General features: G+C 38.8%; 2 long non-coding RNA genes across 2 annotated transcripts; both read left to right on the top strand.

Annotated features, from left to right (window-relative positions):
• Positions 1 to 39,435: 39,435 nt before the first annotated feature.
• LOC136010997 (uncharacterized) lies at positions 39,436 to 51,785 on the top strand. The gene is made up of 5 exons (XR_010611137.1): positions 39,436 to 39,467; positions 40,853 to 40,912; positions 42,049 to 42,166; positions 45,879 to 45,961; positions 51,675 to 51,785. It is a non-coding gene; the product is annotated as an uncharacterized LOC136010997 (long non-coding RNA).
• Positions 51,786 to 64,602: 12,817 nt separating this feature from the next.
• Positions 64,603 to 68,120, top strand: LOC136012268 (uncharacterized). The gene is made up of 5 exons (XR_010611651.1): positions 64,603 to 64,789; positions 65,216 to 65,275; positions 66,103 to 66,278; positions 66,905 to 67,100; positions 67,972 to 68,120. It is a non-coding gene; the product is annotated as an uncharacterized LOC136012268 (long non-coding RNA).
• The last annotated feature ends 3,969 nt before the right edge of the window (positions 68,121 to 72,089 follow it).

The raw sequence follows: 72,089 nt of genomic DNA, 5'->3' as shown, positions 1-72,089 counted from the left end.
TGGAGTTTAAGCTTATATTTTAAACGACAAGTGTGTTTAAACATATTCTTACACTGAAACTTACGATAATTTTTTTAAGAGGAGTTTTCTAAATTAATGTAAGACTGCAGCAAGTTCCTAGAAATTAGGTAGAGGCAGAAATTAGTTTTATTACATATGCAAAACTAGTTTGTCCAAGGACTTAATTTCTTTCTTGCTTTTTCTATGGCTTGTCTCCTATGTGACTAAAATGTTGATTTTTGTCATTAAGGTTCTATGGCACAAGTGCAAGTTCCTGGTTTATAATTAATAATCAAACAAATTTTTGGCACAGAAGTAGAAACAGTAATGTTTCATGTGGTCATGCTGAGACACACACAAAGAAGGTAATTTCTGACATACTGTAAAAGGACAAATGACACATATAACATTTCAGTTATTTATTTCAAATTAGTGGATAAATTTGTTCCCTTAAAAATGACAGCTTGTGTTGGAGCCTGGTAGTTTGTGTCCATACTGAGTCCTCTGATGACTTTTACTTAACTTTCTAATAAATAACCTTTGGGCAAGCCTTAGTCAGTACCCAGATGGGGGCTGGACAAAAGGATATTCTCCATCCTCTGGAGGCTTCTCAAGTAAAGAATCATAGAAAACCAAGATTGGAACAAACCTGTTCAAGTCACCTTGTCCTGCCTCATGCTCAAGCAGGAACAGTTTCAAAGGTGGGCTGGGTCTTGTCCAGCCAGATTTTGGAATTTATGAAGATGGAGGTTGTTCTCTCTCAATCTGGGCAACCTGCTCCACAGCTCAACTTCTGACAGTGAGCACAGTGAAAAATGTGTATTGTCTGTCCTTTGAGCAGCCACGTATGTTTTAGCTGAGTTTTATTATTCAATGTCTGCATTAGTGCTAGACGTCATAGCCCTAAACCTATAAACAGCTTGTAAGATAATATTGGGCCCTATCTAAATCAATGGAGTACTGGACTAGAGCTTAAGACTTCAGTTAAAGTAGAAAGTATGTAATATTAAGTAACTGCATATTAAATCAAGCAAGGACTTTTCTCATTAATGACTTTTCATAAGTACATAAATCCTGTAGATCTTTTAGAAAACTTTAAAAATTCCTGTACAAAGCCGTCTGCATTTTTAGGCGCCCAAGAATCATCAAAAATCTCTCAAAAGTACCATCGATATCTTTCCACTTTCGCATTGAGTAACTTGTTTTCATTAGAATATATGTATTGGTGATTTTGCATATTTATCTTTCTTTTGATATACAACATATAAGCAAATACAGATTTTGTATCTAGATGGACCATGACTTTGAAAAGGTTCTCAAGATATTTAGATAGCTGTCAAGAATTATGTTGTCTTATTAATAAATACCACATGTATATTCTTTTTAATCGTATTCACATCATGCTTTTATTCTACCTAATTGTTATTAATATAAACATAATTCAACATAATAAAACTTAAAACTTTCTAGCTCTTACCCTGTAGTTTTTTCTATTATAGTACAAATGTTTCTATTATAATACCAAATAGAAGAAAAATGTTTCAAATACATTTTCATAGCTTGCTTTCACAAGAAAGCCCTCAAGTGCTTTGGAGTACATTGGAAAATCTTTAATCCAATAACAGAAACAATAAAATGTGCTACACTCCTCCATGCCCACAGAAATAAACTTAACAGTAAAACTTCTTGTAATGTAGGTGAGGGGATTTGCTGCAGAATTAGGACAGATTACTAGACATTGTAATGTGGTGCTATTTTTTTTTTTTTTTTTTTTTGCTCTGTATTCCTTTCCTCAGAAAACTGTCAATATACGTAGTTCTTTTTCTGTATGATGTAGTAGTCAGCTTTGGCAGAGAGCATTAGGATGCTTTGTCTAGTATTCTGACTTTGAGAATCAGTGTATTTTGAGCAAGGGGATGAAAAAGTCAAGTAAGAAAGGATTCATCAAGCAGCTTGGGGGGTACCATAAAATGGTGGAACCTTAGCTGAATTCCTAGATAGTTAATTTTTCATAATATATTATAATATATTTAATTAGAGGTCCAAATTTTCTGGAGATGATCTAGTGACCTGTGTCCTTCCTGTGCACTTTCCTTTTGCCCCCTTTCACTCCTCCCCTACCCAATTTAAAATCAATGTTATTTATTCTGTTATGCCAAAGAAACAGAAATAATGGCATATTAAGGTTGGTGATAAGCCTTTAAGATCTCATAAGTGTCATTTTCATGGGTTCCATAAAAATTTAGATTACTGACTCTAGGTGTCTGTTTGATTAACTAAATGTTGCTCAGAGCTCTAAGCATCTCCCATCTATCTTCAGCAAAACAAAACTCACCAAAAGCTTTTCAACATGTATGTATTTTCACATGCTGTAAGCATTTCTGTTTATTCCATAGACACCACTTTAGGAAATTCTGTGATCTCTCCTGTAATACAGGCATTCACTCTCTGTCCTCTCTTAGTACGAAAGGTACTTTTCTTTAAAGGTAGCATCTTTGGGTAGCAGTCATTCATGGTAAAAGTTCAAGTAACCTGGAAGATTTAAGACAGAAAATGTGGGAATCTACAGATGAGCTATTATTTACATTGCAATGTTTCAATATTCCACCTTTCTGAAACCAGTAGCACATGTATCTAAGTTTTGTTGAAACCTGCATGACTTGGAAAACATGAAATTGTAATGTACATTATTATTAATGTGCTAAATAACATAACCAACATTTTTTTCCTAAAAAGTTCTTGGTGTTAAAGATAAAGATAGTATGTCTTATTTTCAAGGGTTTGGTTAGAAACATTAATGCTTTTTAAACATTTTCTTGAGGCTGTAACAAGTTGCGCAGTGACAGTAAGCTATTTTAGATGGTCCAGGTGGAGGAGCAGGGGCTGAAGTAACTCTACTACAGTACCCTTTTTGAATCTCCAGGCAGCCTTCTGACTCTTTCACACAACACAGTGAAATGAATAGTTTCCAATATCTGTGACAGTAATGGTTTGTTTGGAGCATAGGTGTCCATTTTATTAGTGCTTACTCTCACTATGAAAGCAACTATCAGTGTAGGAACTAAAGCACCCAAATGCTAAAGTGCAGCAGTACAGGTGAGATGCATCAGGGAAGCATCCTGTCCTGCTCATATGAGCTGAAGTTATATTAACGGTGGACATACGAGTGACACCTTCAACCAAGGTTGTGCTGGACTGAAGTATGCCAGGGGGGAGCTCACATGGATATCAGCTGAGGATCAGTGACCTGCCTCACTTTCTTACCTTTGGTAGTAAAATCTGCAAGTCCATAAAGTGCTTCTGCTGCACTTTAGTATTTGGATGCTTTAGTTCCTACACTGGTAGTTGCTTTCGTAGTGAGAGTAAGCGCTGATAAAATGGACACCTATGCTCTAATATGGGAACAACTATATACACAGCTGTCACAGCATCTGTTTGCCTGTCATGTCATGCCTGATCACACACTTCATGGCTAGAACATACAGAAGGCAGTAGCACTTCACCTGTGATTAATAACTACTAGAGGCCATAGTGCTGTCATGGGCATCCTTGTCTATTTGTGGGGTTTAACATAGATCACTCAATGGAAACACAAGTGCAGTGACCCAAGCTAGCTGTCTTTTTCCTACAGTCAGAAAAATATGTGTGTGTCTATCTCAGGAGGTAAAGAGGGAGTAAAGACTAGCAGCTAAGTTGGTGCAAACTTAAGGAAAGTGAAAGATCTGCCTCTCTACCTTTAACTTCAGAGTTCATTTTCTGTTGTCTTTTACCTGATCCTTTAGAAAATGGGGCACAGAAGTCCGTTTGCAAGCCAGGTAACAAAGGATTTTATGTAAACTAAGCAGGATGATTTTCAGAGCCTTTTCTGTCTCAAAAGTGTGGTGAGTTCAGTCTCTGACAGTACCATGAATGGAGTCTTTTTTTTTTTTATGTAGGCTTATAAATCAGTATAACCATAAACAAAGAAATTAAATGCCAGGAATTATTCCTGACCTAGAAACCTGATTCCTTTGTCTTAAATCCTTTGCTTACACCCTAGACCACACCTGTTTCTCTTTGTCATCCAATAAACACAGGTATAGCAATGTATTCACTAGTGCTGCGCAGCATTTATCACTGCTGATGTTTCCATTACATGGGAGTACATGACTTTTCACTTTACATTTAATTAGATGGCTTTATGGTTTTATTATGAGATAATTAATCTGTCAGAAAACAACTAGAGATTGGATATGAAATCTTGGAGGTAAACCAGCTTTTCTCAAGCACTATTTATATTACATTTATAGTCGTTAATTTTATAGGTAATAACTATCTTCTCTAACAGTGAATTCATTTGGGACAGTTGTGTTATCAGACACAATATTAGCTTTTTTCACCTACTGTTCTGTCTTAATTTCTTTCTCACAATGACAATGAGCAGTTTGTCTGTTTAAGCAGCTAGATTAATTGTTTTCAGCTGCACATGTGACTGATGTAATGCTTCCCAAATGGCCCAAAATTCACCAGATTTGTGCTATCTCCCTTATTTTTTAGTTGTACTTCAGAAGTGCTATTTTCTTTTTAACTTTTACATCTGGAGAGCGCGTCATTCTCTTCTCGCCAGTTGTGTAAAGGCAAGTGCTAGCTTTTGTTATCTAGAACCTGAACTAGTGAGAGAGTAAATGAGAGATTCCATCTCCTGGGTTGTGGAACCTTCATTTCCTTCAGACACAGAATTCACTACTATTCTGCTTTAAGACAATGGCCAAAAACGTCAAGTAAAATGAAATTTTGTTTTAAGTTGGGCCAAATTTAGCCCTGAAGCAATCCAGGAGAAAAGGTTGTGTTATACCTGAGCTGACCTTATTACTTTGTCATTAATCTGCTTTGTTATGCCTGAAGAATCATGGGGGTCTCAGAACTGCTGGTAATCTTCTCTGCCATATGTGTGGGTAATATCTGAACACAGCAGGATAAATTAAGAATAGGCCCATCCTTGCTTTATTACTTGTTAATCAGCCCATTAATGTTATCTGAGTGCAGTTTGTTAGGATTAACATAGATGATATTTGAATTGTCACAGTGATTACTTCTTTAAAATTCTTTATTAGCATGAATTTTGAAACTTAGAAATAAATTGGTACCGAAAGTAAAAAAAAAAACCCTTCAGATGCAAGGAATAGAGTTACCCTACCAATGGAAAGAAACAGCTTGAATCAGGGGTATGTGACATGTATTTTGTTGTAGTTTATTTGAATCCCAAAAGACAAACTAAAGTCACAGTGTTGGCTTGGGAGCTAGAGTACTTCTTGATGAGGCAGCAGAGCTCTTAAATCATGGATCAGTTTGAATTGAAGCTATATAGCTTTCCTTTTTCTCTTTTTCCTTTCTTGTAAACATGTCTTTTGTCTGATTTACAAAGAACATGTTTTACAGTACTCCCAGCCACGCTCTGATCTGGCTTGTCCTCTGCACTCTCATTTTCTATTGTGGGGTTTCAGTCAGATGCATTTGAGATGAATTTGAGAGATGTTTAGAGGTTTCTGATTCTTACAGCTGTTTTTTGGTTTTTGGTTGTTGTTGTGGTTTTTTTTTTTTAGAAAGAAATCCTATGACTGTCATAAAATATCATGAGCAAAATGACCCATGATAAGCAGTGACTACCCATGGGCAGAGATAGATTAATTAAAATATGCCTCCTCTGGAAAAGGCGGCACCTTCTTTCTCTTGTAAAGATATGCCAAGAAGCAGTACATAAATAATATGTCTGTAATGTGATGAAAACTAAGCAGAAAAACCTGTCTGATACCTGATTAGGGCAACTTCATAACATTAATGTTATTTGCCAGTGTTGTGCCAGAATTCTTGTTTTTATAGAGTGTTGCATATAAAATTTGCTAAAACTTTTTCACTGTGATTGATTTTTTTTTTTTTTTTTTTAATAAAAACAGTGCTTTGGCATCATGCAGGTTGAAGGCTTTCTCTGCCTTTTTAGTTTTGTAATTGTTTACAGGAATATGGTAGAGACTTTATAGTGATGAGTAAGTACATTGTGACAGCCCGGCACTGAGAAGGCAGCAGAGGATACAACTGCCTCATCTCAGTGAGCAAATTGCAGGGGGTGTTGGGAGGGGGAGCTCCCTGCTGAGACCTACACCTTCCTCTCATCACATACACCCTTTGCAGGGAGGGCAACGAGTTGTTCTGCCATGCCTAGCCTCACTGGTCAGAAGTTTCATGTCCTTCTGCAGAATTTGACCTGAAAGCCTCTAGGAAGCCTCAGCTAGAGCATGAAGGGAACTTTAAATCAGCTGCTGTTACAGGATAGCTATAATTACCCACAGTTACTCAGTCCTGTCTTGAAGCTTGTGTGGACAGCATGGGTGTAGGTTGGAAGGTCTATTTTAATAAGTTTTTAGTTTAAATATAGAAGTTTTTTAGCACTTCATAACAATCAGCTTGTTTCTACAATAGAGTGTCTCAGTTTTTTTTTCACCTGCAGTGATTTTCTTAGAATTTTGATGGGCCAGAAAAAACGTGAAAGAGAAAAATACCACCAAACTATTGGTGAACCTTTTTGCAGGGGGTCTTACCTGGTAGAACAGGTCCTGCCATTCTATATCAAGCCAGGAAGCAGGAGGGCATCGTGTTATTAACTCCTGAAGTGCTGTACCATGAGAGCAAAAGCTGTGAGCAACTTTGCTTGGAAACACAGTAAGACTGTACCTTCATATTTTATTTTGTTTACTTTTCATTTTAAAAATAGCAATCTTTCAGTTGGAAAGCTGTCAATGCCATGGTACTTGAAATCAGATCTTATCTGGACATTTGGTTTATGTTCTTTCTAAAGGTGGCAGTTTGAGTAGCATGTTATAGCATCCCCTATCCTGCAGTGTTTTGGGGGTATTCATTCAGGAATAAATAATAACTAATTATCTTTTGTAACAATGTATGAAGAATTTAGTCACTGATAATCTCTGGAAGTATTAAACCAGCCTGAAACAATTTAGTTTGTAATATCTGAAAGCAGCACAGAAAGTATAGCAAGACACGCTACAAGAGCTTTGTATTCACATTGATCTAAGGTAAGACTCATTTTAATGTACTTGCGCATGCTTAAAACCAAGCAGTTGCTCTCATATTATCCTATAACATGTCAGAGATGTAATACTTCCAAGAGAAAGATGGCAGATTGTCAGTTACTGAGGATGGTAATTTGGGGATGTAGCATTTTTGTGGATAGAATTACAAAAGAACGGCATGAACTGCCTATGGCAAAGAACACTCTTAGGTACTGACTATATAATAAGTTAAACTGAAATTCTTGTGCTCTTATTAGAAATAAGAACATTATTATGGTGCTTAAAACCACCTATTAGCAGGACCGCTGTTGCGAGTAGGTTTTGGGCAGAGGGTTACATCCCTTGTTTTTCAGGACACCAAATGAAAAGTACACCAAAAATGTCTGAGAGGTGTCTTTAACTGACAAGTAGTAAGGCTGGACTGTGGATGACTGAAAAGTGTCTTCTCAATACAGAACTTTTAGGTTTAGATATTTTAATTATTTTAAATAAGACCCTGTTTTTGCATCCTGGATATTTGGATTGAATTCATTGTTGGTTTCATTTGGAAAAAAAGAGTTTATACAATGTTCCAGCAATTTGTAGAGAGAAAAGAATCTGTATTCTTCTGAGTTGTATACTCATTGTTTTCAAAAAGCTAGTAGGATTTTAACTGTCTAATGGCTCTAAGAATGAATATCTCTCAGATAAAAACTATTTATTTCCATAAAGAGCAAATAAATGAGAGTGCTTTTATGTAATGTACCTCAGTTTTGGAGGCTTGACAAGGTTGGTAACTGTGTGCTGCCATGTGCCTTCTAGCTCATTGGAATAATTTCAGTAACTAGAACATGATTTATTCTGTAACAAATGTCTGAAGTGCATTTCTAATGTCCCTTAGAGAACTTATTTCTAAATTATCAAAGCTATAAAATTATTTTAGCTATTGGCCTATTAATTACATTGTAAATTTCTTCATTACTCCATCATGTCTTTATAAAGTTTATAGTAAATCTGATTCTGGGTTAAACTTGTTCATATATATTCTGGGATCGCACCAAAACATTAATCTTCGTCAATATTCATCAGTGCTATTCAGCTGAGAAGCCTAATGTTACAGGATACATATAATTATCCTGTATAAGATATACTATATCCCATATAAGATATCTGCTTTTAGGGGGATCTTTTTTTTTTTTTTTAGGATTTGGAATTACAGAAATAAAAAGTCATCCATAGAGGTGAAGGAACTCTTGAAAAGTGTGGAAAATGCTGTAAGTGACAGCACATAAATGTATATTTGTATACAAATGTATATTTGGCGGTGTTGAGGGCCAGGCTGGACAGAGCCTTGGGTGACATGGTTTAGTGGGAGGTGTCCCTGCCCATGGCAGGGGGGTGGAACTAGATGATCTTAAGGTCCTTTCCAACCCTAACTATTCTATGATTCTATATATCCATACAAAGATTATAATGACAGCAATCCATCTAGTGACCTTAAACCTCTGTGAGCTTTGTTTTCACTGGGGTTTATTGGAAGGGGGAAAATTGACTTAGCTGCTTTGTAAGGCTTTTCATGTAATTTAGTGAAGCTGATCATTTGTGGCATTTCTTTCACCCAGAAACTTGTTAATAGTTTTCTCAAAAGTTGTATCAATCTGTTGTATATCTGGAGGAAAAAAAAATGCATTGCCAGTTAATTGCAAAAAGCAGCATAGGGTGACTCTAAGATGCTTATTTGGGCTAAGGTAAGAAGTATACTTTGGACTTTCTGTGAAAAGGCTCGGTGCTTTGTTAAGCTTAATGGCTAAAGGAAAATTAACAGAGTGGTTTTGTGTTGTTTTTTGCAGTTGATAAATCTTCAGAGTTTGGGAAAAGGCATTTGTTTTAGTATTTATTAAAACGTGATAGTTACATTTCATAGAACAAATATAATTGTAATGTCTTTGAAGCATGGTTGACAGTTTCTTTGTAAATTATAATTAATACCTAATAGATTCCCACAAAAATTTTACGTAGAGTTCAGGCAAAGATTTCAAACTGCTTCACATAGGTGTATAAATACTGCTATAATGAGGAAACTCAAAGAAAAGTGACTGAAGGCCAATTCTAAAGATATTATGTGTTTCGTACTCTAGGAAACCTCTCAAACCTCTCAGTTCTGAAACTAGAAATTAAACAGCCTCCTGAAGCTCTTCTCTGATCTTATGCCACAAGAATGTATTGTCTCCCTTGAGAATATAAAGCCACAGAGGACATGAAACATTACACTGAAGAGTTTGTGAGTTGAAAAGACATGTATTAGTCTTTCACATAAGTCATCATTTTTCACAAGTGTGAGATACATAATGAAATTTATTTCATGACCACAAACCAGGCCTCATTTTGAATATTGAATTTAGGCTAAAAAGATGACTTCCCATTACATAGGAAGTTTATTCATTTTAGAAAGTAAATGTAATGTATGCACCAACCTGCTAAGAAGCTGTGAGCTCTTTTCATCAAAGACATAGCTCTCTTATAAAAAAAAAAAAAAATATTTTTAACCCAGTCCTTGTCCTCTGCAAAACCCGGTAAAGCCACAGTTTTGCAGTATGTCTGAAAGGTCACTGGATTGAGAGGATGGTTTTTATTATGTTTTGGGTTATTGAACACCACATAAAAAGCCAATAAAACATTTTAATTTTTAATGGGTGGAATACCTAATTAAGAGAGAAATAAAGCTACAGAAATGCAGGTATACATTCACACATCCAACAGTAAAATCGATCCAACTTGCTAAACCTATATACATTTCAGACCCCAGACCTGAAGATTTTGAACACTGTATTTCCTTACCACAGTGGGATGTTAGGGAACCCATCATCTTGCAAGATTTAGGATTAGATATTGCAATAATCTTCCACCCCCTCAATATTTATATCCTAATATTTCATTATCCTCCCAACTCCATAGCCTTCTCTAGTATACAGGGAGACAGATGGCTCATAAGATTACAAGCTGTGGAGATTTGGTGCTGCAGACAGGTCCCTTGGTATTCTAAGAAAATTAACAATTTACTTAAACAGCTCTGTCAGATGCAATCCTCTTTGCCTCATTTTGTCTCCTGCTGGCTCTGTCTCACATAGGATTGCCTGCACATAGATTCACTGGTTACAGATTAATGATGAAGGAAAGACAAGAAACATAGTCATGAGCTGTGGGTGCAATGGACAAGCATGTGAGCATAACTGGGATAACAGACCAAAAAATATCACACTCTTTATTTTTGTGCCATCTTTATGAAAGAGCTCTCTCTTTTGAAGCTGAAATAGATTCTTGCCTGTTGAGCAGCTCTAAAATAAGTCTAAGGATTATCTGTATCACAGTGGTCCTAAGGAACTCCAGATAAAGAGGGAACGAGCCTGCCTCCACCCTGCAAAACACTGCTTCTGCTGACTGACTTGTTCCTTGTGGCCAATAGAGCTGCTCACTGACTGGTGCACAATCAATACCCATGAGCAGGTGGTTGTTTCACACAGAAAAGTCTTGCACTTCGTTGATCATTGTAGGACTGTGGAGTTTTCTGAGCTGGCCGGGTAGCCAAATTAAGGATCTGGTTGTTGTGGGAACTGTAGCTGTGTACTGATGAGGGGGCACTTACAGGTTGGAATGATTTAGCCACATTGCTTGGTGTCACAGATGGGGAACACATTCTCCTTTTCCACTTCCTTTTCACTGCTGTGTTGCAGAAGTCTTACTCTGGCTACTTTGTCAAAGGAAGGACGATCATTTGCTGTCTTGTAATTTAAATTTGATGCCAGAGGTAAATAAACATGCGTGCCAACCAAAGCTCTTATACCCAGTATGTGACAGTTCATTCAGATGAAAGGCAGTCACTTAACTGCAGAGTCTGCTTTCCACCATCAAGCATGCTGAGAAAGCAAAGCTGTATCTAAGGGTCTCACCCAAGTAAAAACCTCATGGTTCATACTACAGTACTTGAGTTTGGCAGAGACATGCTTGCTGGCTGAAGTCTCCCATTTCTCTGCATTTCTGAGGAATGCAGATTGGTGGTTCAGCAACAAGGATGCAGCAGCACCGAGGAAATGTAAAGCTGCAGCCCGTTACTCCCCAAGACCTGAGCAGGTGTCTTATAAAAGCATGCAATAAAGTCAGCTCTGTAGAAAAATAGAAACTGGGATGTGTGCTTTTCCAGATCTGCTTACTATGGAAGTTCTCTTTAAAAACAGTGTTGTTCCTCTTTTACTTAGCAAAACAAAAATAGTTTCAGTAACCCTCATCTGTCATGTATTGTAACATAGCTTTTCTGAGAATGAGTGACTATAATTGTACATGCTATACAGTTTGTCAGCAGTGTATTGTATTTGCTTGTTACTGAAAATACTACACCTAGGATACCGTGGGACTGCATTTGCCTTTTTCACAAATGATTTACGAGGGGTGTATAACTATCCTGTGATCTTCCCATACCCTGTTCTTTTCTACCCCATCACTCCAGGCAGAAAAATTCTTGGTTAACAGCACCACTACCCCCTTTGAATTTTCCACTGTTGAATTTCTGACTGTTCCTATAACTTTTTTTTTACCATCACCTATAATTTCCTCCATGATATTTGGAGTAACTCCAGGATTTACAGTTCATCCCTCTTAGGTGCCATTATTAAATTTCATTTACATACTTCTCTCTTTTCTATGACAACCATTACTGCAAACATGAAACAGCATCTGTTCCCACACAGATCCTTGGGGAAAATCAAACGGGAGTCTCCAGTCCAGCAGTTCTCTGGTGTCTCTCTCTATCAGTCCCATGACCATTTGTACTCCTTAGCTGAACTAATGATTTCTCATGTGGCACCACCCTCAAATGCCTTAATCAGAAACATCTAATCTTTTATAATTCCTTTGTTAAGCAAATCGGTTCTGCCAGGTAGTTTGATGGCTTGATCTGGCATAAGAGTTCTGTATGAAATCAATGCAGATTTTTATCCTATTTCCTATGTTTTCATGTGTTATTGTACTTCTGTGCATTTACATGAGTCTACTCCATGTTTCATCCTTTTTTACCAAATGCTTAACGACACCTCCTTTACTTTATTTGTTCTATTTGTATACAGTTGAAAATCCTTCAGCAATCTTCTTAACTACCTTTGCAATACTAGTTAGACTTCGCTTTTGGCAATTCTCTGTTTGCTCCTACATTTCCCAGCCTTTAAGAAGTCCTGCTGATTGATGTTGATTCTAATTCATGTAGTTCTTGTTAGTTTTATTCTTAGTTCTCCTTTCTAATGGCTTCTCAGGAGAAAGTTCTGGAGCATTTTCTTATTGAGTTCTTTTTTTTTTGTCTTCACTTGAGAAACAGGGTCCAAATGGTTTTCTCAAAGTTGTCCCATGGAAAACAGAAATCTCTTTAATCTCTAAATGGCATTACAGAAGGCAAAGGCAGTTTTCTACAAATGTATGCATGTACCCTTTCTCATGTGGTTTTCCACATCCAGTTTGAAAAAAGTTATTCAAAGAAAACTGAACTTTCCACAACTTTTTTTCATTTCAATCTGTGATATGCTGAGAGGTTTCCTATTCCTTCTGCCCACAGGAGAAAACTGCTTACACTACAGATATTAGTAGTTGCCATAATAAAAGTTATTTAGGATGAAGTAAAAGAAATTTTCCAGCAATTCTATCAATCTAAGATCCACAAGCATAAATTTATTTTATATCATAGCTTTCTCAGTAACTGCCCCAGTAGATGGTTATTACTAAAGCAAATAATTTATGATGGCAAATATTTCAGTTCTTAGCTGCCTTATATCATGTTCAGTCCTTTGTACATTTACAAGGAAGTTTAACTGAAGTTGTCCACAAACTCTCAGTTGTCCACCCACTTTCCCACTTTTCTCACCAGTGAATATTAACTTCAAGGCTATAAAGAGTCTGACACAGTCTCATTTTAGGCCCATAAAAAAAAAAAAAAATCCCAACAGCATGAGTACTGTTTTAATTTAGAAAAAAAGAAAAAAGTCAAAAATCCTTTCAGCGAAGCAATGTCCTAAACTGAACTGTTTAAAACCAAGTAGCAACTTAGCCCCAGAAGACCAGGTTTGGAGGAAGAGACACATTTCTCTGACAAAGACAAGAGGTTGTGGGAAATCTTTGACTACAGTACCAATAAATCTTGCATCAAAGCATAAGTTTTCTGCACTAATTTTCACTTAACAGGCACATCTCCTTTCCATCAGCGTTAATGTGTGTATAAGTCTTATACTCTTAAATATCTCTGGCATTAAAAGGTCTTTATAAAACCAAGAATTTTCCCTTTGACATTTCTCTCCACCCCAAAACCTACAAAAAATCAAATACTTAATGACTCTCTATTAGACAGTATAAAAAAGTTCTCAATTTATAGCATGTCCTGCTTTCCCTTAGATTCTCAGACAGCCCTGGTTTTAATTTGGCAGCTCTCAGTGGCCTCTGCAATACAATTCAGCCATTCACTATATCGGCCACCTTCCCGTATGAAAATATTTCCAAATACAAAAAGTCTTGGATATAATTTCTTAAGGAAAAACATTGAAAAATCTGTAAATCAAGAGCAAAAATATAAATATGTAGTTACTATCACAGACTATCCTCTTTTTCTCTCCCCCATCTATGTCTAAGAAGGAAAACACAGGAAAGTTGGTGCAATAACTGAAGTAAAATCTGTTGAAAAAGTCAGTTGTCTTCCAATAGCCATCACTTTGTGAAGGAGGAGGGATCAATAGCTATCAGTGTCCAGGAGAAACAATAAATTCTTCAGCAAAAGATCACTGAATATTCAAAGATTATATGATAAGACTAGCTCTTACATGTTTGCTGTGTTCTAGTTGTAGGAAGATCTCCAGAATAAAATTGATCACTGGTTTGATAATATAATAAGAAGGGGATGAAAAAAACTCCTTCCTTCAATGTTTTTTGTTCTCCATACTACCTTTTGATAAAAGTTGCCTGGTGCTTTGGGCTCCAAAACTTTAGGATAAGAAAGATGGAGAAAAGATTGAATTGTTCTTGTTCAGAAAAATAATAAAAGCTCATGGGCTGAATATGGCTCTCTCTCAATCCAAGCCTGTCTGTCTCTTCTGCTGTCTTTGCCTGCCTTCTTATATTGATAGTAGTAGCTAGATGTGGGTGATTAGCATCTTAATCTCTGAAGCACCTGCATACAGCTAAAGATTTTCTAGCCTCCCTATGGGTTTAGGAGGCCCAGTGCAGAAGTTAATGGAATTGGGTATTAAAATCACAGAAGGAGTTTTGATAATCATAAGAAAGGTGATCAGCACCCATCCAAGGCTGCTTTTAGCTTAGAGAAAAGAGAGGATAGTCAGCAAGCGCAGTCCTGAAAATTCTGCAGCCTGGATATTTACTGGGTATCACTTAGTAGTGGCCTGGGACAGTTTACTTCTAATTCTTAGCACAAATGTCATTAATAAACTTGAATTCTTGAAGTTTAATACATTATTCTGAGGTGAAAAGTCAAAGTACATCTTTCTCTTGGAAACAAGAAGAATGTACAGATTTGAGTTGCCTAATTGGACTGACATCTTTTAGTAAATATACAGTCAGTGCCTGGATAAGAATGAAATATGAAAAGTGTGGTTGTTTTCTTTCAAGCTTATAGGTAGCAAAGAGAAAAGGTGAAGTTTGGCGCATAATTCTGCCATAGAGAAATGCAATTCCACTGAGATTGTTAACAGCTGCCAAACTGAAAGAAATCTCATTGGTCACCTGGAATAAAAGGTCAGACGAGGTCAAATCAGTAGGAATTTCTGAAGGCACAGGCAACCAGAACAAATGTGATTCCTCTTTTTGCCATGCAACATGAATGAATTGAATGAAGAGTAATTTTGAACTCCCTCTATGGTACATCATGGTGTACAGTATGCCTAGCAAGACCAGTGCAGTAATATTCTGCATGATGGTTACACAAATGGTGAGTTGTGGATGAATGAAAACAATTTAACAGCACATAAATGTGAGACGATATCCAGCAACCCTTCACAGGAAATCACCATGACATTAATCTGAAACTTGCTTGGAGCTGCCATAATAACTCTGTGGTATTCCATGAGAAAAAGACTAACTGTTTTTCACTTTGGAGGAAGGTTTGTAATATCTAAATTTTATATTCCTATAAGATTCACCCATAAAATATAAATAGAGTATAAAAATACAAAAAGGTAATATGCAGACATGGCACTCTATGTTCCTGGGGCTGATCAGTTGGGATGCTCAGAATCTGTTCACAGATATTTTGCCTTTCCTTAATTCTTAAGTATGAGTGTTTAAATTTGAAATTGATTCCCCCAGAAATGCAGATCTAAAGCAGGACTCTTTCCAGCAAGCTTAGGATCCCTGCACTATTACTTAGATAGGTCCTACACTTCAAAATGAATGTCAGCTTCACCACCCACTTTTGATCAAAGAACTTTAGCATCCTCACTGAGTGGCAAATGAGGGGGACAAACATAAGCATGTCAGTCAGGAACTTATTTATGAGGAGAGCTAGGGACATATTGGGCAGAAGTTTCATATCAAGAACTGTTCTGAGCTAGGGCTAAGGTTGAAGAGCAGGAGATGTTCGGGTTCCCCCAAGACTCAGGCTATCACCAAGTCATTTATCAACAACAGGGCAAGAAGTAGGTATTGCACAGTTCAAGCTCCTCATGTAAGATTTAATAATTGAGTATTTCCTGTGGGAACCCACTGGTAGCAATAACCTAGGTGTATGTGACCACACCTTATGTGAAAACATTGAATTGAATCTCGTATGTGGAAATGATTAGAATCTGTCATGTTGCTAAGAACGTGTGGAGTCCCTGGACTTTCCCTCTCTTGCCTTTCTGATGTTAGTGTGCAAAGTGGGTCAGGATTGTAAAAGATTGTCACAGGAAGGCTTTATGAACTTATTGAATCCAATGGCAACTGCAAAAAATTATATGAACTTATTTATGTAAGCTGGTTTATGTATGTATTCATCTTACATTTTAGTTATTTCAGTTGTGCTTCTAAACTTACACCCTGAAAATCAAAAGTCTATTAATGAGAAAAATATGCTGGGAATTGTGGTGGTTTATGTCAGCATTAGCACGCTGGAGATGTTGGATTGTAGAAAGTGTATAAAAGATTTTAAAGAAAGAAGTGACAGAGTTTTATATTAAGTAATTCATCTTCTCTTGGAACCACAGAGAATTGACACATTCTTTGCAGATGTTTTAATAAGAGCATTAGTGAAACTTGAAGCCTCATCAAATCAAGTTGCTGTAATCTTACTATTGGCTTAAATATATAATTTCTCAACTTTACTATCTCTATACAGCGAAAGACCCTATTCATGCTATGACAACAAATATCTCTCAACACCACGGCTTCAGGAGCCAGAGGTAAACAAATATCAAGAATTTAGCTACTTACCTACCTACTAGCAGTGTTGCTTTGTACCTGAATGGTGGATATGTGGATCTCTGTGTTGTGTCTTGCTAACAATCTTCTGTGAGCACTGTTTTCACTTCTGGAGCTTTCAGCTGTATTACAGTCCTCACCTCACATCCCACCAGACATTTAACCCACACCTGTGTGTTACTTTTTATAAGCTGAGAAACCTGCAAGAATCCAAATGAACATCTTGAGACAATTGTGGAGCAGGCTTGTAGTCACAGATAGTAGTGATTAGTAGTGACGAGTGCCTAGTGACTAGTGTAGTCCGAAGGGCACTGGCCATGGGCCTGCAGGGTCCTTGTCTGCAGTGCCTGGGACTCCGCTATCCATTCAAGCAAAAAATACTGTGGCAATAATCAGAGCAAAGAGGATGGAGAGCATACTTCATACTAATTATAATAATTTATAACTTGAAGTTGTTCTCCTGTTAAAATCTCAAAAGCAGAATATTTTTACTTTCTTATAAATTATTCACAGCCATTTGCTTTGCTTCATGACAAGTAACTTTGCTTTTCTTCAAACAGGATTTTCAACCTGAAAGAACGAAAGTGTTGACCCAGTTATGCCTAACAAACAAAATGTAGAAAGAACTACAATTAGAGATTGGTAAAATAATCTTAACGTAAGCAAGAAATAAAGCTTTATTTCTTTTCTTCCTCTATTGAGTTTGAAATTGGTAAAGGTATTTCAGTTAGAAAAGAAAATGGACTTCAAAGTGAAACTGCTTAGAGAAGGGTAAGGTAACATCTATGGAACATGCTCAACATTATATTTATTAAATAAATAAAAAAATGTTTCAAAAATGGCCTAAACCAGAGCTTAATCCCTAACCAGTCTGTCAGATTCTCATGTCCCTTGAGGATTCTCTTCTGCAGACTGTGGCCTTTGCCATGTGACACGGATTTCTGATGAGTATTGAGGGCAGCATATTGAAATTGGGAAAGTATATACCATGTCATGTTTTATGGGTTAAAAAATGCCTGAGTGGAATTTAGAGTAGTAGGTCTAGAACTGGAGGTACTCACCACAGATTAAGAAAAATTCTGAAAACTAAAACCAAAAAAGGCTTCATGGAAGAACTGTTCACTTTTTAACCTGGTATGTTCAGTGTTAATGCATGGGATGATTTTCATGTATTGATTGCATATTCCATTGAAAGAGTCTTAATTGATAACGGAGGTCAAAAAATCACTTCTAAGGCATAGAGATCAAGACATTAATAATTATGAGACTTTAATAAAATTCCTAAAGCCATAGTTAAAACATCTAATGGGCAACATTAGTTTTTCAAAAAGCTTGCACTTAAAATTCCTACTAGGATCAAGGATTGAGGTTTTATTATCTGAAGTGCTTTAGAAACTGGTAGTAAATAGCACTTCATTAAACTGATTAAATAAGAAAATGTTTGTTTACATTATTCTATAAAGAATCCCACATTTTTTTTCAATGTGAACTGTGTTTGCTCTTATAAGGAGTTAACAGAAACATGGTGCAGAGCAATTTCTTGTCCACTTATTGGAGACAGCCATGATCATATTCAAGATAAGAGGAAGGGGTTGTATGTAAATAAATGACTTCCAGCCCTAGTTCATACATTTTAAATTAGCCAGTTGCATCTACTTTTCATTCTTCTGTTACCACTATTCTCAGTATTTGAAATCAGTGTTAGTTCATAACTCAGCTCCCAACATGCTCAAACTGCTATGTAAAGACAACAAAAGATTGGGGGGGTGAGGGGGTGTATTCTATTTGTGAGAGATGCTCCATTGTTACATCTCCTAGTGCACATAAATTTCCTTTTTGGCTAAGCGTTTTGCTGAGTTTGTCCTATATACAGTACTTTTCAGTGGTTTGGTAATGTCCAGTTAAAACATCCAGGCAAATCTCTTCCTGCCTGCAATTATAAAAGAATACATTGGAAAAACTCTGAAGTGATCACTGCTCCGTGTGTTCCCTATTTACTTTGGATATCAGACCTAAATTTGGCTGTATTTATGGCTACTTTCTTAGATGTTTAGAAAAGTAGTTGTTGGACAGCAGGGAACCATTTCACTTGCAGCTGTTTATTTAGTATTTATCATTTTAGCAGGTCAGGAAAAAGAACATTTTCCAACCTTATTTTTTACTAGAATTTCCATTCAGTACAAGCTATCAACACCTTCACCAAGTCAGAAATATAAAGCTGGCTTCGTTCTCCTTACCTCATAATTTATAATGATGTTTTGGTAACTGGTAATCTCAGCATGTGCAATGGAGTCCGTCAAGAGAATCATGTACACATTTAATAATGCACATAGTGGCTCTGAAAATAATTATAACATAAGGATTCTCAACTGTATTTTGAAAACATAATTTCTCTGTAAAGAACCTAAAACTTTTCAAGAGAAAAAGCAAGCCAACTGCATGGCAGGCAGTGATAAGTAAAACTGAAAATCAGGCTGTGCTAATGTAGAATTGTAAGCCTTTTAGCTGCACTTGGAACCTTAGGAAATTACCTCCAAAAGAAGAAGGCATAAATATATTCTTTATTTAAATGCCTGTTACTTGATATTTTGATAGGGAAGAAGTTAAAAGGTTTGGGTTTGGGCTTTTGTTTAGTTTGGGGTTTGTTTTCTTTTATTTCTTCCAGTTCTTTACTACTGTGTTCACACTGGCTTAGATGTTGCATTTTTCCTGTGAGAAACCTGTGCAGGTTTCCTGAACGTAGGAGTTTACTACTGCTTAGGGAGCAACATCACAGATGCAGTGAAGATAAGTGGATTTGTGACTTGATGATCCCCTTGCTTTTATACTCCTTTCTTTTCAGTAAATGAAAAAATTCATCTGGATAAAATTAAAGTTGAAGGAGGAAGAGTTGAAATAATATTCAAGAACCTGATCTAAGCTAGGTCAGAGCCTGCCACTGATGTCACAAAACACGTAAATTCCCTGAATTATTACATTCTTTCCAAAAGAATGGATTTTTTTTTTCACCTGAAAATGCCATTCTTCAGTTGCTTTCATTAGATTTACAGTGAATATTTGTGTAATTCATGCCCTGTTGATGAGGGAAATGGTTGCCATTGATTGCAGTCATATGAGATTAGAACTTTTGATCCCTTTTAAAGGAAAACTAATTACTGCTGTGCAATAATGCAGTATCTGAGCTGATCAGATGGGTAAAAAGGGCACTTTCCATGATAGGCAGGAGTCAGCAGAGGCAAATGTCAGGGAATATGAATCTGGTCAGCAGAGCAGTCATCAAAGCCTTGATATCTCAGCATTAGCTTGTATTTGGGAGACTTCTGCATTTATTGCTGCACTATTGACTTCACTCAAGACCACAATTGCCCTTTCAGGGGTCTGTGACTCCAGCATACTGAAAGATGTGGTACTGTTTGCAGGCTTAACATTTGGCATGAACTTAAACAACTTGCTGATTCAAGCTTATGGTCAAAGTTTTCTTTCAAAAATATTGTTTTCTTCTATAGCACATCATCAGAGCTGCATTTAATCTTGCATTGACTGACATATGTTATCCCTAACGTGTAAAGGAAATGCTTACATACTCATAACTACCTTTATTTTAGAGATGTGGCTGTGGCACTTGCAACACTAATTCCCCAGGATATTTATTTATAAAAAATTACTTCCAGAGCCTTTTAGTGCATTGACCTTGTTCCAGGATTTAGCTGGGAGGAGGGAGAGCTGGGTTTTTTTCTTAAGCACTGCAGGGGATTTCTGTCAGGTTGTTTTAACACTTCCCTTCATATTCTTGCCAGGCTTTCAGGCTAAAGAATTTTCAGATGTAGCTACCCATCATCACATAGGTCTTTGCATAGTCACTGTTATTTTATAGATCTAAAATTTAATTGGTCTTCAAGAAAACAATAGAACATAAATATAAAGCTACCAGATCAGATTCATAATGTATAGAAAAGGGTATCTGCTAATGTATCTGATATGTGTGATACAGTGACCACTGCATAGATTGGCTTCAAGCATTGTATCAGTTCTCTGTGCAAAGGTTTGGAATATTGTTATACCTCTAAAAAAAAGAAGAGAGAGAAGTGAGATGCTATACTGTTTAATTTTGGTTTAAAAAACTACAGGTTTCTTACTTAGTAGGACACCAATTTTAGAAATCACTAAAATACAAGTGTTCTGCAACTATGAAAGTTTTAATCATTTTTACCCCACTCAGTCATGACCCTAATAGGTTAGCACTGTAACTGCTATTAGCAACATCTTTTGCTCTCCCTGAGTGCTTTTGCATACATACTGATACATGTATGGAAAATGCATGCAGATGATTCTTGAACCTCATTCTCTGACCAAAGTGTCTACTGTAGCTTAAAGTGAGCGTGGTTTGTTTGGGGCTTTTTTAGTGCAGATTACCAAATTTGAGTGTCTTTCATTACCCCGGAATAACAGGTTACATCCAGACCATGAGAAGGTCCCTCATGTATTCCTGGCTAACCATGCTAAAGCAGTGATTCTGGATTAATGTTAAAGAAACACCACTGAAATGGCTACATCCTACCTCTTCTTATGGTGTAACAGGTATAATTGTAATTCTCTCCTGCTGCTGCCTGATCTTTGAACTCCATCCCTCACCCTTCTGTCATCACTCTCAATTTCACGCAGGGCTGCCACATATGGACAGTGGTTATACAGCCCTGCTCACAGATGAGGCTTAGGCAAAATGCTCAACTTCATGGCATTTCTGTGCTAATCCTTGAAGGCCATCCAAAGATGCATCCCTGCAGCAACGCATTACATACATTAGTACTACTAGCAACCCTGCTTGGCCAGACAGAAGATTGGCTTCCCTGGGGTTAAATACCAAGATTTCAGTGGTAGTTAAGCTAAGTATAGGCAGATTAAAATGTACAGCACTGCAGCATCTAACTCCATTGCCTCTTGATTTTATTAATGCCTCAAAAAAGGGCTGGATTATTCTAACTGCAGTGTGAGGTCTAACTATAAAAAGAGACATTTGGAAAAATCATTCATTTATTATATTTTTTGGAAAGAAGGCAATCACATCTTTCTTAGCAGAGAATGGAAAGAGAGCAGTAAATATCACAGCTGTTCAGTAGTAACTGAAAAAACAGTTAATTCCAAAGCTTCCAACTTCTGTTCACAATGAAAGATGTAGGAGGGAAAAGATTATCATGCTCCTGTTATGTCTCCAACCTGAAGATAATATTGCCCTTAAAGTTCTAAGTCTGTCTCTTAAAATGGGCAATTGCTAACTATGTCAACTGGACTCAAGTTTGTCACACTGGATGTCTCTATGCAACATGGTGATATATGCAGTTCCAGCCACTCTTTCCATCTCTAAGTGGACTTTATCTGAATTGCTGTTGTACCCCAAACTGTCTGCACTTTCATTACAAGAATGAGTGCTCCCCTCATCAGCTTGGTAAGAACAGCAATAGGAAATAAGCTATCTTTAAATGAAAAGATGTGTTTGTTGTTCGTGAAGCTGGGGAAATGTTAGTCATATAACTTAGCTGGCAGATAGGCTGTTTGGAAATGGGAGTTAATGACCTTGCTAAAGTGGAGTTCTAAAAAACTGCCTGGCATTCCTGGCAGTGCAGCAGCATCCTATTTGCTATAAGACCTTATGAAGATTATTCAGCTTCTCTGTACCTCAGTTTCTTCATCAGTAATTTCTGATAAAGGTTTTCCAGTGAAGTTTCCAAATAATAGTCTTAATTATCATGCACCACAAAACACTTAGAGATCTCAAACTGAGACATAGTACAGAAGTGCAAGGTATTATTACTAATAGAAGTCCATTACAGCTCTGTTTTTCTTTGTTCAAACTGGTCCTTTGGTACGTGCAGTTAGACAGCTCCTAATGTTATCTTGATGCACAAAGCACTTTTTGTGTGAGGTTTGACTCACAGTAAAATGCCAGTTAGAATTTTTTCCTCAGGAACTCACTGGAGCTTGGCTTACAAAATCTGAAAATTAAATCAACCAAAATAGGTCAAACACAAAACTATATGTCCTTATGTGTCCTCTTGTCCTCTTTTAAGAGTACAGCAGATAGTTGTTGTTTTCTTTTCCATAAAGTTTAGACCTGTTTTGTTTCTCAGTTGGCTTTGGTAACTGTATCATAGTTACATTTTAAATACCTGCTCGTGCAAGTTTTTGTTCCCTATTAAACATAGTTTAAAATGATATGCTCATCTGTTAGTCGTCCAGAAATAATGTGCTGGATACACAAGCTGCTGATGTTACTGAACACGACAGAAGAGTGTATCTTTGTGTTACAGCTTGTTGGTAGCCATCATTACAGAGATATTTTTGAATCTTAAAAAAGGGAACAAAGCATCTAAAACATAATCAAATATTAGTATAAGCTACAGTTTTACATTGACTTTTTCACTGTAGCTAATTCTTTAGGAATGTATTACTATTCATATAATCCTTTAGGTTGCTATGTTTATTCTGTACCTAGTTCATAATTTCTATTCATTCTTGTGTCAAGTCAGTAAAGGTGCTGTTTAAATTAGTACTTCAGTGTTACACGTTGAATTGGTTGTTCATTACAGTCATAATGCAGTAAATAAATTTGTTAATATTTGGGTTGGGAAGGGAGGTGGGAGGTAGAAAGGGAAACAAACCATCTATACCAGTCACAGCCCAGCTTTCTGCAATAACCTATTACAATTTATTTAAACTCAACCAATACTTAATCTGGAGTTTAAATTCTACTAAAGATCTGTGGCATGGCTAAAAGAAGCTGATGCCATAGAATAAAATTTTCTTCAGGCTGTGATTCTGATGAATTTATAATGTGCTCTAAGGGTGATGCATTGACCTAAATTCACAAAAACACTGCTATTGCTATTTATTATTATGAAAGGTATTCTAACCACAGTTTTGCTCTTTAAAAAGTTGTGAGGCTACGTGAAAAAGATGACAGGTTGCAGTGAGGATGACTGCAGAGGAAGGAGCTGCGTGCTCATTCCCGGCACATACAAGCTGCACAGGCTGGCAGCCCTGGGGTTTGGAAGGGGTTTGATGCTCTCCCCACCAGGAGGGCTGATCCATGGCAAGAAGGGTGGAAGCAGAGGACAGCCTAAGCCCCCTTTCACCCCTGCTTTCCTGTGGGAAGCACCCAGCACCCTCTCCAATGCTTTGTCTCTGCCGCCTGTAACCACAGACAGGGTGGTGTCTCACTGTAATTCCAGGATTTGATGCAGGAATAATTTCAGCACTGTAAAAAGTCAGCAAATGTTTGAAGCCAGCAATGAGGGCAGACTTCCTGAGAGGTGTGTGTTTGTGGTGATCATTTGGATTTGTTTTGTTGGCAACATGAAAGACGTTGTTAGAGCAGGAAGAAGACAGTTAAGTTGAAAACTGCTTCTCCTTTTTTTTTTTTTCCCCTCCAGTAGCCTTATAGGGGAAATAGATCTGTGTGAGGTTTAGTTTTCTGTATATAGCTCTTTAAAATCCCTTAAGTCCAACCATCACAGGACAGTACCCATAAGCAACTCATGCTGAAGTGGCTGGGCATTGCACGCGCTGATCTCTTGTAATGATCAGGCCACTTAATTTTTTTTCCAGTGCATTTTGGCAAGCTTTTTCTGAGCATTCTCCAAGGGCTTTCCTAGTAAGTGGTGCCTTCCCAGTGACCTGAGCCCCTATCCAAGCCTCCTTTGTTACCTTGACAGCTTACAGTCATATTTGTCTATTTTTTGTGAAAAGCTTTGTGTTTTAGCAGATTTATAAATGTGGGAGATTGGGTTTTTTTAAAAAGCAGAATGAATAAGGGAAATGCTTAGAGAATAAATGCTGATGATCCTCCTCATGTCTTTAATAATGTGGTATTACGTTTCTCACGTAAAACCAAGGAGAGCTCAATTCTGCTTCTTTATTAGTTCTTGACCGCTTCCCAATTGTTGTTTTTTCCAGACAGAATCTGTAAGACAATCTTACCTCTGCAGTGTTTATCCCCTGCTCTTTTTTCTGCCTGCTCTTGGGCTTATGTCTGCCAGCACGTCTATTCTCATTGTATTTTGTGCCCACTTCTTCCCGTATTGCTACCGTAGTCAAATTTCTGTGTGATTTATGCTAGAATAACTGGGATAGAACAAATCCACAGGCTTTAAAGGCATTGGCTTGCCTTTACTCTAGCACAATTGATAGCTGTACCTAGCACGATGACCTTATTCCACCCCAGTGAAGTGGCATCCAAAGCCATGCTGCTTTGGAAGAGCACCACTGTGTGCTCCTGAGGGCCAGCCCAGAGGATGAGAACAGCATGCAAACATGGCTTCTCAGCAGGAGCAACTGTTTGTTTCAGTTCTAGCCTTTACTTAAAAATAAGGAGCTATTGAAAAAAAGTACAAAGACTTGGAATTCAAACTCATACCTAACTAACTTGGAGACCTGAGCTTCTAGATCCCACTGTGCATTTCAGCTTAGCAGCAAGAAAGTCTGGGTTCCACTTCAGTTTGTTTTCTTCTAGTTGAAATGCTCTGAGTGTTTTAAGATTCAGATGCAAGGGTGCAGATAGATTTACCTGCTGTAAAGATGGACTTGCTATTTATAGGGGTCTTGGACCCTTCCCTCTCCCCAGTATGTTAGTCTGATCCACATCACAACTTTGAACTGTATTAAGCACAACTACAGATCCATGAATGATCACTGGCAAAGCAATATCCAAAAGCTGTGTTCTGCCTGGTAAAGTAATGGATTAGGAAAATCTGCAATTAAATACCTGGAAAAATATTAGAAATAGAGAAAGATAATTGCAAGTTCCAACAAAGGACTGAAGTTGTATCTTATTCTTTACCATGGTGGTCTGACCAATTGAATCTTGGTATCTGTCTTTAATGATTGTTTGTTATGTAAAATTTGAATTTTTCTATGATTTGATTAGTATTTATGATCTGTCTTGCTTTCTGGCAGGAAAAGATGCCCCCCCTCACGTCCATTAGAAGTCTCTAGTATTTCTATTGCAGCCAGTGGAAAAGTGGGCTGAAGCTAGTTCATGTACAAGTCTAGAGAAAGGCATATTCCTTGCCCCACAGACTGCCAGCCAGTGAGTTCTATCACAAGGATAAGATAAAAATGGAGTATATGTTGGAAAAGACACGCTGACAAAAAATGATAGTGTGTGAATAGTTTTTAGCTAATCAAGAGCAGTAATTGTACTTTCCATACTTGTCTAGTCATGATTGGGTGCCACTTTTCTCTCCGTATAACAAAAGAGGTGAATTTCAAGGCTATGATTTGAAGGAGGCTGGAGAAAGTGGCAATGTTTTCTTAAATTCAGGAAGTTTTTGCCAGGCAGGTCTACAGGCTGATTTCTGCCTGTAGTTCACAAAAATGCTCAATGATGTTTTTTCTTCCCATAGTGCCATGAAAAAAACATTTGGCTTCAGTTCATGTGTGAAACCTTTTGCACAACAAAAGTGGTTTCTTGTGGCCAGTAAGACTAAATGTACTAAGCATTCCAGGAAGCATATAAATAGACTGGTAGCCTTCTTAAGGTTATGGAGACATTTTTCTCTCTTTTTTTCTTTCAGGGTTTTCTTGTTTGATTCCTTTCTTTTCCCCAACTTATGCTCTCTTCACCCAGCCAAAGACCAAGCAGAGTTCAGTGTTTGAAAATCCTGACTATCATTTTCCATTTTACTTGGGTTTTCCTTAGTTATATTTTTCTGGAAAGGAGTTTCAGTAAATGCAATGTGTAGTAAATTATCCTAAATTGCTTCTTATGGTCCAGGCTAGTATTATAACATGAAAATTGTTACTTGGAGTCTCCCACGCCCCCAGCTGCTGCAGACCTATGTCTCCAGGCTGGGGAGAAACTGATCACAGTACTTACCCAGCAGCAGAGTCTGCAGGCCAATCCACAATGTGGAAAGCAGAGCTTACATAAAGGAGATCTCTTATCCATCCCTCATAATCCTGCTAGACTCAGTAAAGCTGTAATGATGGTCAAAACCATCTACAACAGTGATTCTATACTGATGGGTAGTTGAATGTCTATGTGAAAACCAGATGAGAAATTATTCAAGCCAAAAACTTTACATCTCCGCTCGTCTAAGTATACTATAAAACAACCATCCTGTTTCTTTGATCTATGATATTTGAATCTGAATGTGTGTTAACAAAACATATATGTTGGGCATTGACATTGTCTTCTTTTGAACAAGGGTAAACACTGCATTTGTCTCTGTAAAAATAGACTTCAATAGCTGGGAAGAAAGTGGAGATTCATTATTTTTGCAGTTGTAGAAGACATTTAACAGCTGTGTTTATACTGGCAGACAATTTGGATATTAGGTGGCAGGACAGAGAAATGCAGATGCACAATATTGTGCAGACTTTGTGCACTTACAGCCCATTTCCAGGGAAACATGTTATTTTATATTTCCCTTGGTGTCATTAATCACATCTCACGATGTATCTCACTATTTCAACTCGTTCCTCTGAATTCATTCACTTTCTGGCCTGTTTGTTTAGTAGTTATTGAGCTCCATTTCAACAAATTCCATCACAGCTACAGACAATAAAGTTCTCTTTGCTTCAGGGGATAAAATTTAAGAAAGCCCTGTACTGATTATTGAGACTACCTGTAATAATCAGAATGTCTACCACTTCAGAAAGACATTTAGCTTGCCTTTGGTCAGAAAAAGATTCATACTGTTCTTTGGTATTTAGAAATTAAACTCATTTCCTAGAGTAAAAATCATGATCCTTATCTTGACCTACAAAGGGAAACCGCTGCTCTTTTCTCTGTTATTGAAGTTCTCTAATCTCTTAACAGGGTTTGTTTTGGTTTTACAGGTGAATCTCTTAAACTTTAGGAATGATAGCCCATCCTCTGGGCAAAATAGCAGTGAGGAATCCCCCTGCTAGATAGTCATAAGCCTGAGGAACCTCAAGGTATGGGACATAATCACAGGCCTTTTTTTTTTTTTTTTTTTTGTATTACTGCTATATTTAAATCATGCATTAAAAGTTTATGAGTAAATTTGGCTTATAACTGCTACTGTGGGTGGCCTGTAAACCACTTCATCCTAGAAGGATTGCCTGATGGCACTGAGCTTCCTTCTTCTGCAGCTCCCCAGACAGTGGGAAACAGTCCTGATGCATCACTGTTCAGGGAAAGACTATGTATCTGTTTCCCATATGGTTGACCAGTTGCGCTGGAGAGAAGCTATAAAGGTACAAAGCTTGTGCCAAACTTTTGATTTCCTCTGACTGAAGAGCTATCTATGCAGGAGCTCTGGCCTGGGAGGTGGGCAGCTCCCTGAAGGACTCTGAGGTGGGAACAGACCTGCCAGGCATGCTCTGCCCTGGCCCAGCCTGGGTATCTTGCTAGGTGAGTTTTTCTGTTGGTGAACAAGCAGGAATATCACTGATCTCTAAAACAGAAGCAAACCCAAAGAATTCACTACACAGTGAATTAATGGCTGTGCACAGGGAATAACTTCCCAAGATGGTGTGATCAGCAAACTGCTTGAAGAAACCACGAACCCTGCACAGTGCCCCTTCTCTTGACTGGTTCTGAGTACTAAATATAGCCAGGTGGTACTTTTCTTAGGGATAAATGAAAAGCAGAGAAGAAAATGAGTTCTGTTTGTGTTACAGGCTTAGCCACAGCTAAGGAAATACAACTTGCTTTTACTCCTTCTGTTTCAGAGGATGACTGTGAGGAAGCTCTGTCCACTACAGTGAAAGCAGCACGCCAGTGTTTTGTAAGCACTGTTCTTGCATTGCCAGGAGTTGTTTGGAAGAGATGACCCTATGCATATGAAGGGGGCCCAGGATGGATTTTAGGCTATGCTTAGCACTCTTCAGAGTACTGAAATCTCAAAAAGAGATTTATTTTCAGGAAGGTCATGGGCTTTGGATTTGAGAGGAGAGGACTCTTGCAATCATAATTTTATTTCTAGAAAGTAATAACTTATATTTTATACATTCTCAAAGATCAAGTGGCTTGCAAAAGTACATTGGAAGCTGGTGACAGAACCGGAAAATTAATACAGCTCTGGGGAGCTTGATAGAAGTGCCTTAGTCTAAAAGTAATTTATACATATATATATATAATTATATATCTATATTTATATATATATAAAATAAAAAGTCACTATTATTCGTGCTTTTGTGGTCTCCATAATTTTGCCATCTCTAAACTACTTGCTCTTTCCTGGGATGTTTTCTATGTTCCGCTGTCTCTTTCTCCAGCATCCAGGTACAGCTCTCTCGCATGACAACAATTATACAATTGATGGTCTACCCAGCCAAGTGGAAGCTGTCTCCAAGCAAATAACACTGGAAGCAAGGCTGAAGTGCAATTGCCTTCCAGCATGCTCCCTGCATAGAAGGTATGAGTTTTGTTGTACACAGTATAATATAGTTGGGTGTTAAACTCTAAATTTCTAATCCAAGCATGCATAAAAAAGATAAATGAATGATCCATTAACAGATCTATCAATATGTGCTGGAGTTCCCAAACCCTTCAAATACGTTGATTCTGTTTCTTAATTCCTGTTTCCTTCCCACGTGTTCATCTCAAAGTGCCTGCCTTTCTACTGTAAACAGCTCAACAGCCCAGAACAAGACCAGTTTTCTACAGCCTCCATTTTCCTAGTAAAGACAGGCTCCTCCAGTTTCTTGCTATATAGCCTGTCTCTTGCCCTCCAGCCCTCTACTGCCTCGTGACTCTTGCTGACCCATCATTGTTACATAGCTGAGCAACTTACTGAGGATGTTCAGGGAGAGGAAATGGATCTGTCCTGCCCTTCATTGACTGATGTTTGTAATAGTCCTCCCCTAACATACTCTTTTCCCTCTCTTAAACACACCCAGTGCCATGTCCCTGTCCTCCTAGGCACTGCAGTGCCCTCCATCGGCATGACCTGGACTGCCACGTTTGTTGTCTCTAGTCCTCTGGCTGCCTCTCTTTGCAGACCCAGATCTGTTCCTGACCTTACCATGTCAAAAGAGATGCAGCAAGCTGAACAGGTGCTGTACCAGTTCCATGCTGCTGGTTGTGCAGGTCTTGTCTGTGTCAGATGACATTGGGGATGCCTTCAGAGCTTCACTCCTCATGCAGATAAACTCAGGCAAGTGACCAATACCTCACAGAAACAGTAAATTCAATCTCTTACAAAAGTTTTAATAAGAGTCTAACTGAATGGTCACTGAACACCACACCTGGAATCATTTAAACTTTAGCATTACTAGGTGTGTATTTTATTTTTCCTTTTAAAATAAACTTAGGAAGTGGCTAGGTTAATGCATACAACCTTAGCTTAAAGGATAAACAGCCAAGGCAATAAATATAGTATTCAGTCTCCTGCCTATTCCTATCTATACAGGCAATCATCTATAGCACTTGTATCCTCTCTGGTAGATGTTTTATGACCAACACATTGAAGTGCAGAGAAAAAGAAATGCTGGTCAAGTAGAATGTATGTAAGTGAATTTTCCCCTAGGAACCAAAGGATTTAGTTGCTGATTGTCAGTTCATGGCAATCATGTTTTTCTTTTTAGTGGTGGAATTGAAATATTGCATTTGTCTGTTTTGAGATTTAATTAGCATAAAGCCAAGGCTGAATACAAGGGACTTTCTGTGCTTACGGTACTTAGGAGGAGAGGGAGTAAGGGTGCAAGGAACGCTACTTCAGTATCCCTGTCCAGATCAGCTAGCTGCTTCCATGTCTATCTAAACAGCAGAAAAATTAGGAATGCTTTCATTTCCATCCCTGTTCCAAGAAAATACACACTAACAAGAGACAGCAAGGAAGAGACAAGTATATAGCTCTGGTCTATTCTACCTGAAATGATCAGACCTGGAATAATGAAGAGGAAATCCACCCCCATTCCTGGTTTCCCCCTTCCCTCAAGACACAAATATTTTCTTTTTGCATGATTCTCTTAGAACAACACAGCTCCCAGTGGACTCCATGCTATGGTTTGGTATGCCTAAAATGCACAAAAAAAAAAAGCAAAATGTGGATTTTGCGCTTAAGAAAAATCAAAGTGCACTTTCTGTCAGGCACCATTCTAGCTGTGGGATGTGAAATGAATTATGTTCATTACTTCATAATGAAGTGCAAATATGCTCTTCTATATTTTTTATCCAGAGTTCAAGAAGTGACAGTGACGCTATATTGTTGAATTACAGTGCTTATCACTCTGGTCTGCTACTGTTAAATCCATGAGTAACCCCTGTGTGTGCATAGATGTATATAATCTCAGGAAAGGAAGATGGCAGAACCACTCACTTTTCATACCCAAAAATAAATCACCAAGTGAAATAGTCTTTTAATTGGCTTTTGGGGATGTTACCCAATTATCTGTAATTGCAGGTTGTATATAATATCTGAATTATTTCATAGAGTGCAATACCAAAGAACTGGTAGGAAATACCATTCAGTAGTTTAAAGGGATGCTGCTGGGTTTAATAAAGGGTGATTGAAGGCGATGAATTTGATAAAAGCAAAATTTTGAGCATACCACTCCAGTGACCCAAAAGCGAGAAGGAATTTCAGAAGGAATTGCGCAGGATAGTCTTTTAACAAAGTCCATTTTCCCTTGCTCTTGTGTGAACCGCCTCTGACAGCACAGCCGTGGAGGGAGAGGCGGAGTGGGAGGAGGGAGAGTTGGGCAATGGAAAGGGATCTGTGGTTAAGGCAGTGGCTTTGGAGACCAACTGACTGTATTCCTTTTCTGTCCATGTCTCATTTAGGAGATGTCTGTGGCATAGTGCCATTCTGCATTTAGCTTGGCTACTAAAAGGAGCTACTTCTGCTGCACTCACTGTGAGCAGAAGAGGACAGCTTCTCCCAAAGGCTCCATGTTCTGTCTGTGAAATGGGAGTAGTAATATTTCTTTTTCCTCACTCTGCTTTGTGCATGCCATCTTCTGTCTTAGTGTGTTAGTATGAACAGGAGGCCAGGCTCCTGGGTCCATGCATTCTTTGGCACCTCTTGGCAGCACTTGGTTTTGCTCCAGTAACAACTAGTATTGGAGTCATCCTGATTCAGTTGCCAGAGGCAGCTTACTTCTGTTTTGCTGCTGGAGGTTGATTCCTGCTCGCCTACGGAGTTGGTGTGTAGTTGATCTACCAGTTAATCTCATGCTTGATTGCAGTGTTTGTTGTAACATTTAGAATCCCTTTAATCACCGTGACCAGATCCTTATTTATGCTGTAACCCCATGAAAGAAAACAGCATCTAGCTACAGTTTTCTTGCTATCTGGTCATAAGGGATAGGGACAAAGACTTGTCTTGAATAATATATAAATTCCAATTTAATATTCTGTTACAATATTTAATTCCTGAAACACATATGGATGCAAATATTAATGTGTTAGATTCTTTGAAGTAATTTAAAATATTTTTATAAACCATATGAAAATTACAAAGTACTAAGCTTTAAACTTAAAACAGCTATTCTTAAAAATTAATGATTAAACGCTGAGCATTATTGTATTCTTAAAGCTGCGATCATGCATTCAAAAACTAATCATCTTCACCTACTGCCCCTAGAAAATTCTTTAGCTAAACACACAGGAAGCTAGGTAGAAAAGAGTTAAATACTTTTGTTATCACATAATCAGCTACCCCAATTAGAAGTATCTAATCAAGTGATAAAAAGGCCTGTTCAGATTTTAGTTAGTTTTTTCACCTAGTGTTGAACTGATGCAATGTCTGAATGCTGTTGCTCCAGATGAACTGGGGAAGCTTAAAAAAAAATGAAAGGGACATGTCTAAACATGCCCAGTGCAAATATTGTAAATGGAATGCAAATGCTAGTACAGAAAATAGCAGTTGGGCTTTTTTTCCCTTGTCTTTCTGGTTTTGAAACAGCTTATGATAGGAAAAAATGTCTTCATATGTAGGAAAACCTGTGCAAGAAAAAGCAAACATTTTCCCTTTGACACTCTGGAAGATAAGTTTACAATTATGGCTTCAGTTAAAGCTCTAAAGAAGGACCTTTCATCTTTCCAAGCTATGAAGTCTTGTCCTCAGTGTTGGTGCCTATGGCTTTTTTTATTTCTTTAAAGACTGAGGGTGACCAGCAGGAAGGAAACTAAGACAGATGGAACAAGCAACAAGGAACATGACTCTAGGGTTTACTGTTTAAGGCACTCACCTGCAGAGAGAAAAGGAAGGAGAAAACTTATATACTGGTCTCTCTTTCAGAGAATGTCTGTGCCTTCTTCATAAAAATCACTGAATGAAAGCCAGAAATATTTTAAACCTCTAAAATTAGAAATAAAGCAGGGAGGGACATGGTCATATAAAGTCTCCCCAGCTAATTTTAATTTTATCTTATTTTTATCAGTCTTAAAGACTAAGATTTCTCTGTTTAAATGCATGAGCTTCTGGCTGATCAACATTCAAAATATTTCACTGGGATCTTTAAATACTGAACAAATTCATGACAGAATGTAGACTCCATCCATTTATGTGTGTAGTCAACTTCCAGTTATTTAACTAGTGTCAGCAACTGCATCCCTTAGCAGTACACATAACAAATCACAGTTCCATTTAATAAAAAGAACTTCTGTTAATCAATTCTAAAGTCCCTTTAGGCAAGCTTCATGTACTTCTTGAAAACAAAAGTATGTCATAAATGACAAGGTAATTATTGTCCATGTCTATTTCTGGATAAAGGACAGGACTTACAATACATGTTTTAGGATAGAACAATAAAAAGTTAATTAAAATACTTTTACAAGACTCACGTAATTCTTTTTCCTCTTTATTTACTATGGACCCAGAAACACCAAACCCCATATAAATTAGAGATTAAACATGCCTTTAATAACTCAAATGGCAAGACTGTAGCATATTTTTATCTAGTATCCTTTAATAGATAATGAATTTGTGTCTAACAACATATTTGCTCATAACATATTAATATATCTCCTAATTGACAGCCACATAGTTTGCAGATTAAATCAGTTGTGTTTCCTGTGGTACCTACTCTACATTATTTAGGGATTGACTACATGGTATAATTGTTTCATCCTTATTTTGGTTTGAAACAGTAGATTTATTTCATTGTTGGCTGCTTCACAATTACATTCTTGTGACAGTATTCAAGTTGCAAAATATTTGGTTGTTTTACAGTGCCTTCCCAAACTGCTTTACATACTTCAGCCAGTTTTACCTTGCTTTCCTGCTCTAGACACGCTTTGATTAGATGCTGCTTCTGTCCAATGTTAGCATTCAAACACATTCAGTTGTCTTTTTTTTCTGTATTTTTTCTCTTTATCCTTTCTTCCTTTCTTTCTTGTTCCAGAAACAGAACCATTAGCATTTTGCACTAGCCCTTTGGTAGGCCATCTGCTTGTGTGGGAATTGTGCTGAAGTCCAGGATCTGTTCAAGATTAGAGGGGGGGATATGAAGCACTGGAGAGTCTGCGGGGTTGAGAGCCTGAAATGATGCACTCATTTCAGTAAGGAGGCACAGAAGGGCAGGGCTGTGTGAAGATGTGCATGGGTATTGGGCACTGCCTCATTAGGACTAACAATATGAAAATGTCTTAAAGAAAGCACAAGCCACCCATCCATGTTTTCATCAGCTGGGTAGAATTTTGCCTTAGGGCACCAGCAAGCTCCCCCATCCTCCCAGATGCAGCCAGCTCTCGTGGGGAGCCATGGCAGCCAAGCTGCCGCCGCCTTGCCTGGCACTGTCTGACAGCAAGCAATCCAATTGTGACAGATCTTGACTTGCCTTTCCCTGCTACCTATTCTCAACCATTAACTCTTCATGCAAGCTCCCAATTAGACTATGGAAGATAAGAAAGTTAATTGGCAAAGTCGCATTCCTTAGCACCTGACTTTTGATGTTACCCTTACTGTTTCAGGTAGGTCTTCAGCTTTTTATGCTGTTTATTATTTCTTCCATGCTGAAGATAGGCAGAAATGGAATAGCAATGAACTACGCCTTCTGGTTTGAATGTTGGGCCATTCTTTTCTGATTTAGAAGCTTTCTTCCAGTACATCAGAACCTTTAGCTTAGAAAACATTTAGTTTAGTTTTCCATTTTGCAGTATTTCCCCATTAAGATATTGCTCAGCCGAAGTAACATGGTTTAGTAACTTCTCTAGCAGGATCAAACAGGCAAGGTCTAGCTTTACTGATGATGATTAAGGGTGGGAGTCATGCTGTGAAAGAATGACTAAGTGCTGTGATTGAGATCTGACTATTTTCCTGGAAGATGGATCTGATAACTCTGTAACAGGCATATTTCCCTGAAATGACCCAATTTTAGAAGATTAGTATATTTTCCTGAATTCAGTAAGCTTTTGTAAAAATCTCGTGTCTACAAATCTGTAGGATTTTTCTAGAAGGAATATAAAAAAGGGAGACTCAGTAATACCTACATAGGATTACTGAGAGATCTGTGCTACAGATGAGTATCCTATAGGAGCACTAGCATTCTGCATTTGTGAAGGCATAAGATTAGTTGATGATGAAGGCAGTAGGAAATAAAAATGAAACAAGGATTATGGGAGTTTGTCATTTGACAACATTCTTAGAAAAGAAAAGTTAATGCCAAGCAAATGCTCAGGTTGGTCTTACTCTTGTAATTAATATGGCCATTATAACTAATGGTTTTTATGAGCTGGAAGAACCATATTACTTATGTAAATTAATTACATGATATTTTGCAATTATTATGCTGATAGAGATTTATGGCAAGACATCAGTAAGGATATGGGGTGTAACAAGAATATAAATGAGGGTCCTGGTATAATCTGGTAGCAGATAGCCATAGGCCTTATAAATGTTTAAGAAAACAGAAGTATTTTTAATAGTTATGAGGTATTTTGCATGGCTTTGAATGCTTATAGTTTGTTATTTTCTGCAGCCATAAAAATGCTTTCACTGAAACTCCTTCTTTTGTAGCTAACTAGGTGGAGGCCTAGTTTTAGCCTCCTGTAGTGAAGAGGATTTGGTTCCTGCTTTATTTCCCCTTACCCCTCCTCAATCCTTATCACATCTGTAATGGGACTTCTATCAAGAAGAGAGGTTTCTATCCCATATAACAAACTTTGGCAGAGCTAGCTGGTGGCCCAAATCTTGAATGCAACGTGTTAAATGCTTCCACTGCATCTTTTCTCAGAGGAGGCATGGAGTTGTTCAGGGAATAAAAAACAAGTTACTTCCTAGGAAGGAGAAGATATGGTTTCATGCCCATGCATGGCCCTGCAGAGCTCGGAGCTGCTATAGCTGTAGTGCTTGTGTCAGTAGAGGGGGAAGACAAGAGCAGTGACACAGTCACCCCCAGGTCTGTGGCTGTCACTCTCAGGAAAGCAGTCATAAAATTGCCCTAAGTCCCAAGTGGCCAATGAGTGTAGTTACCCCTTGGGGCTGCTAGGAGAAGATCAGCCAAACACATGTGCTAACGAGTACACCACTCATATTGCTATCTTTTTTTTTTTTATCTTAAAAATGCATACTTTTACTAATTTTATTTATTTGTTTATCTTGAGGTTGTTCCAATAGCATTTTCATCTTTTGTTTTTCCTGAATAATAGAAAAAGTAATGAGCGAATTGTTTGTTCCAGCAGTGGGCTAAGTTCTGTGCTGGTACAAATGGGTGCAGCTGTATTAGGGATAGCTCCTATTTAACTCAGTACCACTGGCCTTTAAAGTTGATTTAAATGTTAAAAGGAACAAACTTGATTATTGCCTTCAGCCGCAGGCTAACAGAGCAACTGAAAATTCATAATGGAACCTAATAAATAAAGATCTTCATGTTTGTCCTCCAAGCTAACACAGGTGAACAGGATGAAGTTTTCTGTCCTTTTCAACCCCCATCTAATTTTTTCTGTCTAGTGTAATTTTCATTATATTGTTCTGTTGATCCCAAAATGTTCTCTCGGGTGGTATTTCTATTATTCTCACTCTAGGCAAATTTAAGTATTTGAAGATTTATTCTGAAGCAGGACAGTTTTGTTTCACTCTGTCCTTTGAAAGACATTGTAGTGCTAGGAAGTTCTGAGTCCTAAACTTTGTAATTTTGCTGCTAAGAACTGCATACAATTCCAGAGATGTCTGTGGTTCTTGGGTACTGGAATGTCATCATTCTAGGTCCTGCCTGCTAGTCCTCATTTTCAACTGGCAAAATAACTTCTTGTATGAAACATAATATTCAGTGTGATCTGAGTTTCTCCTGTTCAGGCTTTAAAGAACATCTTCATCTTCCATTTCAGTTTTTCCTAGCATTTGCTTCATTATGTTGACTCATTGTCCTTTTGATCTGAACCATGATTTTTAATTTGTATCATGTGCATTTGTATCCATGTAAGTGTGCTGGTTTGGGCTGGGATAGAGTTAATTTTCTTCATAGTGGATGGTATGAGCAGCTGTGTGGTGCTTAGCTGCTGGCTGGGGTTAAGCCATGACAGTAAGAAATATTTCTAAGGCTTTAGATATGTCTGGAAAACACAGAAGACAGTAGCTCTGGCAAAATCATTTTAGGAGATCCAAGAAAGTTTTCAAGAACCCAGACAGCTGGTTTTGCATTTTATTTTTCTGAAATTCTTAGTCTTTAGATTGGGAATTTTATGCTGTGTTCAGAATATCTTTTGGGGGAAAACAGTGTGTGTAACAGTGACAGAATCATTGCCAGATTTAAAAATAACCCCAGAAGCAGCAACAAAATGCTGTCCCTTGCAATTTATCTCCCTGCCACAACGTTCCTTATATATTTTCAGTTATTGTCATTCAGAATTAAATAGCTATAAAATGAATTTTATGATAACTTAATGTGCTTCTGGATGCACCAAAAACCATGTGGTGCTTATCACATACACAGCCTGCTGAACTAAGGAGAGAAATCAGCAAGTAAGTTATGTGGAAGCTTTTCATAGTCTCCTTATGTGACCTTGTACAAGGCCATGGATGTTTGAGGTCAGAGGGAACATAAATATTCGTTTCCACATGACTCATTCTGAATACTCCACTAGAAAAAATTTACAATAATTCCAGTTAACCAGCACTGAAAACATTCTGGACATTGATTGTTAATGCTCTACGTGTTGGTCTGGCAAAACCGGTTTTCCCAATGTTTTTCCTACTAGAAAACAAAATAAAATCTTTGATCAGAGTGCCCCCTACAGAAAATACAGCGGTGTGTTTATAATACCTGTAGTTTATTATATAGTTATTGTCAGCAATAAAGGAGAATTCGGAGGTAACCTGTCACAACAACAATGATCTATCGCTTCCACAAAAGAAACAAAATTTAGACTAATTGGGATTCTGTGATTCTGTAATAGTTATTATTCAAAGTATTGTAAGCCCCTATTTATGGAGGTGTTTAAATGTTTCTAGATGGATATTAATTTTAGGAAACATCCTTAAAATGCTGCTATCGTACTGCTTCTGAAGTAAGAGCAGAGTGTGTAAGCACAGGCCCTGCTAGTTTCACTCCTGTGACTCTGTATGCTCCTTGTAATTCCCTTTCTCTTGATCACAGTCAGTTCCCCAGACAGGAATTTACAAGCCCACCCACAGCTTTGTTGTCAGCGGGCATCAAGAGGTGTTGTTCCGCTGACTCTGTCCCTGACTGGACCTAACTATGTGTTCATTAAATGACAAGCACATTGAAAACCATCATTGTAAAGTCCTGTGAAGCTCCTATCTTCAGTTTTCCTTCTAATAACAGATTTAAATAAACAAACAAGCAAGAATTACTGTCAGTGACTTAGATATGGTGAGCATTTTCTATCTTTTTACTATTCCAGTAGGTCTGTGTGCAGTAGGGGAAGGTTTCTCATGAAATTTCATAGAACTAGAAAGGAAGGTTTTAATTCGGCCTTCACCAAATATGTTTTCAGTAACAGGAGAGGGGGGCATTCAGACATTTCCAGGCACTAAATAGATTCATAGTAAAATGCTACCTGGGTTTGAGATCGAAAGGAAGAGAAATACAACATGCATTAAAACTTCTGATTCCTGATAAAGACCATTGTTTCTTCCAAGTATGGTCTTATGTTTTAAATATTTATTCAAAGATGAACTCTGACAGAGCCATTAAAACCTGAATTTTAACTCCAAAATCTTTCCCTATCAGGTATTGAGCCTTCAGACTACATCAGGGCAAAAGTTTCCCATTCAGCAATGCCAATTGAGGCACATGTACAGAAGTAAGACATTTCCCTGATGGTTATGGATAAGTTGGAAAACGCTGTTGTCTAAAACTAAATTATTTCAAACTTAATGGATCTTAAAAACAAAAATTGTATCTTTTTATATTTGAGGAAAATGTCAAAAATGTAACACTTTTTTCTCTACCTTGCATTGCATTCCTCAGAGGCTGCCTGGCTTTTACAACATCCTATGGGATTCCAGGCCTCACAAGCTGAAAAGAGCTAGGAAGTTTCTCAGAGATTGCTGTCTTTTCTATTTCCTTCGGCTTTCTTGAGCTGAGGGTATTTGGTGGCTGAAATGAAGACTCCAGTGACTGACACAATTTTTTCTGCTTGAACTTTGGTTATGTGAATGGAACTCCTGAATGTTTATAGTGACACTGTTACAGGTAAGTTTTTGAATCACATTTATAGTCATACATATATTTTACTATGCATATGGCATCTACAGCTTGCTCCAAAATCTGGTTCAGTATGTCATTCTGTTGGGTGTAACTTAACAAAACTCCAAACATTTTAAAGGCAAATTCTGGCTGCTTGATTTTTGTTTTCTTCGCAACATTGCTTCATTTTCTGCATTTCACTATTTATTTACATAAATTTTTAACATTCTATTTCTAGACTTTGGCCCACTACTCCCCCTGTGTTCCTTAGGGCACCAAGTTAAAAATACGTTAAATGTAATCAGAAAGCTCTTTCTTTCTGACTGGGGCTATTATTCGTTGACATCAAAATGACTTTTGTATCATATACCCTTTTCCCTCCTTTTCCTTCTTCAGAATACTCAAAGATTTCAACCCAAAAGACAGGTAATTGTCTGTAACTTAAATTAAATTTAAAGAATATATAAACAGATACATGTTTATTTTGTAAATGAGAGTTGTAGTCTTGGCAGCAAAAATTAAGGAGCTGGTTGGTGGAAATTAAAGATCTTCTTCCTTCCCTTGTTTTGTCCTAGCTCCTTCCTTCCTCTGCGAACAATCACGATTCTTTCTTCAAAGGGAACACACAGTTAGTCAAAGCCTGACTTTTCAGTTTTTCTTTCACACTGAACAAGCTGAGGCAAATTCAGCAGTGCCATCCAGGCACCTGTTTGCTTGACTCCTAAAGAAACTTAAATCTTGTCAATGGCGTGTGCCAACATGGTTCCTTAAATTATATCTCTACTAGTTTAAGTAAAAGAGAAAATATAAACCAAAAAGTCTTTTTCTTAACATTTTAGAACTGAAATACCAAAATATTTAGCCTCCTTTTTGCATAAACTAAGGACAGTGTGGCTTAAATACACAGGATTCATGGCACAGATGCAGATGAACCTGTATGATACATGCCACAGATTAATATTCCTGTGAAGTGTCAGACTTCTGACCGTTTATTCTGCTTGGAATATCGTGCAAGTCAGCCTTTTATGTGGGTTGCCAAACAGCAAATGGCCAGAAATTTGTCGATCACTGCAGGTAATCCATTACTATGAAGCATGGCAAGACTGACAGACCTGTCTAACTTGCCATCAAAGGTGATGTTTCAAATATTCTTCTTCCTCTTGGATACCAAAGAGGTATGAGTTTTGTCCTTATGGGCATCTCCCACAGGCATAAAACACCAAAGTGTTTGTAGGACTGGTCCATGGATTCTTTTCTCTTGAACAGTGTACGACATCATAGAGCTTTGTACTATGTTACTTTTGCTGTTCATTAAAATCAGCCTTATTTCCTATTGCTGTAGCTGTTCTTTTTTAACTTTAGCATCACCTTCGAGTCTGCGTTACTAACTAAATTAAATAGAAAAGTGAGGAGTGTCTATAATATTTGCAAATGTGAATAATGGATTGTGAAGATATGTTTTCTCCCATTTGTGGCTCTTATACATTTTTATTTTATTAATTTCTGCTTTTTGAGTACTTGAACTGCAGGCAATGTTCAGTGTTACAGATTCATAAGACAACCAGATGATCATTGGTTAAAACATATGCACAAAACTCCTCGTCATTCCTAATAACTTTGTCTCTCCAAAGATTTTCTTCTCCAAAGATGTTTCTCTTTCATTTGAGACGCTCTATCTTTTATTCTGCCTTTTGGTCACAAGTGGTGTAAGAAAACAATGGAACTGCAAGTTACATTAGCTCTGAAATTTCTTCCTTTTCTATATTTCATACCAACATAAACCACTGACTGCCAATTTGGATCATGAAAAGAATGGAAGCTGGACTTACACTGGAAGACTGGAATGGCACACCCTAAAAACCTATGAAAGTGTAAGCATGTATGCCTGTCAGTTGACCATAGTCAGTTGACCATGACTCATTCATTAACCTGAATGAACTAGCAGTGTTACACTTCAATAGATATTTAGAGAAAGACAAAGCAAAGAAGGAAAAAATACAGTAGAAACACACGGAATGAGTTGGATCAAGTAAATGCTGATTTTTACATTTTGTACTTCTCTGACTCTATTTGCACCCAGCACTGCACTACTTGGCAGGAAAATGTGATTGCTAGCGCTAATGAGTCAAATATTTGTGAGGAATGCTGATTATTATATAACCACTCAAAGAGCCTGAAAGACCACATTTCTTTCAACTGTACAGCAGAGATGGGCTGGCTAAGTAGTGATTAATCGAATTTGCTTAAAAAAATTATATTCATCCACTAGTATATTTTATATTAGCAAAGGAAAGTTTGCAATATCTTACAACCACAGGACACTAAATAAATAGTAAACAACTCTATTCCAGTTTTTACAACTTGGAAGGCCAAAGCAGAAGAATGTTGAATTAGCCATACTCTGAAGGCAGTTCCAGGGGAGGGAAGGGAAGAAAACCAAATCAGTATCAGTAAGTAATTATTTGTGTTGTGATAATGCTCTGAAGTTCTACTCCTGAGACAGCACCCCTATTAAGAATACATTAGAAATGTGCATCACTTCATATAATGCACAGAATAAGTAAATACTTCTGAGCACACTTAAATAAACATCTTGTAAATTTGAGTCTGGGAGGTTAGCTAATGGTAGGAAAGCTGTTTTTCCTCTCAATATTGCTTTATTTTATTCTTTACTAACAGGATACTATAGCTTATGACATATGGTCCGCTTAAATTAGGCAGGCACTCAAAACCTTGTTCGTTCATCTCAGTGTGTGAAGCCAAGTTGTCTATTAATAGGAAAAGCCTTGCCCTGGAAGAATGTGTATGCAACAGACAGTCTCTGCATGGGGGAAATGAAGGATATGTTACAATAGGAAATAAAATGAATTTCTTATGTATTACAACCAAAACCACCATAATGTAATACTGTTCCAGACAAATTGGAGAAGTGCTGTTAAATCTCTATGTCTAAGAGCTGGTATGTTTAGTGACTTGATGTCTGTGTTATCCTGTACTGACTTTCCAGAGTCGTCTCCAAGTTGGAACAACCTTTCTCTGCTACCCAAGTCCAGAAAGGAATAAATCAAGACCACCAGCTAAGATATTATGTAATTGCCGTGGGCAGAAGCATTGAATGCCTTCAGGTACTGTATTTAAATGAAAAGCTTTAGCCAAAACCAAACAACAAACTGCATGTAAAAAGGATTTTTTTGTTAAGTAATTTTTTATTAAACTAGAAATTTTACAAGAATGTTATAGTAAACATGCTGACAGGAAACAGCATTATTAGAAATTTCCAACAAAATGCCCACTTCCCTATGCTACGTACTTCAGTGTAAGCTTCAAAAAAATCATTAAAATATTTGTCTTTTTGGAAGTGAGTTATAGAATTTGCTCACTGAAGATTATTATGCAAGAATTGATATATATGTAAATTATCACTAAGCACTGTTGATTATCCATTCCTCTGCTTTTGAAAAAAATCAGTTTTGCTGTCGTGATTCTATACAGCACTGCAAAGATCATTTTCCTAACCCATCACTTTGACTGCCAAATATAACACTTCTTTTCTATCAGATATAAGCAGCTTGTCTTCACTTTCAAAGCCATTCATAGCTTCACCTCATCCAACCTATCATCCTTCACTCGGGATCAAGAAATCACTTCTTTCACTGTTTAGCCCATGATACCAGCCTCCTCCATCTACTTTTCAGTCACTCAGTTTCAAGCTTTATCCCATGCCATCCTTCACATTTGGAAAGAGCTTCTTTAGACATCTGCAAAACCACCTCATTATCTTCCTTCTAATCCTGTCTGTGAGGTTGCCTTGCCATTATGCCTTCAAAAGAAGTTTCAGAGTTTGGACTGAATATGTCTAGTTATAATGAGTTGCTCCCAAAAAAAGATTTCTGGATCAGATTCAAATAGAGCACTCCCTAAATACATGAAGGTTGGTATTTCCTACTCAGATGCAGTACTGTCAATTCTGTTCCTCATTTTCAGAGGATGTTGCCTTGTTGTAGTTTGGAACCAATAGATTTCTGCTTGAAAACAGAACAGAACAAATTCAAAGGTGATCTGTCTGGATTGCAGGCACAACTGTAGTAGTCACTGATATGTCTGAAACAAAGGGATAGTCTAGAATGTGTATTGGTTTTTTCCTTCGTATGGCAAGTGATTTGGTAAGGTATTAATTGCACTGGCTAAGTGAAATAGTTGTCCTGCTGCTGGACTCAGGCATTAGGATTTGTCCTATACTTGTGAGGAAAGACTGGCAGGACATTTTTAGTTTTAGTGACCAATTTTGGGGGTATTGTCTCTGCTTTGTTCAAATTTCTGTTGTGGAATGAATGAGTAGTCATGGGAACCATTGTATTCCAAGGGGTTATCATCTTAGCTAAGTACATTTTTCTTTGAAGCAATTTCGTGTGTGGCCTGTAGCCTTGAACATGTTTGCATATTGTGTCATGTTTGTATTCCCACCTCCAGTGGCAATGATTCAGGACCAAGTCATCTCTTTACAGGAATCATTTACAAAGGACACTGGAAATTCCATGGCATCTCTCAGTCATCTTTCCTTCCAGATGGTGCTTCCAAACCTCCTCTGAAGGCGCTTGTGCAAAACAGAGCACATAAGTACTTCTGCTGGTTTTTGTCTCAAAAAAAAATTGCAAAGCATCTTTAATTTTGGTGAAGATTTTATTTTGGGATGCTGGAAAGAAAAGGTGCCTGCTGCCTCCTTCCCCTCATCTGTCCCTGCTGGCACCCAGCCCCAACCACCAGGGAACTGCTGTAGGTGTTAAAGAGGGAGGAGGCCACAGCTTCTCCAAGCTCCTCACCTTAGGTTTTCTTAGGCCTCCTCTATAGAGGGGTTCCCATCCTCCAAATTCATTAGTATTTCCAGTGGCTGAAGAGCCAGCAGATTCATTGATTACTTTGCATAGAGATGCTAACAGAAACATTCAGACCCCTCTGTAGCTGCAGAGCACTGTGTTGGTCCCACGTTAGACTGTCTGGCTAAAATCTTCTGAAAAATACTATAATTTTCAAATGATTAAAATGTCTTTCAGAGAAGCAGTGAGCAGATTCAATTTGAGAATCTTTAACATAGGGAGGAACTACTTTTAAAACACCATTTTACATTGCCTTTCCATAATTTATCAGAAGTGGATCTGTGCTCTTAGAAAGTCAAGCTGGGATTTCTCCAAATCTCCAATAGGATGTAGATATCAAGTCAAGGTCTTGTTCAGAATTTTAGTCTAAAAACACCCACAGATTTCTCAAAATAAAAAGTAAAATCACTCCCAGACTGACCCTTTTTCACCAAGTTTCAGCATAAAACTATATTTTTATAGCCAAGCTATAAATCTCTGAAAAGAAGTTTATGTGGAAATGCTGATACAGCCTTAGTTATAGCACTGGTAATGGCTATAACACTCAATGATTTTATGGTGAAGGCTATTAATCCCAAAGAAAACTTTCTTGGAAGAAGTTGAACTTTGAAGGTCAATGAGATCTCAGAGGAAGCTGGGCTGAAAACTAAGAAAAGCTTTTGTTCATGTAAATCAATTGTTACTGTTTTCCTGTCTGAGAAATTTCTAATGCAAAGACTAATAATTTACAAACAGGAAAAGGGAGAACCTCTAAAGGTCTTACAAGAAGGGGTGATGAATAACATTATTATTTTTTAGATAGTGCTACTTTAAAATCTTGTTCTAAAGCCATGTTGGTGGTTTAACTGAAGGAAAAACTATGCAGTTCACTTCCGTTCCCTGGTTTTAAGCTTATTGTCAATTTTAGGTTGTGGTACAGTAATTACAGATACTATTTTGTGAGAATTGACCTCCACGTTTCAGCAGAACTTACTGCAATTAACAGACGATGTGCAAGAATTTTTAATAGTATGGCCTAGAAGATCTGAGGAAGATTTTCTTTTAACAGTATTTTGAGCAAAAAATCAGGCAGGTCTGTTTTAAAGGGGAGGACTGAGACCATATGGCCTCACAGTGAAGTTGCATTAGGCAGAAGTGCAAGTCTTCCACTGTAGTGTGAGAAGCCCAGTTCTTAGCTCCTTCCAGGGATACCCAGGACCCTAATGCCATTAAGCCTCTGTGATTTAATTCCTTAGAAAGGTATCACACTGTAGTTTCACAAATGGTCAAGAACCTGCCATAGGGCTTGACTGGCTTCCTGTTGTTAGAACTGAAGAATGCTTGAAAACAGCAATAAACCATCTCCTTTGCTACAGCCAGGTAAATCAAGAACGACTCAGTTGAGAGCCTGAAAGCAAAATGTAGGCAATGAAGACTGAATATTTTGTGTATTGGCTACAGGGTTTTGGTTAGGCTTCTGGTTCTTTACCTGCCTAAATAACAGGATCCTACTGTGTCCCCTCAGTTTTTACCCCTTTTGCTTTGGAAGCAATGACAACAGACAAGCTCATCTGTTGATTAAGATAATAATGATTAAGGTATTTTGAAATTTGTCTGCTTTTATTGTTTTTGTGCAAGTAAATTACTCACTAGCAATTGAAGCTACGTGTGTGGGTGGGCTTATAATTACTAATTAATCACAGCTAGCAATTAGTGTGTCTTGTTTAGTGCATTTTCTTCATTTTGTATTGTTTTTCTGCTTATTACAGAAAAGTTAAGAATTTAAAAGGAAAAAGAAAGCTGCTAAGTGAGAAAAACATACTTAAATGGAAGCATGAGGAAACTAGTATTTATACAAGATTGTACATGGGCACTATGCAGCTAGTCTAATAAGATGTTCTACACTGCCAGTGTCACAAGCTCAGAAGCTTGCACAGGGCAGGGGAAACACAACCCCAGTTGATCTGTTCCTTCTCTCTTTCAGGAAATGTGGGTACGACAACAGTTAAGGTAAACTGGGAATGTTGAGCATGAGGACGATGATGATATTAACCCTGAAATTGTTTGGTAAGTGCTTTGGAGATGACTTGGTCACTCATGAAGAGAAGATGGGTAATGATATGCCTGTGCTCTCTGAAATGTTGAAGTGCCACTTGTACAAATTGGTCAGTAGCACCACTTGATCTAGGGCCAATAGTACAATGTCAAAGATTGACTTCCTGATGTTAATCCTTTTTTAAGTGCAGCATAATATAAAGAAATAAATATGTGAATTCAAAGAGAAATTTAAGTTTTCAAGTCTGTTATAGGTACAACTAATGTCAGGGCACCACAAATGCAGGTTCACTGTTCACATAGAGCGTCATGAAGGTATGTTCAAATTGTATGTTCATTGCTATACAGCTTTCCAATGCTCTCTTTTCTATTGCTAACTCTGTTTTACACCCAGAGCTAGTATGACTTTAGTGTTTTGATCCCATAGTGTATTCTGTGTCTGAGTCTGGCTCCTGTTCTAATCCATGCCATGGAATCACTCCAAAGCCTTTACACCCCCTGCCCCAGTTTAAGCTGTTCCTATGAAACTGACTTGTACTATGCGACTTGTTATTGTTTTCTACAAAACATTCCTTTAAAATCATCTCGAAAAATCACTGATACTTACTGAGATGGTTCACAATAGTTTTATGACTTGGATTGCATACAGAAGATGCAGGAAGCACTTAACCCTGTAAAGACTAATACAATTTAGTCATCCAAATTTGTGTTTGGATAGTTGCATCATGAAGATTTCTGAGACTACATTTAATCTTTTATCATCAGTAAGGTTTGGGTCAGCTGATTTTGCTTTTATTGAATAGAAGAGAATTTCTGGAAAGATTAAAAAAATAGTACTAAAATTTAAATAATGAACTGTTGTCTTACAGCACCAGTAGAAGATTCTATGTTCTGTACAGAAAGGTGGACTTCAGTCTCGTGGCTGTTTAACAAGAGAAAAACATTTTTGTCATTCCTATCAAATGTCTCAGTTTTCAACACTGAAATAATTCCTAATACTATTTTCCAGTGATCATTTTTTAAATCAAATATTTAAAAATCAGTTTTCATTGCAGTTTTGATGTTTTCTGTTTGCAATCAGATTCTCTGTGGCTAGCATTTATTGTGACCTCTGTGCTAAAGCAGAGATGCCAAAAATCACTGAAAGTGATATTGCAACATAAGAGAATACAACAGTTTAATATGAACCCATTTGAAAATCTTTATTGTGATTTTTTTTTTTTTTCTCCCTCTCAGTGTATGGCAATAGCATAATACCCAGCTGCATGATAATATTGGCAAGCTAGGCCATGAATTTCAACTGCAAACCCTAAACACTGAATGCGCTGTGCTTTTTAAAGAAATCCCCTTTTGTACAAGATATGTAATACCCTTTTGTGCTGGAGTGGTTTGCATAATAATAGTTTTCTTTAGTTATTCATTGTCATGTGATGGAGCTGCGAAGTGAGCTAGGCAGTAACAGCATAAAAGACAATTTTCCATTTTTCTCTATTTTTTCAGAGATTTTCTTGTCTTTTAAATGTAAATACTTGTAAGTATCTTCAGAAAAGATATCCAGTTATTAACATTTCAGGCCTAATTGTTACTTTTCTTAATATCTACCTTCTTAGTTGAGCTTTCCTTTTTCAAAAGAAACAGCAATATTATTTCCTTCGCACTCATAAAGAGCCTCGAGCATCTTAAAATAATTGGGTATATGATCATCTGGTGTAAGTCAACATAATCTATTCAGAGACATTGATACTTTGCTCAGGACTCGCAGAACTACTTAATTGGAGAAGCCAAGCAAAATTTATGTTATTAAGTGTGTAATTTATATAAGAGCTGTGCATATGTTACACTACACCACTGAGATAAAAGGTACTATCTGACTGAAGAGCCGTCTTAAAAATTAGACTTCTAGGATACACCTGAGACCAAGCATAAAATGCAATTTTAAGAACTTTCTGATGAGTTTTCCCATGTAAAATTTTTTTAAGATTCCTCTTGGGCATTTTGATATGTTCTAGTCTGGGTAGTAAGTAAGGAATATTTCCCAAAGGAGATATAACTACATTGAAATGGAGCTCAATCTTATTCACAGTGAAAGCTATAGAGGAGGGCTAAAGCCAGGGGAAGTACTTCAGCTAATGTACAATAAACTAGACATTATTCCAACAGATACTATCAAAGGATTTTTCCTTTGAAATCAGTGGAGTTATGCCAAGTTACTCTAGCTGTGACTTTGGCCATGAAATTACACATGGTTTTCAACCTCTGCCCTGCAACCACTGCAAATGGACCATTTCCTAGCAATCCCTAAAAAGTAACAAAGGAAAGCAAGGCTATTAACCATTAGCTTAAATTCAGAGTGCAGAGAGGATTCATAATCTTCCTGGAAAACATTCAGAGGCTTGCAAAGTGAAAAAGGTCAAAACCAAGTGGGTTAGATTATTTCAGAACAGCTCACGAGGCAGATTAACGTATAACAATATGTTATATGTTAGCACTGCAAAGAATACCCAGGCAGAAAAGAAATGCTCCAGAGCCAAACAGTCACTCTTTTTACAGCTTCATGTGTCAAGATAAGAGACCATTATACCTAGCCATCCTTCAGAACTTAAATGAATAAATCAAAGCATTACCTTACCAAGCAACAATACATTACTGTTTTCTAAAATATCCAAGATCAGTTTTTGCTAAATAGGGCAACAAGGAATTTTCATAGCTCAAATCAGTGATGAGTTCACACCAGAGACAGAAATACAGCCACTGAACCCATGGAGGAAACTCTGGAATCTAGATGAGAGGGTATGGTAATGGTTGTATGCTCTATAAATCTGTTAATCTGAATCTCACAATTGAGCCATGGGGTTCTGTCCTCTGAGAAATATGATTTGCCTCATGTCATTTGGATACCAGATACTATTAATGCACTGCAGGCTAAGCAACGTGTTGCAGTCTCTGTTACTGGTAGTGAGATACGTCAGCTTAGATCATTCTTTTTGCCTGGAAAAAAATTTGAGGAAAACATTCAGCAGACTTTTTTGGAAGTTTTTTACTGGGAACGTATAGTCCAAGCTTTACTTATTATGTTGTTATAAGGCACCATGAGCAGTGTTGGAATAAGTGCCTCACAGTCACATACTTATCCCTGGGAATACAGCCCTTTCCTTCAACTTTCCTATTCCCCTCCCCAGATTTTTAGGGTTCTGTGATAATTTTTTTCTCATCCCTAACAGATGTAGCAAGCCCTTTCTTTTATAGTTTCATAGAATTGTTGAAGTTTTGTTTGCAGCAAACTGTGAATGAGAATTAAATGTTTCTGTCAAAAAAAAAAAAAAAAAAAAATATTCCAGAGTGATGCAGATTGTCAAAAATTGGAGGAATCAGCCACGGGAGTTTGTTTGGTTTTCTTGAAATAACTGTTGTTTAACGTGTAAGTTAGTGAACTCTCAACCAAAGGCAATGAATACATCCACCTTTTCCTAATAATAATATCCTTCTAAAGATTTGGCAAATCTACTGAGGTATTACCTGGTATGCACACTTTTTCTGCTACTTTGGCCAATACAGGTTATTTTTATTACAGGAGAAGTAGAAGTCTGTTCCAGGATTAAATCCTGACACTGTACATTTAGACTTGGATTAACAGACACCTTGAAAGAAAGTATCCTGTAACAGAGTATAACCATAAGAGAGACAGTTTAAACTTGCATGTTGTTCGGTTAAACTTAAGGTGCAGAAACACCTTCCTGTCCTGTGTCCTCATTTGCAAGTGATGATGCTGGTCCCTCACATCTCACACTTGCATTACCCCAGGCAGCTTTGCCAGTTTGAAAGTCTCCAGAAAATGGGCAGAACTTCTGTAAGGTAGTCAGTTATCTCCTAGAATAAGCCCAGCTGTAAGTAGTATCGCAGGCTGAATCTTTCAGTGACTTGGAACAACTGGGTTGTATCACATGCAAGTTCACTGATACCATAAAGGAGAGAACCACAGGCCTTTAGTTAAGTTATAACCTTATAAAGTATGCTTACTGTAAAGTATAGAAAAATTTTATGCATGAGCATGTAAGTGAGGAGGATATGTCCTCAGTGCATGACTGGTCTGTTTGTAGGGTTAGGGCACAAAGAGGATTGTACTGACAATCTGGACTCCAGTGCCCTCTGGGCAAGTTTGCATATGGCTCTGAACATTTTTGGTTACTTCTAGCCCATGTACTGATTCCTTTTTTGAAATGTTTCTGCCTGAGTGCATTGAGAGAGGGAATATCACTTTAGATGTGCTACTGAGATGTTCCTATATGTTAATTCCTGGGACATGTCCGCTGTAACAGCTGCCATATGAATTTCGTATGACAGCTTTCTAGTGCAATGAAACGCTTTAACACATTTTAGGTGAAAGAGTACTCCTTTGTTTGGCAGATAGATGCACACACATTAGCCGTTATATTCTCTAAGTCCATAAGTCAGGGTGCAGTATTTCAAAATCCACTATCCTCCTGGAGCGAGCCCAGGCAGCTAAAAGAAGCACAAGATGTAGGCGGAAGAACAAGTCTTCCCTTGTGCTAGCTACAGTGGATAGGGTTGCAGGGGAAGGACAGACCAGGACAAACTCATTTCTACTCTCTTTCTATGGCAACTTATTAAGAATAGGACCCAGTTTCAACTGAACTGAGCTTTTTCATCATTTTGTGGCCTCTATGCATGAAAATGCAGAATTCACCCATCTTCTGGTGCTCCAGTCACTGAGAAAGACTTCCAAACAGCCAAGGACTGAGTCTTAATGAATTTTAAAAGCTTATAAAATATTCTTTAGTTATATATGCTTTAAAACAAAAGTTTTATTCTCGCATGTTGGTATGTCTTTATTAGTACCATTTGTTTACTTTTTATAGGAGTGAGAGCATGACTATTTTTATGCCAGCATATTTGATTGTGTAATGACTTAACTTTACGTTTACAGGGATCTATTGTTTCTTATGAGGAAAAATAAGGTTTCTGTGGAGTGTTTAGTTAACTCCCTGTTGAAGTGAAGCAAGACATATCTTTGGAAATCTCTTAAAGGACTATTTCTAATGGCGCCAATCAGACCTTTGTTTTCCTTATAAAAATATATGTGAATTTATAATGGACAAAAATAGAATTATGCCAGAATTGCTTCAGGAAAAAAACATTAGATTTCTCTCAGAGGAGGTGCGCAGATATGGCTTGCAGTGCATGTTACTGTTCTATGGGCAGGCTGGCTTTTATTTTCAGTGCAAGACAATCTCTTGCCACTTTTGACCATCAGAAATAATTCCCTTTAAATTGAGCTGTTGTGTTTCCTAAGTGGAATTGGTCCTTATTTATATGAGTACAAGACAAAGAATAATCTTACCCAGGGATTCTAATACCGCCAGTGATGAAAAACTGAATGCTTGTTGTCTCTCAGTACTCTCAGATCTTTGGAGTCCCTCAAAGTCTGCCCCAGTTTAACCCAAGAAATTGCAAACTCATTGTCTTTGTAATGAAAGGAACTATATTCACAGGCCTTTTCTAGATCAGATCCTTTCTCTCCATTCCCACTAAAGATTTTGTGCAAGGTCCTTATAGAGCTAAGCAGACCTTGTTAAAACTTAATTCCATGTTGTATTAGAAACATGTCTAGAAAGGGCTTTTCTCACAGGTTGTGTTTAATTATTAACAGTTATTACTGTTGACTCCCCAGCTAACTTGTTCTGTCTCTCTTATTCTTTCTCATGAGATTGGAGGGACTCTGAGATGTATGGAACTTGCATGGAGCTGAAGTTTGCACCGAACAAGACTTGTAGAAGATCCTCAGTTCTCCCAGCATCTGGATGTATTTAGAGCTGAGGCCTGGCTGTCTTTTTTAACACCTGTTCTAGAGCATGAATTACTGTAACAACATTTCCACTGACAGTGAAGTGCTTCCTCAATAGATGTAAGCTTATTGTCTCTGTTCTGTTGCTAGGAAAGCCAGCTGATTAGAAGGCTGGTGTAGCAGCCAGTTGATGTAATACATGCCTGAGAAAACTCTTATCAGAGCCCTGCACACTTTCAGGAATGCTCACAATTCGTCTGTGTTTCTGAATGTGAAAAGAGACCCATTCTTCATCGCACTGACCTACTGGAAGCAGCCTCTAAGGAGCTAAGTTTTAAAGCTTGAAATCAAAACTGCTGCCTCCTGCTCTTCATGCCCCTCCCACAGTGACAGAGAGTTTCAGCAAACGAAATGCTGGGTCAGAGAGTGGTTTTTTTCCTCTGTATCTGTTCTGGCAATGCTCTGAGCTGTTTTGTTTTCCATGTGCAGATGTACTGCTTTGAAGGTCTGTCAGGTGCTATCTGCAATGAAGCATGGCATTCAGATTGAGGGCAACAACAGAGGAAAACTGGCTATCAGAAGTGAAGTATGGAAAAGTCTTGGCCATAATGTTCAACTGCAATTGTCCCTTCCCAATGAGTATGACTGATCCAAGGCTTGAGTTAGCGGACCATACTCAGGGATGATGATTATTACTTTATTATTTAGCAGTGAGATACTTTTGATTAGTGCTATTTAAGGATATGAAATCAAGCGCAATCTTTCATTTTTTTATAAAAAACTCCTGTGTTAATTCTTACTAAGCAAATCATGTCATTTTCTTCCATTCCTTACACAGTAAACAACTCCTAAGAAGGAGTATTGCTTTAACTCATGCAAAAATAATATTCTTGCTCTATGCTGCCAAGAAGGATGACCAAAAGAAAACCTTTAGTCTTAGAGGAAGTATAAGAGAAGCATGTGTTAGATACACTAATGGTTTGCTGATCTGTGATTTAGCATCACTGGTCCTTTTTGCAGCTGCTTTGTAAAATGCAGATTAGCTCTCAGGTACTTTTCAGAAGGGATTTGACGGATGACCTTGTCTTGCCATAGGAACCTCCACACCCTTAAGCTGAGTGGTTACCAAAGGAAAGTGGTGGCACTGCCCTTAGACAAGAACTGTATACAATGGCAATTTTTGGCTTTTGAAATGGCTCCACAAGATCTTGGCCATCTGAGTGCAATTCAAAATACCCTGTTATGTACACCCATCTGAGGAGGAGGGATCACTGAGGGGGCATACTGTACTTAAGATCTGATCAGTCACATGCCTTTAAAATCTGATTAGGATGATACTGGGATAAGTCATTTTGTAAAGACATTAAAGATGTGAAAAGGAGAAGACGTGCTGTTTACCCCTGAACGCGTAGAGCTTCACTGCATGAAACAAAAGTTATATATAAAGGCATTCTGGTCAGTCTTCCAAAATAAAAAATGTTAAACAGATTTTAGTAACTGCTAGTGCAAACTTTGCACATTCAAACGATTTGGGTGTATTTGCCCATGCAAGTGTTTGTATCCTCAGGTCTTCGGTTATTGAACAGCCAGTCTGCTGCTAATAGAACATGCAACATAGGTCCCACAAAAGCCCAGTACCATCTCAATGATTCTCCAGGTGGTTTTTTTTTGATGTCCCTTGAAGCAAAGGTGAGTGTGAAAAGATCTGATTTTCATTTTCATAGGAGTCTTTGTTTTATCAAATACATCCATCTCAGTTGTGAAAAGTTGGCTGCAGCAAGGAAGAACAGTTGAATATTAGTGCTTACAAATAGAATTTCATCAAAAAGTGTCACTACAACTCATTTGTACCAGGGACAATCCTTCACAACCTTAGCAAGGTCCATAGAGTGTAGCAGGGAATAGTGCAGAGGAAATCAAACCAGTAGAAAGTGCAGGTACACAAAGTACAAATGGAGAGGCCAGCAGTGGGGAGTGGTATTGTATACTGGTGATCTACAAATAACCTAGTTTAAATATAACTTGGACATCTATCACAGGACATAGGCTTCCTTCAAATTGACTCTGTCCTTTCTTTTCACTTATAGTCCCTGACCATTGAACTGCTGTGGTTTAATCATGTCCAAGATCCAAGATACTGCTCGGATTTTTCTGCAATAAATTCTTCAGATTCAGCAGGAGGGAGCCCATAGATGTTAAAGTAACCCCATCTCCGCAGCCAGTGGTGCCACCACTTTAAAGAAAGGATTCTTTCTTCTGGATCACTCAGGGTTTTCCTAACAGCCAGCCCTGTTGTACAGGTGATGTTTTGGATGTGTGCCTGTTCTCTATACTTGTCTTTGACTGCTTTCCTCTTTATAGTTCTTTTCTTGCTAACTTCTTAATGCCTTGCAGAAGGCATTAGTTTTATATGTGTCTGCCCTTGCAGTCCTCCCTCACAAAAATGCTTCACCACAGTATGCCCTTTTATACCTTAGTCGTTCTTGCTTACTGCTGTACAGAGGGCATAGCCAACCCTGGGAAATCGCTTTCTGTGGCATGCTGATGTATTGTGCTTAATGTATTATCAGCAAGGACAAGTCTGCCTCAGGCAACTCCAGCAACCCAAAAAGCACAGAGATTTTTTTATATAACAGCTCTTTTAAAAACAAGTGCATATCCGATGCAGAGAAACTTTTTTTCCTTTGATTTCCTGCAGGTAGAAGCAGCAGTCGATGCTATGCAGAAAGACAAGCCAACATGACATTGCTCAGGTGAAACAAAGTGGAAAGTAACTATGGTGAATTTCATTTGTACTGTTCATTCACATAACATTGCGGAGAAATTCATGCAGCACCAAGGAGAAAGCTTGTTCTAGAAGGGCTACTATTGTCATCCCGACACCAAAAATGTAATCCTGACATCATTTCGAGAGGGCTGTGCTGTGAGGTCCACTCCTACCACAGCATTTCCATAAGAAAATAAGAAATCCTATGCCTTGTTGTAAGGCCCCGAAAGGCTGCCCTTGCTAGTCAGGAAAATAGAAGGAGGCATTTCAGAGTGCAGGTCGTCTTGCAGTTACATTGGAGCTTGCAGGATTGCAAAGCATCCTCAGTCTGGGAGATAGCGCTGCTGTCCCCAATAGATTTTTAAATGAGTTTTCTTTCCTTTAAAATTAAGTCCAGAATGAGTTTTACTTGACAAATGACTGACAGTTCTGTAACTCCAGACATCAGGAATGCTAGCACAAATCCCATACATGTGTTTCTAAATTAGTACACAAAATGACCATATCGTCTGATCATAATTTAAAGAATTATTCAGGATTCACAATGAAATTGATCTTTTAGGCAGTTCCACTTACTTTAGGAGCTTGTAAAGAACAGGAATTTTTAACTTGCTTGAAATCTCATTTCAAACAGCTCTAGCTATAACCTAACCTTCTGACTGTGTACACTTATACTGCCAACAGCTAGAAATTCAAGCGCACAGTGCTCTTCTGTCCTCACAAGAAACTTGAAATCTCTCTGTTTTGGACCTCAGCCTGAAATGTTCTGCATGCCTTCTCTTGTCCTGACCTTGGCTGTCACAGTGGCACCCTGCAACACACAGGAAACCATCTTTGTTTTCTATCAATCTCTGTTTTAGTATATCCAGATGAAGAATAGAGTTTTTAAGCATATGCACTGCTGCATGTGTTCTGTCTGTATGTCTGCTTTGCCATGTGTACATATCACCACCTAGGAAACGGGTACAAACATTGTCTGGAGCTAAGGGAAACAGGAGGCTTAGGAATTACATCTTTTTCAGGAAGAGACCATTAGGATGCTGCTCATAGGGTGGCCTGAGAGAGCCAAGGTATTTGGTATCCCAGTGTTACATGGCAGAAGCCTTCCTCCTGCATCCTGGACAAGGCTTACACTTAGAAAACTATACAGTAAAAAAAATCTGCAGCTGACCATTTAATCCATTTAGTAATTTTTACTATGTCTGCCCTTTTTGTACCTGCTCCGATGATGAAGAGGGCGAACTCACGCACTGAGGCTGGAGAGAAGACCCTGTTTAATAGGATAGAACAGAAATTCTACTGCGCCAGTCGCATATTGTCTCTTTACTTTTGGGGGGTCTTTTTTCCCCCTCTATTTTTTTAGGTATTTTCCCTGAGCACATCAGTCAAGATGAGCAGCATTGTGCCTTCACAGATGTGCTCAGGAGGAACCTTCTGGGACAGCTTCCCAAAGTGCTTTATCTTTTTGCTGACAAATGGGTGCCAGGGCCAGAACTTAATGAAGTCTTCAGAGAAGATTTTGCAACGAATCAAGGAATCTCAAAGGTATGAACCTGCAGTAAAACCAGTGCAACAGGTGATTTATCTTCTGCTATTCACCTTTTGACAGGCTGAACACTCAGCTTTGTGGCAAGCTGTAATATCACCTTACCTACACCCACATTTATTTTTCAGGTTTCCTGCCTGACATTCCAAAAAACTAAGGGGGCAGGCAGGCAATGGCCTGGAGTAATTTGCAGTTCATGTCCCACTGATACCTTCAGACGTGAAAGCTGCTTGAGCACCTCTGCTAATGCTCCTCAAGAAAATTACAGAGAATTAAGCATGGAAGTCAGGATAGAATGCCAGTGATTGTTTCCCTCTGCACTGTGGAGCTGGATTCATGTCAGCAAGTAGGTGCCGTTCTTTTTCTAGGAGTACAGAACAAAGTTTGTTCCCCTGTCTCTCAAGGAAACTCAGGCGACACCCTGCTTCCCAAAGCACATCATTTCCAGTGCTAAGCTGATGTTCCTATTACCACAGAGGACTTCCAATGCTTAGGTAAGACCTTTTATGGCATCAGCTTGTTTACCACAAGCTGTTTTGCTTTCCTTATTCGGATACAGGAAGGATAGACAAATGGGCAGAATCTTATCATGCTTTTGTTGATCAGGACAATAGTGGTAGATATAGAGCAGTACTACAATTTGAATGGAAAATGTAAATAGCGTCTTGGTTCTGGAGAAATTAATGTAAGCTTACTAACTTTGCCAAATTTATTTTTTCCACTGAAAAAGATGTGGGCAGAAACGTTTTTATCAGTTCTAAGAGCCAAGGTATTTTTCTCCATTTGAAAACATACAGAGTTTGCAAGTGTGTTGGTAGCATTAACCTCTTAGTAGAAAAACACCCATTTCTCAAAAACCGCTCTTGAATTTCTACTGACCATCTCAGCCCATAGACCAAGAACTGAATGTGCATGTAGAATCAATTACTTTCTCCCTGATAGAATAGTTATATATCAGGAAACAGAGACACCATTTGCTGTTGCTGAGCTGGGGAGCACTGCCCTCGCAGCACCCCAGAGAGCAGGCTGGCTGCTCTGGGTCTGAAAGATAGACCTCAGCTGGCCAGAATCAGTGGGATGCTGTCAAGGGACTTAGGTCATCCTAAAAGTGCAGATTCAGTTGTATAAATATAGGCAGTCATCTTCAGAAACTGTTGCTCTGAACTGCACCATTTTCACCAGTAATAAAACAAGACAAGAGCTAGTCCTGGCTGGTGAGAAGGCCGGAGTCCTATGTGTAAATGTAGCTTTGTTACTGAAAAAGGGAGGAGGGCTTAATTCCCTCTCGTACTTCTTGTTTAAAATAACTCACATGGCTGCACAGTGGGTGTTTGTAAATGACCTTTACTAGATGTGTTTTCTGGTTTAAATTTTCATGTTGAAATGAACAGTGAAGAAATCCCGATGTGTTGTGCTACGATGAGAATATCTTGAATGGGCAGATGTTCTGGTACGCTCTCAGGTCAGGACATTTCTGTATCTTTTGTATTGCTTCATTGTTTAATGTCAAGAAACTTGATTTCCTCAGCAACATTTGTTAATTTTTATGAAACGTGTAATCAGATATGAATAGATACAAATACTCAGCATCAATTCCTTTCTTCTGATTCCTGTTCTGTTTTTATACATAGAAGTCGTGCAATTAGATTTTTACATTAAACAGATTCCTTATTTGAAAGCTCATTTGGCTTTCAAATTTAGATTTGAAAAAACATAGAATGAATGAAATTAAATGTTTCTTTTGGATAGCACACTGACGAAGAAAAGGAAATCCCTTGCTGCGGGATATTGCAGTCACGGGTCATGAATGTTTAAGCAGGAGTTACTGCCATCCAGAGGAGAAAAGCCATAAACTGTCATATTTCATTATTTTTTTAAGCAGAGAAAGGCAAACCTAGATGGTTGATTCAGTTTATTTCTTATTAAGGAATCAAAGAACAGAGGAATAGTGTAAATGTACCCAGAGGTTTCTGTGGGGTTTTATATGTGGTATTTATGAAACAAAGTTCAAAGCAGCACTGGAGAAGCACAGTAAAACACACATCTATAGAGGAAGAAGCACCAGATCATAAACCAGATTTATTTTCCTCTCTGCCATTTGAGGTATTTAAGGAAGAGGTTTTGGAAATCCCTCTGTTAGGTTCCAAGCTTTGGACATGACCCAGAATGTGTAAAGGGGATGTATAATCTATACTCGTATCCCACGCCTCTGGGGATGTGCAGGCAGAGGATGCCTCTTGTCAGAGTTCAGTGGAGAAGCTGTTGGCTGTGGCAGAGAGCACCCAGGACACGCAGGGCTGTTAAAGCAGGAGACTGAATGGGGCTGTGGGTGAAGGTAGTTTTCACTACTCCTGATAATCCAGATAACACAAAACCTCTGGGTGTTCAACCCCAAATAAAAGGTCTTTCTCTTTAATCCCTCTTTCCCACCCCCAAATACCAAAACCCCAGCAGAAAACAAAGAAATAGGCGATTTGGGGGAAACTAAAAGGAAAAGGGATGAGAGGAAGTTGTTTATATCTTCTGCCCAGAGTGTCCCTGGAGTTTAGCAAGAATAAAAGCTCTCAGCTGAAGGGGAAAAAGAAATGGGGGGGGCAGGCAGATTAAACTATTGAAATGTAACGTCCTTTTTGGACAGCGCACCTTCAGTCACCAGCATGGACGAAATCCAAGAGTGGTGATAAATTTCGTGTAAAAGCCAGTAATGATAATCCGCCCAAGGAAGGTATTTCTAAATAGCATCTTATCTGAACTGCACCTAAAGGCCCTTCTAAGTGGTAATGTTTCAGTATTTTTTACCTCGTTAAGGACTAGGTTCTGGGTGAGCGCATTTCTCCTGGTGTATATTCTGCACATGAAAACATAGCGCGTGCAATCCCACCCTCCTTGGGTTTACACAGGTGAAAACGGGGCTTCATGGCCACGGCACGGGGTTGCGATAGGACCCCGCGCGGGCGCTCCCAAAGTGCCTGCCGGGGCCCGGCCCGCGGCGAAGCAGGACCGGCAGCGCCCTCTGCTGGGCACAGGGCTCAGCGGCGGGCGGGCTGGCGGGCGGTAGGACCCGGGGTTTGCGGCGCCGCTGCCGCCCGCTGCCAGCCCCGCGGCAGCCGCAGGAGCCGCCTGGGGACGGGGCCGCTGCGCAGCCGGCACCGGGCGGGTTGCGGCGCCTGTTAGCTGGGTGCAGCCCAGGTCAGCTCCTGGGTTACTTCAGGACAGCCGGTGATATAACAGCTATCGCTGTATGTGCAGAAGGTGAGAGAGGTATTGCGGGTGTCCTCGCTACAGAGTAGATGCGCAGCTGAGCTTACAGTGATTGGTTCCCAAACTGAAATAGTACTACCTGGTCGAGGCACATTACTACTGTGCCTGTACAGAAGCGTTAGAAGCGCAGGAACGGTCAAACCCCTGCAGTTACAGACGACGTCGGAGAGATTTGAAGCCTCACCCTAGGGGTGAAGAACCCTATAACCTCTTTCCCTTTTGGCTACTGAGTAGCAGAGTTTCCTGGCCCTCAAAAAGATCATTAAAAGGGATGTGGGGCTTTCAGGAGGGGAAATTCTTCCATCAGAGTGTAATTCTTTTGAATTTTAGACCACACTAGTGACACTACTAAACCCTCCCTTCCAGATTTCACCCATAAGTGTACTGGACATGTAACCCAGGAAGCAGAGTGAAGCCCAAATTCTCTGTGAATGCAGCCATGGATTAGCAACTGTCAAAGCCGTGCTTGTGCTTCTTATGCACACGTAGGACCAAGCCATATTAAATGAATTGATTCTTTCCTCAAGGGTCTTTACTTAATGGAGGAATTTCCAGAAGGATCCCAGCCTGAGACCAGCGACATGGCTGCCCAACCCTCAGATTTATATGCCGAGGTAGAAGAGAGGTCAAACACACTGAGCCTTCCACTTCAGTAAGTTATGTGCCTGATGACCTGCTGTAGGAATAACTATTGATCTCTGCTTATAACTCCTGTTAAGAGTCCTGTACATATCGACAGTCCTGGAACCCCAGATTTAAATACCAGGAGTGGCAAAGACAACCAAGCAAATATCTTAGCTTGTCATCTGCAAACTTTCCCTCTGGTAAGAGAGTTCTGTTATGATTTTTGCCATTGACACAAAAAATCTGAAATTGTATTTGTTCATAGGCATGCAAAATAACATACTCGTTCAAAATAATGTTTTAGGATTTTTAAATAGGTTGTTTTTCCTTCTTTTCCTGTATATTGCTGAAACTTAAAGGAAAATGGGAACCTCTCGATTACTATATAATTATTGTCAATAACGTATGTCAAAGTCCATTAAAATGTCCCATAGAATACCCTGTTGATTCCACTCAGCTATACAGCACGTGGAAACTGAATGAAGTTGGTAGTAAGACAGGACAAGCCTCATGTTCTTTGTCACTGTACCAGATACCTTCAGTACAGCATTGTGTCATCTCTAGCTCCATCACAAGGTGATCTGTTTCAATAGCATGTGAGGGGCAGTTGTTCCTGTGGGCAATAGATAACCCTAAACAAGCAGCATCCAACAAAAGCAGAGTAGAAATCACTAGCTACTATTTCCAATTAGGAAAAAAAAAAAAAAGGCATCATGAAGAGCTACATTTTCCAGAGCCAAAATTATGTTCTATTCCATATGGTCTATATTTTTAATATTATAATCCAAACAAAAAGGAACTTAATTTAGAAATCTGCATTAAAATCTGGAAGAGGCACTGTTGAGATGTAAGAAGGTGCATGGGCCAGTACCCAAATCATTGGATATAATTTTCCACTACATTTGTCTGACTAAATCCATGTAGACTTTGAACAAGTTTGGCAAGAGCCTTAGTGGTTTTGTTTTTACAGCCATATGAAGGGAAAAAGTCTCTTGTGTATTGAGTGTCCCTGGAAATGGGTAAAATCATTGTGGTAAAATGTGTTTATGTATTTTAAGACAATCATGAATCAAGACAATTCTTTGAAGACAATTTATAGTAATAATTTCATGTCTGTTTCTTGAGTTGCCTAGTCTACATAGCTGCCTAAATGGGTAAGTGCCAATGCAAACAGTCAGTATTAGGGGCTGCCAAATGAAATCATCACCCATTTTAGTGCCCCTTACCAAAGCATGCTCCTCACTGGCAGCCTTCAGTGGATAAACAAACTGATGAATCATCTTGCTAGCTCAGGGAGTGACGGCGAAAATAAGTTCCTTCTCAATGCAAAAGTTTAGTCATTTGAGACGGGAAATCACTTTGTGTTGGGAACTAGTACTGGGTAAATCTCAACCAGTTTCCAGAATGGTGAAAGGCTCAGGTTGCAGCAGGAATGATGTGATTGTGATGGGTAGGAAGCAGAACAGGACAAGTTCCAGCAAAAAAACTCCATAGAACACAATAGTGAATATTGTTCTTGATGCAGATCTTTAATAGGTGGTTCAAAAAATTATACCAAGATTAATTCTACAAATCCATTAAGCTCATAGAGCTGTTTTGGTAGAATTCTGTTCAATATGATAGGATTTTTCTATAGAAACACTTGTTTGTGCCCTGCATCAACCACCCTGAGCCCAGTTCTACAGAAGTATCTTCACAAATAATGATGTGAAGAAGGAGATACAGAGAACTAGACGGGGAACTATGAAAACACGTGTTCTTCTTCTCTCCCATTTCAATCAGCTGCAGTACCTCATTGTCCATGAAAGCTAGCAGAAGCATCAGTGACAAGTTGCCATAAGATAAGGGGGCAGAGACTGCTCAGTAGTACTTTGAGAGGTGTTTCTTGTGGGGGTCTGCACCAAAGCTGATTTTGCTTCCTCTCTGTCAAGGCAGAGGCTAAACTTTGGAGTGGTGTCAAGTCTGTTTTTATGATACTAAGATCTCCCTGGGAATTTATGAGGCACTGTCTTTGGATTTAATTTATCCCTTCAGGGAGTGTGGGTTATAGATGAGTCATTTTAAGCCAGCTGACCTCAGTCACCTTCTGTGACAGGTAAACTCAAGCTTAAAGTGAAAAGATCCCCAGGGTCACTGGTTTCTGCTAAAGGATACATATGTGCTATCAGAATACTGAAACAACCAGAGAAATGCGATGCAAATTTGGGCAGCTTGCTTGGAGCAGTGCTGCAGACACAAACCACAAAACTAATGTAAGAACCACTGAGATTTAATTCCAGAATCATTAATTCTTCCCAAATGGTCCAGATTTATATAGAATAAAATTCGATAGTGAATCCCACTTTATGTGATAATACAAGGGACTAATAGCAATTACCTGTTGAATGGCAATGGAGCTGAGCAGTGTCTGAGGCATCTGGGTTACTCAGCGAAGACCTGAAAGATTCCCTGAAGCGGTGCTGCCTTTTGTACAGCTCACTATAATCTACCCTTAAATCTTCATAATTTCCATGGCTGTTTTACATGTAAAAAGTTCAGTTTCAAGCTGAAATACTTATCAATCTGTCTGCATGTCTGTTGGGCAAGAAAGTGTGCCGGTATTTTCAGCGTCTTTGTAAAACTATGGAGTATGTTTGGACATATTGCAGAAGGCAGTAAACAATGCAGCGCATTCCCAGGGTGAGTTTTCTCACTAGTTTATGATTTTAAAACTCAAAGCTCCACACTGCAATTTAAGAATTTGTAGTTATTTTGAACAAGGGAGAAATTAGAAGATGATGGATTCTATTATAGGAGACTTACTTAATGCCCTATTCAAACACTATCCAGATACTTCATCTGAAGTCTTCATCTAGAGTCAATATTACATGGGACCAGCTATCTGAAAGAAAATGATGGAACATTTTCTTGGCTGTTAGGCACCTGAGAAATACAGAATTTGATGATGCCAAACTATCTGCCATACGTGTACTTTCTCTAGTCTTATTTTGCTGAATGATATGTGGTTACCACAAAGAATATTTCCAATTGAAAAGGAAAGAGCAGCTAGATTTGGCTTTCCTAGATGTGGCCTATCTCTTAGCAAGTGTTTTACAGTTTCTATTACAAATTTGAAGGGAAGTTTTTCTCATTAACAATCATTACTTTACATTTTCAGCACAGAAAAAATAAGGATGTTAAGTTTCAAGCCACCATTTCAAAGAGATTTAGTGCACTCCGTGGGATTAAACCACAGGCACCCGTATACTTACTGGACCATTTATGGGTTTTACTTCTATTTTGTCCCTTAAACAAAAGTGAAGAAATAATAGAATTACATTTACATATTTACTTAAAAGAAGATAATTGGTAAACTATTATAAATAGTACATACCTAATTCCAACCTTTAAACAAATAAGACCAAAAAAAATGTTTTTCTGTAAGATTTCATGTAAGAACAACTGTTAAGGAAAAGATTTCTGATTTCTTTAGGTCAGATCTAGAATCATAGGTAGTTTAGGCTGGAAGAAACTTCTGGATGTCTTCTAGTCCAAGCCGTTTCTCCAAGCAGGTATCATTACAGCAGGTTGCTCATGGTTGTGTCCAATCAAGTTGAAACATCCAAAGACAGATTCCGCAACCTCTGCTGAATGCTGATTGCTGCAATGCATTGGTAAGAAAGCAATTCACATGGAAAATTATTCCCCATTTTTTTCTGGATCCAATTTGGAATGTTCCACTTTTTATGAGAGGCCTTCCCCGTTTGTCCTTTTCAGGTATCGTATGTCTGGTATCTGGTAGCAGCTAACCAGTGCCAAGAGGTACCTCCTCTGTTTAGTCTTGTACAAGCTTACCATGGTAATAATGAGTTAAGTAGCTCAGAGTGCAAAAGTTAGCACAGTAAGTAAAATGTTTTGGCTGCTCTATGATTTACAGCTGGTTTGTTTCCTTGTTTACAAAACTGGCCGGGGTTTTTTTCCCCTCAAGCTATTTTAAAGCTGTACTTCATCATCTCTGAAGGATTTTTTAGATATTTCACTTCATCTACAGCATTTTGTTCCCTTATCCAAAGTTTTAACGGTCTTTCATTTATGCTTCATTTGAAAGTACTGAAAAAAGCCTTAGCCAGCGTCAGAACCTGTGCACTCAGCCCTGCACAAATGCATCAGGAGAATTTCTTTGTGGGTCAATCAGCTCTTTCTGCTTTACCATGTCCTCATCCTTGGATCTGCCTGAGGGCAGCTGTGGTGATTTCTGGGAGAGCAGGAATAAGGACTCACTCTCCTCACCTTGGAACATGATCCTTGTTTTACATCTAATGTCATTTTTGTGGCCAACAGTCAATGCAGTAATTAGCTTTTCAGATTTAATTCTCTCCTAGGCTTTTTGGGGAGGTGATAAAAAACTAAATTGTCATTGTCACCAGTACTTAAAAACAGTCCCTTAAAATGGTGCAGTGATTTAACTCGTATCTTTGGACAAACTCTGGAAACTCTAGCATCATTGCTAGAACCACTGGTAGCCCTTCTCAGTGTGCAAATCCCATGTGAGTTCACAGCCACATGCAGACTTCACTGATGTCTGTAGAACTGGGGAGCAGAGGTTTTGCCTCATCCCCACTGATGTGTCCTATCTCTCTTCATCTTCTGTCTCCTCTGCTGTGCAGATCTTGGGTCAGAAGAGCCAGGAAAGCTGTTGTGATTACTTCTATGGCAAAGCAGTGCTTCAAGAAACAAATCCCAGAGACACAGTTGACTGCTACTGCTTTGTTCTCAGCTAGTTGCAGAAGACAGGTTTTGGCCTGAACTACTGCTGGGAGTCTCTTCTTCCACCTTCCTGGGAGACCAGTGCTGTGCCAGGTCAGTTCCCCTGCTGTGCCAGGTCAGTTCCCCTGCCAGAAATGAACATGGGGCATCTTGTTTAAACTGGGAAGCTGATAGCATTGAACCCATCTATTTGTATAAGCTAGCTGGCTATCCTGTTGCCATTTCTAATGTAAATCTACTATGGTATTGTGAAACTTTATTTATTTTAAGCTTGCAATATTTAGCAAAGCAAGATGTGCAAAAAGGGTCCTTTCTAACTTCCATACCATTTTTCTACTGAGTTATTTGTTGGAAAGATATGTTCATGTATAATTAAATGTGGCTTGCTTAAACCTTTGCAGTTGGTAGCTTAACATATATTTGGTTGTACTTTGAGTACAAAGGCTATATTATGCTTTTGTTGGCATCCTTGCTGGTTAGTATGCCAACTGCATAATTTTGTTCTCTGCTATATGTCAGGATTCGAGTGCCGAGGGCTCAACAGGTGGTGCTGGGATAAAGTTCTGGCAAATCAAATAGGTAATGCGGTTATTTCTTTTGTCAAATTATAATTGAAAACAGAGACAAGTAAAATGAAACTCACATTTTCCTGGTGCAAAACAGGGTTTAGAATTAAATTCAAATCAGTTTCCATGACAAATACACATTACTACTGGAGCTTGGTCTGTAAATAAACATGCAACACCTTAGTTTTGATGTAGAATGATTTGTTCCCTGTAAATTTAAACCTTAAACATCAGTGTTTAAACAATAACAGACGGCTAGAGTCGTCCATGAATCTTCTTTCTTGTACATATTTTGCAGCAAATGTGCCAAAAACTTCAGGAAAACTTCGAAGAGATTTAAATCTAAAAAGTCAGAGAATTTGAGACAATCTGTGATACGTAACTCAAATGTTTAACATCAAGAGTTTCCTGCCATATTGTTTTCTAATCATTGCTAAAACTATGCTCCCAGCAGAAAAAGATAAATACACTGGAAATTCCAATGAATGTGCTGAATGAGGTGCTGCTTATTTTATGCTTGACTTGGATAATATTTATTAATCCTAAAGTCATAAAAATGGGATAAAACCGTTTACAACAAAAATGCCACAAATTATATATGCATAGCTTGGTTTTCCAAAATTGCTTGTAAAAAGACCTATACACTTGCAAGCCTATCTACTTCGCTATTGTAGCTGATTTTTTTACATTGAGATGTTTTTATTTTCCTCTGAGGACCCATCTAAAACTTATATGTATAATCTTATCTTCAGCTCCTACAGTCATTGTGGTTTTATTTAGTTTTCCGTTCCTCCTCATTCAAAGACATTTCTCCTAAACTGTAATTTTCTCTATTCCAAGTTCGGCTTTGTCAGACCTGAGCCCATCATCCACTAAAGCAGCTTCCCACAGTGGTCTCCATTTCCTTGGGCTGGCCACAAATATCTTCGTCCCTGCCAAGCTCTTATTTACTGAAGGCTTTACATTTGTGTGAGACAGGATGGTACATTCTCTTCTCTCACTTAATAACTCTTTTGGTAAGTGATCAGGAACTAAGCAGCATGAGAAAAAGGTATCATGTTTAATCCATAAACCTCATTATTTTTACTTTTTATGTGCCATAGTTTCTATTGTTTAGTCCTAGCAGACTGTTTCTCTCCCACAGCAGCAGGCTGAGGTGGTGATGCTGACTGCCAAGGCTGCTGCAGGCAATGGGACCACTGCCTATGCCCTGGCCTGGGGTGCACAGAGCAAAACGTGAAAAACTACTGGGTATGGCACAAGAAATTGCTGGACCTGACAGATCACAGAGTGAGAATCTGGCAGCTTTACAGAGCGTACTGTGAGGCATTCACAGATGGTTAAGGAGGAGTTATGTGAGAAACAACCAAAATTCACAAGACAGCTGAAGATGAGCGCTGGGGATGTTTTGGGGAGTGGGATAGTGTGAGGCTAACAGTACCAGATAACCATATCAGCTTACCCACATGAGGCTGAGATCACCCTGAAATGGTATCACAAATACCAAAAATCAGATTCAGCACCTACACGAGTGGAAAATGGAGCAGAGATTGACTGGATTCATGGACAGCTACTCAATCCATGAGCCTTTAAGATACTAGTATTTGGTTACTAATTTGTTTAATTTCTTCACACTTTTCAGTATGAAGGTACTTAGGGACAGCAAGACATTGGCCGAGAATAAGGATTCCAGTTCAACATAACCCTCTTCACAACCCCATGCTTGGACTGACTGCATTCCTGGGAAGCAGGGCACAGCTTTGTTAACCCAGTAGAGTTGCACCCAGTTGCTTCAGGAGTTAATCTGTCAGCTTCACTGCAAGGAACTGATTCAGAAGGTATGAAGTATATTACAGCCAAAGTATTATTAAGCTCTTTGCCTCTTTAGAATCCTTTGACTGCACTACTGCATTTCTGGGCTGACCTGGGACATGCCATGAGGACCGATCCCTGCTCTGTATGGTTTGCTATTAATGCTCAATGCATGAGAGAAAGTGTTCTGTTTTTTCTTTTTTTCTTTTAAAAAGCTATGTCGAATATTTATCTTAAACCTCAGGTAGCTGTTTAGAAAAGAAACAGCTGAGAATCAGATAGTGTACCCCTTTCATTGACAAAAGATTTATGTCTTGCCTGGCAGGACTTCATACTTAGAGAGCTCACAGCTGACATAGTCAAACACAAGTAGCACGTAGTCCAGTGTTTATCCAGGGGAACCCAGACTGCTGCTCCCACACTTTCTTGTGTGAAATTAAATCAGCCTTTGAAATTGGCAAAGATTTAAAAACATGATAAAAATCCTATTTGAAAGGGGGGGAGAGAGGCTCAGAAGCAGTCTGAATCAATGAACACCGTGTAAAAATAAGTAGGGTATGCATGAACATTTCTGCTGACCTTCTGCAGGAGCCATCTGTCTAGTTGCAAGGCACCCTCTCCCCCATGGGCACGGGTGAGGAGTTCAGCCACAATGCCGACCACCCTTCCTCCACAGCTGTCAAAACTATTGTTTGGTTCTAGCATATGTACCATTAAATTCCGTGCTGTGCCAAAAAGAGAAGGGAAATAGCATGAAATGTGTTCTTTGCCCCGGACTACGTGTAGCTCTGTGTCACTGACTGTTTAGAGAGAGGGTTTATCTGCATTTTAGCACAACTTTTTAGTCAATGTGTAAAAAACAAGCAGAATAGTAAAGTTAACTTCTGCATTTCCCAGGAGATCCTTTTTTTCTCCGAGGATAGTACGGCAGTTTCCCAGCTTTGCCACAGCTCAAACAAAGAAATGGAGAATGAATAAACGTCTTTTGCAAATAGTGCTAATACTCAGAAGAGCCCTCCTGGGAGGCTGGAAATAGGAGAAAGGGATTGGGTACACCTTCATGTCACTAAGTGAGCAGGTAAACCTGTATTTTTTCCCTTTCAATGTCCTTCATCACTCTGCCAGTCCAGACAGCCATACCCAGAGAAGTGCTACTGATTGGCAGTGTGAATTGCGCACTGGAAAGCACAGGCAGAATTTACCCCAGAGGAAATAAATTAACCATACATGTATTTAAGGTGGGAAATTCATTTTCTGGTATGCATCCCACTGCTGGAAAGCCTAGAGGTTAATGCACCCAGCTAAATGGCCGCAGACCTGGGTCCCATTTCTTCTTCAGACAATATTCTTTTGCGTCAGGCAAGTCTCAGTGTTTGTTTCTTCTTAAATAATTTCATCCATAAAAATGAGAATGCACCTTCATGACTTTCGCTCCAGTGAGGATGGTGGAGCTAATTTAATCTGGTTGCTAAATTAAAATGCTCACATAGAAACAGACTCTTGAAATTCAAAGTTTTATTTTTCAATGCTGTTCCATTGTAAAAATGTGGCAGCTTCTTCTACAGCACTTACAAATAGAGTAACAGTGATTTTTATTTTTTTCTGGGGTTTTTTACATTGCTAAAAAATTGAATAAAATCGGTCCTTAGCCTTTCCATGTGCAATATTTGACTAATTGAGAATTAGAGATGTAATATCTATTTTATATTTATAGAATCATAGAATAGTTAGGGTTGAAAAGGACCTCAAGATAATCTAGTTCCAACCCCCCTGCCATAGACAGGGACACCTCACACTAAACCATCCCACACAAGGCTTCATCCAACCTGGCCTTGAACACTGCCAGGGATGCAGCACTCACAACCTCCCTGGGCAACCGATTCCAGTGCCTCACCACCCTAACAGGAAAGAATTTCCTCCTTATATCCAAACTAAACTTCCCCTGTTTAAGTTTTAACCCGTTACCCCTTGTCCTGTCACTACAGTACCTGACAAAGAGTCCTTCCCCAGCATCCCTATAGGCCCCCTTCAGGTACTGGAAGGCTGCTATGAGGTCTCCATGCAGCCTTCTCTTCTCCAGGCTGAACAGCCCCAACTTCCTCAGCCTATCTTCATACGGGAGGTGCTCCAGTCCCCTGATCATCCTTGTGGCCCTCCTCTGGCCTTGTTCCAGCAGTTCCATGTCCTTTTTATGTTGAGGACACCAGAACTGCACACAATACTCCAGGTGAGGTCTCAGAAGAGCAGAGTAGAGGGGCAGGATCACCTCCTTCGACCTGCTGGTCACGCTCCTTTTGATGCAGCCCAGGATACGGTTGGCTTTCTGGGCTGCGAGCGCACACTGAAGCTGGCTCATGTTCATTTTCCCATCGACCAGCACCCCCAAGTCCTTCTCTGCAGGGCCGCTCTGAATCTCTTCTTTGCCCAACCTGTAGCTGTGCCTGGGATTGCTCCGACCCAGGTGTAGGACCCTGCACTTGTCGTGGTTGAACTTCATGAGGTTGGCATCAGCCCACCTTACAAGTGTGTCAAGGTCCCTCTGATGGCATCCCTTCCCTCCAGCGTATCAACTGGACCACACAGCTTGATGTCGTTGGGAAATTTACTGAGGGCGCACTCAATCCCACTGTCCATGTCAGCGACGAAGATGTTAAACAAGACCGGTCCCAACACCGATCCCTGAGGGACACCACTCGTTACCAGTCTCCAGCTGGACATCGAGCCATTGACCACAACTATTTGTGTGCGGCCATCCAGCCAGTTCTTTATCCACTGAGTGGTCCATCCATCAAATTGATGTCTCTCCAATTTAGAGAGAAGGATGTCGTGTGGGACAGTGTCAAACACTTTGCACAAGTCCAGGTAGATGACATCAACTGCTTTACCCTTATCCATCAATTCTGTAGCCCCATCATAGAAGGCCACCAAATTGGTTAGGCAGGATTTCCCCATGCTGGCTGTCACCAAGCACCTTGTTGTTTTTCATGTGCCTTAGCATGCCTTCAAGGAGAATCTGCTCCAAGATTTTGCTGGGCACAGAGGTGAGACTGACTGGTCTGTAATTCCCTGGGTCTTCCACTTTCCCCTTCTTGAAAATGGGGGTTATATTTCCCTTTTTCCAGTCACTGGGAACTTCACCTGACTGCCATGATTTTTCAAATACGATGGCCAGTGGCTTAGCAACTTCATTCGCCAGCTCCTTCAGGACCCGCGGATGGATTCCATCAGGTCCCATGGACTTGTGCACGTTCAGATTTTGAAGATGGTCTCGAACCAGATCCTCTCCTACAGTGGGCCCAAGGTCTTCATTCTCACAGTCCCTGCGTCTACCTTCTAAGACCTGGGTGATGCAGTCAGAGCCTTTGCCAGTGAAGACCGAGGCAAAGAAGCCATTCAGAACCTCAGCCTTCTCCAAATCCTGTGTAGCCAGTTCTCCTGAGAGCTTCCTCAGGGGGCCTATGTTGTCCCTAGTCTGTTTTTTGTTTGCTACGTACCTGTAGAATCCCTTCCTGTTATCCTTAACATCCCTGGCTAGGTTTAATTCTAACTGGGCCTTAGCCTTCCTAACCTGGTCCCTAGCTTCCCGGACAACATCCCTGTACTCTACCCAGGCCCTGTCCTTGCTTCCACTTTTTATAAGCCTCTTTTTTCCTTTGAATTTTCCTCAGCAGCTCCTTATCCATCCAAGGAGGTCTCCTGGCCCTCCTGCCACACTTCCTTCTAGTTGGCATGCAGCACTCCTGAGCTTGTAGCAGGTGATCCTTGAATATCAACCAACAGTCTTGGGCCCCCCTGCCCTCCAGGGCTACATCCCATGGAACCTTACTAAGCAGGCTCCTGAAGAGGCCAAAGTCTGCTCTCTTTTGAAGTCCAGGGCAGTGAGCTTGCTACACACTCTTCTCACTGTCCTGGGGATCTCAGGATAGGGATCTCTATCTCAGGTGGGGATCTCTATCTGTTAGAAACAGCCTATAACAGGTTTGATTTGGAGGGGTGGGGAATATTTTTTTTCTGTGTAATTGTCATAATTTTCTGTGAGGACGCATGATGAAACAGATATTTGGAGGCACAAATACGGGGGCAGGGGAAGTAAGTATATGTATGCTTGTGTGAAAAGCTGTTCATACATGAATGTACATATGTACTTCCCACAGCTGAACCTGGAACCAGATTTCCAATTGTTCTTGAGTTTACACACACAAAAAAAAAATGAATGATTTAGACTGAAAATATAATTTCTCTGTATTATTAAAAAATGTGGGGGAGAAGGGAAATCCTCCAAGACAGATATAATTTCTCCTCTCTACCAGTCCTGTTACAGCTCAGAAATACATACTTAGAGTTATATTTTTTTTTCTCAGTTCAATGTACCAGGTTTTAGCTATTCAAATCCCTTTTCCCATTACTGTAAGTTAAGCTGCGCATCATTTGTGTGTGGATGTTGCCCTACTTCTGTGCTCTGCCTCTGTGCACTTTCGATTCAGTTTACCTGCTCTGGTCTACCAGGTAAGTGAACCCGTTCCAGCTTATGCCACGTGCCTGAACTTCATAACAGTGTAGGAGATGGGGTTGCTACCTTACTGAAATCTATTTCAGCCCTTTTTTTTATGATTTTGTTATGATTAATAGATGAGACTAAGCCATCTGTAGTGCATTTATTAGCAGAAACAATATTGAAAGTAATTTGACCCTACAGTACTTTCCTTTTTAATACTACTATACAGTGGCAAAAAGGCTATGAAATACTATGTAAAGATCTTTATCTTAGTTGAACTGGTTGAAATATAGACAATGGAAATTCTCTGGGTTGACATTGTTGTAATAGGAAGCAGCATATGGCCTGCTCTTCTGAGCAATGTGCTGTCACCACAAACTACCTCACCATACATAGCTAACATATAAAAAGTTTGTCAGCCCGCTCCTGTGAGCTCTTTATTTATGACTACTCCATCATCTAAATAAAGCCATGTTTTTCATGATTAGAAACATAACATTCTTGCAAAATCTGAAGCTGT

The sequence above is a fragment of the Lathamus discolor genome, chromosome 3 (genome assembly GCF_037157495.1).
Source record: "Lathamus discolor isolate bLatDis1 chromosome 3, bLatDis1.hap1, whole genome shotgun sequence".
NCBI lineage: Eukaryota > Metazoa > Chordata > Aves > Psittaciformes > Psittacidae > Lathamus > Lathamus discolor.
Note: the sequence above shows the minus strand (reverse complement) of the source record. Positions and strands in the feature narration are given on the sequence as shown.